Source organism: Bombus vosnesenskii, unplaced genomic scaffold (genome assembly GCF_011952255.1).
Source record: "Bombus vosnesenskii isolate JDL3184/JDL3185 unplaced genomic scaffold, Bvos_JDL3184-5_v1.1 scf7180000013678, whole genome shotgun sequence".
NCBI classification, from domain to species: domain Eukaryota; kingdom Metazoa; phylum Arthropoda; class Insecta; order Hymenoptera; family Apidae; genus Bombus; species Bombus vosnesenskii.
In genome coordinates this window covers 67343-139431 of record NW_022883178.1, presented here as the reverse complement: position 1 = coordinate 139431, position 72089 = coordinate 67343, and the positions used below count along the sequence as shown (strand labels likewise).

Here is a 72089-nt window from a genome sequence, read left to right as displayed (position 1 = left end):
CACGCGTAGAAGCGTCCTTTCTGTCAGAGTTTAATCAAGCATTCACACTAACACCGCTCGTTAATCAACGTTACACTTCCATATTTACTATACGAATGTGCATGCGTTATTAGATAAGGACACAAGAGGTCTCTATGCAGCATTCTCTTTCTATTCCTATATTATTTTCTCAGCTATCGGTTCACGCATTCTATCTGTATATCTCTATGGTTTGAACAGAGTAAAGATTACAGGAAATGGACTTACACCACTTTCAAAATAAAAGATTATGCAATTCCATTTGTTAACGAAATTTCAATTCATTGAAACAAACAAATATTTTAAGATTTAAATCATACATTGTCTATAATTAAAAAGTTCATATTAAAGTATATGCAGAATTATTTTATGCTTCAGTAATCCTTCATCCGATAAAATTTAATTTTAAATCTTAATATGTGATAAAATAATTGATATTTGTAAGATTTTATTATTTAAGAAATTTATTGGCATCAGTTCGTTTCTTGATTGTTATTAATTCGAGCAATGATATCTAAAACCGATTAATATCTCAACGAAGCGTGCATTGTTCTGATACATCATTGATGAGATTTTATATACAGGGTGGTTGGTAACTGGTGGTACAAGCGGAAAGGGGGCGATTCTACGCGAAAAAAGAAGTCGAAAATATCGAATAAAAATTTTTCGTTTGAGGCCTTGTTTTCGAGAAAATCGACTTTGAATTTTCGCTCGGTACGCGTGCACTTTATCACGTCTCGTTATGATAGATCTCACTGTAGATCGTTGTCTCGATGGAAAAATTAAAAAAAAAATTAAAAAAATTTATATTCTATATTTATTCTATTTTTATTCTATACTTCTCTATTCTTTTTTCGCGTAGAATCACTCCCTTTCCGCTTGTACCACCAGTTACCAACCACCCTGTATACAAATTTCATACGTTACACAGATGACAAATGGTCTATTTGAAGCATTATACGCATAATTATATTATCTGCTAAACTATTCATTATTCAAAGAAATGTTTCGAGCAAAACTTATATCTTGCGATGGTCACAAATCTTATGTGGGTGGACATGTCCCTGCCATTTCACAACGACCTCTGTTCTTTTTAATTGAAGTTATATGTTACTAAATAAATGTCTAGTTTATTCCATGACGAATTCATCGATCTGTAATATTGGTTTTTGAAGGCTATTCGAGGTCACTTATTTATTCAAAACTTATCTCCGTTGAACGTCAACAAGATTTGGTATACCGGAATATATCATCGATTTAGCAATAAATATGAATCTAAGTCACACTAATGATGCGATTTATCGTCACCCTTGTTTGTGAACAATGGATACCTATAGTTAGGCTGGATTTCTGAATTCTTGGACAGAAAGAGGATGTAGGACCCGTCGCACGAAAACCTGACAGCCTAGACTTTTCCTTGCAGCTTTATAAAAGATTAAGTTGGTCGGGAGAAACAGACTACCCTTAGTAATATAAAGAATCGTATTAGAGTTGCTTGCTAACAAATAAACTTTATAGCTTTCAAGAGAATGGAACTATTATCTAGAATCTAGATTTCGGACTTACCTCAATGAAGGTAAGTTCTGAAAAACAATAGATGAGCTTGAATGACATTGTAAGGTGAACATTGATGAATTCGTCATCGAACGGACTATACGTCTGCTGAAGTAAAAACATATAGTTCCATTTCAAAAAGCGAGGATCACCTTGAAATATTGGAGACACGTCCACCTAGAACACAGTTGTGATCGTAACAAGATATTTCCCTTGAAACACGGTAAGATTTGCCTGAAACATTGTTTTGAGTAATGAACAGTCGTGAGATGATTGCGTTTACAACTTCAAAACTTCAATCTGTGTATATTATATATATATCTGGTATATATATACAATTATTATACAATTATTGCTTTCAAAAGAATATACTAAGTATCGCCTTTGATCATTAGTTTGCCATTAATTCCTGTATTTTAATAACATTCACATATTATTAATATCTATTGAGCGAAGTCTCCATATTACGTAGATACAGCGGATTTAAGATTTTATTTCTATTTTGTAGCCATAGACGCTAAAATAAATTATTCTCCCAACTTTTACTATGTATTATATTCAGATGAAATAGTGACATAAACGCTAAAAAGATGAAAGATAATCTTTTTGCAATTCTTTAATGTATAAATTAAAAGTATTTGAATCTTAAAAAAATTAAATGTTTTAATTAGTATTTTACTAAATGTAAAAAAATTTTATACATTTACATTTAAGAAACAGAAATCGACAAATTTTGGTAAGAGACAATTATGTTCAGTAATACGTATTTCTCACAGATGACATTAACTTTATGGTGTTCCTGTACCATGCTAACCCGGATAGAGAGGAGAAAGCTCTCTAAGCTTACGAGCTTAACCTGGACAGTGCTGTTATGCAAACGAGCAAAATCTGTGAGTAGCGACTTAGTTAATCTTACGCTCATCAACATTAAGTCTATTCTATTTATTTTTAAGTTTTGTCGTGCCATTAATTTACTACAAGAGCCACATAAATAAGATTTAGAGAAGAATTTAAAGTATTATAGAAAATTTCCAATTATTCCATAATTTAACAACGAAAAAATTTATTTTCTTTTATTTAGCCTTTAATAGTCTTTGGGTTTTGATGGTCCAGAGTAAAATATTCTTTCTATATGCCATTATCTTTGTTATTCAGGTCCTGCATACCAAATCGATAATTAACCAAGTTCAAGAATACTTGACAACTTTTCAAACTCGATTTTCTCGAAAACAAAGAATTATATCGGGAAAGTGTATTCTACCTTTTCGACTTGTTTCTTCACATAGAATCGCACTATTGCCGATTGTACTATAACTATTTGGATACTTTCTATAATATTCTTATTTCAATTAAAAATGATATAAATATCATTATAATTGAATAAATAATTTATTTTTAAACTTAATTTTTATAGACATCTAGAAATTGATAATTTTTTAAAAACGTAACTCATCTACCAAATTAATGGCATCAACAAAAGAAATTTTCTAGCCAGCTAGCTAGCTATCCAAATCGATTCCCCAAATCGGAAAGTTCAAATGAATATCCGCACTCACATGATTGTTATTCTTTAATGTCAATTTTCTCTATTTATCAATACAATTACACGTCTTACAAAATATACAGATAAACTTAATTTATTACCATAGTTTATTAAGTAAAGTTTATTAATTTAGCCTTTAATCTATCTTCCGTTTGGTATTGTATCGAATATGAGACTGCTTAGCCAGTTTTACGTATACAATAAATCAATAGCAGCTATTATTAGAATAACTGGGAAACAACTTGTATTGCTGTTTCCATTTGCCAATAAGTATAAGATCCTTCGCTGGCACTAACTTGTCAATGGTTGCAATTTTTATCACCCAGTCTTATTAATGACAATGACCCACTAGTCACGACAAAAACCAGTAAGACAAGTTGTCGATTAACGTATTTTATATGAATTGTGCGTAATTAAGAGAATTATATGTATAAGTCTCATTGATGCAATCAAAGCATACGTACACGAAATTAACATATACAAGTTGAGGTGTTAGGATATCAGTATTTTTCTTACATGTAAATAAAATATAATAATTGTAATGCTATATAATTAAAATATATGTAAACATGTTATTTCCTTAAATATTAAAGAGGCCTTTTTTTATATTGTATACTTCTTCAAATTGTTATTGGTAGAGATTCCAATTTTAATATATCTTTTTAAATACTGCAAATATTACATATATTAATATAAATAATATATGAAGATCATACAAAACAAATTTTAACAAATATATTTTTGTCGATTTTCTGACTTCAATGTAATATTATGACTAGATGAAAATATTTTTAATATACAGTAGCTAAAGATGAAAGGAATTTGTTACGTTCAAAGAGATGGAGCAGACATAGAGAGGACGGAGCCGTGAGCGTGATCGAAATCTCCGGAAAACTGGAGAATTCGGACAAGGAAGGTAATCAGAGTGAAGGATTAGTGCCTGTGAAAGAAAAGCGGGCGTAGGAACTAACGAAATCTGGTCTGGAAAGACGTTAAAGGCGAAATTAAACCGAGTGTGAGGTTATGACGGTGAGGTAGCCATACTAGGATACGTGACAACAGCGCCGCTACATGAGCTACCCGAGGAACTACACGAATACAGCCATATTGGCAAGCGCCGAAAGCGCGCCGCGAGGGCCATTCGAAAGTGGTAGTGACTGGTGGAGTGACAAGTGCGCAAGAGTAAGTGGCCATTTTTGCGTCCAATGGGGAAAAAGGACGTAACCGGGAGGAAAGATAAGGAGGTAAAGGAAACCGTGAGAGGAGGGGGTGAAGCGGAGTTGGCGGAGTTGGCTGCTGAGCCGAGACACGTCAGTCCCAGAAACATGAAGAAGGCGGTCCCGCCTAAAGAGGGGTTCTCCTACTCCACACTGAACGCGGGGAACCTACGGACGGAAGAAACGACGGAGGAAGAGGAAACCCCCGCCGGCGAAGTGCCCCGCGCGAAGAAAAGGAAGGCCGGCGGATCCCCCAAGCTCCCCACGGACATAGCCGAAGAGATGCGAACATTTACTACGGCAGACATAGGAGCGGAACTGATCCGTCGAGCCTCTGAGGTGACCGAGGTTATCGAGACATCTCGCAACCTCAAGGGCACACAGGGAAAAGCGCTGCAAGAAGCGGCGAGGATGATTGCTGATGGCGCAACAGAGATGGTGAGAAGAATGGATCCCGCCTCTGGCGCCCTCGCTATAATGGAAGGATGCATAGCGACACTAGAGGCGGAAAACGAGGCGCTCCAAAAAGAGCTGGCTTCGCGCCCCACAGTAGAGAAGAGCAGTGAGACAGCGCGTCTCGCCGCAATCGAACGCAAGATAGAGGAGCTAGGACCCTCGCTGCTCTGGTCGATGGAAGAACGCCTTCAAGACATAGAAAAAAGGAAAGAAAAGGAGGTCGTTCCCGACGAGAACACGAGAAGGATAGAGCCTGGAGTTCCAAATACTCAAGCGATCAAGGGAGGTCAAGCGGTTGCCATGGAATGGCAGATCGTCGAAAGAAAAAATAGAAAGAAAAAGGAGGCAGAGAAGAAACAACCGGCGAAGCTAACTCCCGGAACAGGGGCGAAGAGCCGGAGGAAAGCCCCAGAGGGAGAAGGCGCGAAAAGGGGGAGACAAGCTGCCCCCTCACATACACCACGAACATCGGCGGTAACGATCACACTGAGGGATAAATTGGGCCAACCCTACGCGGAGATGTTGGCCGCGGACAGGGACAGCGTCTCCCTGGCCGAGGTCGGCATCAACGCGGTGAAGATGCGCAAAACCATAACCGGAGGCGTCGTTCTGGAGGTCCCCGAGGGCCAGAAGAGGGAGAAGTCCGCAGCGCTCGCAGCACGGCTGACGCCACGGCTTTGGTTCCGAACAAGGTCGGCGTGGCGACACCCGTCCGAACTGCGGAAGCAAGTGTGACTAAGGTAGACATATCGGCCACTAAGGAGGAAATCAAGAACACCCTGGCGAAGGAGAGCGGTTGCAAGCCGGAGGACGTCCGACTGGGAGAAATCCATCTAGCCCGAAACGGCCTTGGATCTGTATGGTCACGAGGCTCGGCCGGTGCAGTGAGGAAACTGGTCCAGGCTGGCAAGGTCGCCATAGGTTGGTCGACAGCGAAGGTCAAAGCCATCGAGCGAAGATCTTTGCTGTGTTACAGGTGCTTGGAGCACGTAAACAAGACCAGCACCGCCAAGGAAGACAAGGGGCACCTATGCTTCAGATGCGGCAAACCAGGGCACCAAGTGAAAGCATGCACTGCCGCGAGCCCGAAATGCCTACTCTGCGAGGCGCTTGGAGCACCATCTGTGGACAGGATGGGTGGACCGGCCTGCCCCCCCTCCCCCCTGAAGAAAGGTACAAAAGGAGCCACCCGCGGATCCACAGCTGCAAGGGGCAACGAAAAAGGCTCGCCGTCGTAAGGCGACCCTAAGCCTGTGAACAAGGAGGCTGGCACGGAGGAAGCCATAGAAGTGACGACACTAGGGGACTGGAAATGCGCATCCTCCAGACTAACTTGGGAAGGTTAAAACGAGCGCAAGACCTGCTCTACCAAACAATTCAGGAGAGCACGGTCGCCCTAGCGGTGGTGGCCGAACCATACAGAGCCCTGCGTTCGCCCACGGAGCCCTGCTGGAGCGCGGCAACATATACATCACGGTCGAGTGGGCAGATGATGGTGGTGGTTGCGTACGTGTCATCTAACAGCGGATGGGCAGCGTTGAAGGAGTTCCTGGACGGGTTTGGCGACTGCGTCAGGCGACTTCCCCGGCAAGTGCTCGTCCTGGAAGACTTCAACGCGCGCTACACGAAATGGGGGAACCCCAGGACCAATGCGCGCGGCCGCGCGCTGTTAGACTGAGCCGCGGGACTCGGACTCCTGTTGGTGAACAGTGACTCGACCAGTACCTGCGTGGCGTGGAGAGGGAGCTCCATCGTCGACATCACATGGGTCTCTCCCGATGACTCCGGCGGATTTCAGGCTGAAGAGTCGCCGAGGGGGTCGAGACACTTTCGGACCACCTCTACATATTCATGGAGGTGGACACACCTGGACCTCGAACGGCGACTACGGGCGATGGTCGCGGCCCGCCGAGAAGAGGACGCGCGCGCTCACCGCCACGATGGAAGGTAAAGGAGAGGAACGAAGATCTACTCCAGGCGGTCGCTATAGCAACAGCTTGGAGCTGGGAAGACTCGACGACGACGACAGAAACAGGCGTGGAAGAGGAGGCCGAGAACCTTCGCCGAGGCACCTATATTACGAGTCACACCGGGCACGGTGCGAAGCATAGCAATCTACTGGTGGAACCCCGACAACGCGGAGCTGAGGGCGAGATGCGTCCGGGCCCTAAGACTGTACCCACGGGCCCGCCGCTAGCGACGACGCGACGAGGAAGAAGTCTCCTTGCGCTACCGGGCGTACCGCTTGCTACGGCACTCGTTACAAAAGGAGATTAAGAACGCGAAGGACCGTGCCAGGTGAACTAGTTAAAGCAGTCGAGTCTGACCCATGGAAAAGGCCATACAGGACGGTGACGCGAAAAATTCGAGCGAAGAGCTCCCTGGCAACGATGGAGATGGAACCTGCGCTGCTGCTGCAGATCATCGGGACGCTTTTCCCCTCGCAAGAAGACAGTACGGCAGAACAGTCGCGGGAAGCGACACGGCCGATGGAATGGAGAGATGACTGGGAAGTCACGGAGGAAGAGATGTGGGAGGCGACCAGAAGAATGGCCTCCCGCGACATGGCGCCGTGTCCGGGCGGAATCTCGGGGTCAGTGATGGGGGTCATGGCTCCCAAACTTTGACGCTTCTACGCAAGATACCTGAAAGAGGAAGTTTACCTCCGGGCATGGCAGACGGCGAGGCTGGTCTTGTCCCGTAAAGAGGGCCGACTGATGACTTCGCCTTCGGCTTACCGCCCGATATGCGTGCTAGACGAGGCCGGCAAACCCCTCGAGAGAGTGGTCGCCACCCGCCTAGAGCGACATATGGCGGGACAGGTGCCAGGTTGGCAGGAAAGCCAGTACGGCTTCCGGAAGGGAAGTTCGACGATTGACGCGGTCAGGCGCAGGCGGGCACTCACAGAGGACATGGTTTCCCGGAACGGCGTGGCGCTGGCGATCTCTTTGGACATCGTCAACGTGTCCAAGTCCATGCCATGGAACAGGATAGAAGCGCCTTGGAGCACTTCGAGGTTCCCAGCTACCTCGTCCGACTTCCCGCAGGGAGGACTTGCTTATGTAAATCTATGGGGTATAGCAAACCCACGTTTTCGCAGCCATGGAGGACCATCGGGCTAGCGTCCCGCTTACGTGAGTTATGTATGTACAACGCAGGCAAGGTCGCCGGGAGTGTATGGCGTTTAAGTACAGTTACAGTCTCTTTACGTGGTCTTGGGTAGTAGCGCACCCACGATCCTGATGCCAAGGATGGGTCCGTCGGGATAAATTCCCGGGTACTTTGTACCTTGAGGCCCCCGCTTACGTGAGTCCCATCTGGAACTGCCGAGCAACGGTCCCACCAATGACTTAGAATGGTACCACGGGGATCGAGTGTAAGCCCGGAGGGAGTAGCGACCCCACTACCCGACCAATTATGGGTTGGGACTCGTGGTGGCAGTGGTTAATGGCCGAGATGCTGGCAGGGGCCAATTTAAGGGGTATTGTCTCCCCCGAATGGCCTTCGGCGAGTGAGCAGCGTCCCACCTGCTCCGGAACCATCCTGGAGAGACGGAAGGGCTTAGAAAGCGCCCTGTTCGACCTGGGACGAGCGACAGCCCCTGCCAGGCTTAGCTAATCCAGGTAGTAAGGCATAGGTGTCTTGTGTGCTGGTTGGGCGTAACACCAAATCCTATGGCACTATGGGGTGCCCGGGTACTGTATAAGCGCAAATTATCGCTAAGGAAAGCACCCGAAACCAAAGATGAGAATACCTCGTCCGGCTGATCCGAGCCTACCTCGACGACAGATAGGTACGCTAGGCCAGCAAGGAAGGGCAGAAAAGTCGACCCGTATATCGCGGCGTTCCGCAGGGCTCGGTGTTAGGACCGATCCTGTGGAACGTTGCGTACGGCAAGGTACTGCGATGCCCGCTGCCTCCAGGCACGGCATTGGTGTGCTATGCAGACGACACTCTGGTCCAGGTCGGGGGTCGTGGTTGGCACTAGACGCTGCGCATCGGCGAAATCGCAACGGCCTGGGCGACCCGTGCTGTGCGTAGACTGGGCGGGAGGGTCTCCCCTGCGAAGGCCATCTGGTTTTACGACGAGAAAAGGCGAGGGACTCCACCGCCCGGCCTAAGCATAAACATGGCAGGCGAAACCGTCGGGGTGAGATCGCAGATGAAATACATGGGTCTCGTCATTGACAGCCAGTGGACGTTCGAGCCGCACTTCGACTCCCTAATTCCGAAGGCGTCGGTGGCTGCCATTGCCTTGTGTGGCCTGCTGCCGAACATCGGCGGGGCTCGAGTTGCGGTGCGCCGACTATACGAGGGCGTCGTTGGGTCCCGAGTAATATACGGTGCCCCGGTATGGGCGGACAATCTTATGACGAGTCGTCGCAGCATCCTGCTCCTCAGGAGGCTGCACAGGGTAACCGGCATCAGAATCATCAGGGGATACCGGACGGCGTCCCACGCGTCGGCGACCGCTCTAGCCCCCCCCCCCGTGGGAGCTTCGGGCGCTGGCGCTCAAAAGGAGATACGCCCGCTGGAGAGTATGGGATCCGGGGGAATATCTGACCGAGCAGGCGGCCCCAAACGACTTAGGAACCGCCGAGAAGGACGCGTGGGATCAGTGGCGACCCAGCTGATCAACGAGGGAGGCGAACATCAAGGCGCGAAGGCGGTCCTCCCAAACTGGGAGACGTGGAGAAGCCGCTGTGGCCTCCCGTTCACATACAGGATGACCCAGGTGCTTACTGGACGCGGCGTGTTCGGCAAGTACCTTAGGAAGATCGAACGGGAGACGGCGGACATTTGTCACCACTGCGGAGAGGGCAGGAACACAACGCAGCACACGCTAGAGCTTTGTCCGGCGTGGGAGCTGCCTCGCTACACTCTGCGGCACGCCATAGGAGAAAGATTGACCCCCTCAGCGATTGTTAAAGCGATGTTGAGAGGGTCACAAGATTACGAGGCCGCCCGCCTCTTCTGCGAGCGAGTTATGCTCGCGAAGGAGTGAGCAGAAAGGGAGAGAAAGAAAATCCCTCACCTTTGTAGGATAAGACGATGGAGGAGGATGGCAGTCAGACGACCTAGAGTCGCTCCATCGCTGCCCCAACGGACCACGACTAGATGGAGAGACACCGCTAGGGGCAATTCCCCCCCCCCCCCTAACACCAATTCAATAGTCAGGAATTATTAAGACTGGCTCGAACAAGAGGCCGCGGGAAGGGGGTGCAACAGAAGTTAATTCATAAGAGGTTCCTGGAATACTCCTGTCATACGCGTAGGATGGTCATCGTGGAGTTTTAGTCGATACAAGTCCGACACTACGCTGCTGTTACGCGATTATTAGAACAGCGGAGTGTTCATGAGGATTTTTCCATGTACAAAAAAAGAAGATTCAAAGATATGGTTGACGAATTTTTGTAGAATCGAATCATCATATTTTAATGTAATTGTAAAATTATAATGAATTTATGCAATAAGACATATTGAAATATTACTAAATTGATAATTACACGATTCGGTGCTCCTAGCAGAAATTGTAAAAAACTATAAATTTTTGTATAAGCTTTCAATTACCAGAAATTCAAGAAGTCTTGTCAATGAAGAACTTTAACTTAAATTTTGTTGCATATTAAGATTTGTTTTTTACAATACATGTAAATTTAAATTACCTTATTATGTCCGATGTTCACACATGCAATCACATTCACACATTTCTGCCTGCAATCTTATGGCACTCCCGCAGTCCATACTGCAACGCATATATTTTAAATTCGTTCTTTTGTATTACCTAGTGTTGCAGAAATTTCATTATAAACAGCAGATTTTAACCTCCACAAAAAATAATATAGTTCTGATAAGATGGATGTCCGAACTGCTTAGGTAATGTTTACATTATGCTCTATCCATCATCGTTTGGAAACATGTAATTTAATATACTTTGTACACATTATTGGTGACTGCTGAAATACCATAAGCAGACTGCGAATATTTACTTAAATTCATATTTTTATAAATAATTAAAAAAATGGAACCTATGTCAAAAATTATTTTCTCATCTATTATTAATATTATCAATATTATAATAAATATTATATTTGGAATATTTCATATATTTTGTACATTTTTTCGTTCACTTACTGTGTGTAAAGATGTTTTGACGTCCGTGGCTCATATTTTGAACATCTAACAAAATAAAGTAATATCCAACTACGTCACAACAATAATTGAAATATACTTTCCATACGTTGCTCTCGTTCTTCTATAAAATGTTGAACAAACAATTTGCAAACGAGATGTTATAACTCAAGCAACCTTTAAATCTTCTAAATCCAGGGTAACTGGAAAGAACGCGAGTAGAGAAACGCCGTTCGATATATCGCCACGAAACTCGAGCGTATTGATGTTTCGTTTTGGCACGATGCAACGGCCGATTGCCAACTTTCAGAAATTGCTTGTTGCAATGCTATCGTCCTTTGCTAGTCGCTTCAATCTCGAAAGGAAGAGATATCGTGGCTCAGTGAATAATGACTTTTGATCGACGTCGTTGATAAAAGGACTGTATTTTGTTGCAAACTTTTTTAAAAAATTACGACATATAATTAGACTGCGAATGTTTATGTGCTTAAAATATAAAGGATTCACTAGTATTGGTGTATTTACATCAGCAGTAATGCTGTGTATGAAAATTCTGAGAATACGAATTATGTATTCAAATTGTACAAGTCTCAAACATTTCTTGTTTCACAGTGAAACAAGTTATAATCTTGCGCCATAATCAGACTATGGATATTTATACATTTATGGAAACTTTGAAGATGCAAAAATTTGCAAAATGTACGTACCATAAAAAAATATGTAAGGTATCAAAATCAAAGCATACGTTGTAATATTTAGTAGATGAGATAAATCTCTATTGAAGTTTCATTTTTTAAGTAATATTATTTTTATTAATATATTTAATAGAAGTAAGTGATATTTTTATTATCATTTTGCTTAAAAATCTGCAATTCGCTAATAATATTAGTGGTTTAACCTGTGCTTTGTGGAATAGTAACAACTGTTTCTATAACAAAATTCTATAAGCTGCAACAATTTTAGGATTATAAAATTCTGTTACATAAATAATCTCTAGAATCCTACAAGTTAGAAGTTAAACTAATAATATTACCCTAATAATGAATATTACATCAAGAAGGTTCTGCAACCTTTGAATTGTCGTGGCTTATAGAATTTTTGTACAAGTAATTGTTACGATTTTGCAAGTTACAAGCAATATAATTCTATAATGCATAAGTTGTAATTTGTCTCTATCTATCTAACTAATCTATAATTATTCAATAATTGTTTATGATTATCGTTGTAGTAACCTGAAATAGTCAGTTAATTCGTAATTTATAAAATTTACTTGTGAAGTTTCATTTGTGCTATTGTTCTTATTGTGCAGAAAAATGTATTCATACCGATACGTAATTTGTAACTTATAGTTTGAGCAATTAAAAAAAAACAACAACAATATATGATATTAGTGCGATTTAATCCAAAAAGTCCTTAGTTTCACATCATTATCAACTTTCCATCAAAATATACATTTATATAGATAGTCATAATCTAGGAATAGACATAGCATGCAATGGAATCAAGTATTATAGGAAGTGTAATATGTTTTACGTAGCTACATAAGTCTTATCCTTATTTCATAATCAACTTTCAATGAAGAACTATTTTCTATCTGCCGAAACCACATTCTATTTTAATTACTTATTTTCTTAATTAGTATTTAATTTTTAATATGTGCAAATTGCAAGCAGGTTAGTAAAATGATAAAAGTATGTTGCTGTAGTGTCGCGAATTTCATAAAAGAGATAAAGCAACAGTGACAACTAAAAATATTAATTCGATAGATTTGCGAGTTCTACGTGTAAAATTTTTATCGGAAAATTTTGATCAGATCCTAAAATGCAGAAATTTTATTAAGCATACAAGAGTTTATTTCGAGATGAGAAGAAGTAATGAAAAATGAATGAATGTTCGGAATTGACCTCATAATGTATTTCTGTAATTTTATATCAAATTATTAATAAAAAGTAAGAAACAATTAATGGTGTCGACTACGCAACAGCATCCATGCATCATCGTGCGTGACCACGATATTTTCTCTAACGATATTATAAGTATAATTATCACAGCTGAGACCACGATAAAACTATTGGATCGGGAAAAAAGCAATCGCCGTACCGTTCGTTGCATCATCGAACAATTACATTTCGGGTCACTAAAATCGGCCGTGACAACAAAGAAACGACTGTATAATCCTAATCAACAGCTGACATATTTATTAGTGTCAACAGGCCTCTAGTCTGCCGCATCATGGTCAGGAAAAAAGTTTCCCGAGCAAAAAGCTACCGCGAGCCGCTCGTGAATATTCATGTACTCGCGAGAATAGAAAACGACAATTTATAGACTAACGGCGAAGTGTACTTTTGCGGCTTTCAACCGAGAAAAAATCAATAATTCGGAATGCTGCTCGCACGAAAGCGCCGCAAATATATGGATATCAGATGTTTAAGAATTCGAGTAAGAAAATTGAGTTTTTGTCATGTATTGTATTTAGCTGACAGCATTAGTGGTTAAGAAGAAATTCAGTATTATTAGAATAGAATCTCGATTTACCGAACAGTTTTTAACTGTTTTAACGTTTGAACATTCAAACATCTCTTACTTCAATATTCGATTATCCGAACAATATCAAACAGTAAAATAAAATAGATATTTTAAATATGCTTAACTATATCAATTAGGTTATCGTTTTCAATTCATCGTTAGATATGTCAGATACAAAGAAACTATTTAACGAATAAAAAGGAAATTTCACAGTAGCAAAAACAACGATGGACATAAATCAGAAGCATTCATAACAACAGTAATTGGTGTAAAATAGCAAGAAAGTTAATCCTACAGAACTACTGATTTAAACAAAACATTTATATTTTGTCACTTTAGAGAGATTAAAGAGACAGATTAGAAGATCAAGAAGAGAATGATTAAGATATACATATGTAAGTACATATGTACGTAATAAGATGCAGTAAATGATCTATATTATTTTCAATATGAAACGCATTTAGTCGGTTGATTATCCGAAAAATTTGATTATACAATTTTTTTACCAGTAATCAGTTCGGATAATCGAGGCCCTACTTTATTTTCTTCTTGAGAAAGGGCATTTTTTCCTAATGAAATTTTAAATGCTAGATTAATCTGTCATGATAAAATTCGCTGGCAAATTGTACTTCCGATTATCTTATCTCGATTTTATATTGGAAACCCACAGTGAGAATTGGTGAATGGTCGCGGGAAAAGGCGAAACTTCCTCATTCAAGTCGACGGCCGCAGCAGCTGCCACGCAACAGGGACCCTCTTTTCACCGTTTATTTCGAGCCATCCAAATGTCGCTTCCCTCCTTTCCACGGATATTTTTCTCGGCCACATAAATTTCTGCGCGAGCGCAGCTGTTGAATCGACTCTGCGTCAGACGATCGCGTGCTTTACAGTGGTCCGCCTTCTTAAATTTTCACGTGGAATGTAAATATGCACGCGCAGAAGAGGAAAAGGTTGTACATTCACATTCTGAGGCTCGATTGATGGAGGTCGTCGAGTTGGAACGTCGAAGGGAAATGCTGACTTGCGAATAAATCCGTATCCAAGGTTTCCTTTTACAGGAGATGCGGTTTTTGGCTCGCTGTAGTTGGCTCTGTTCGATTTTTCGTTGTAATTGAATTAACTGTGAACCACCTTTTCTGCGCTGCATATTTTCTGTGAACGTATTGGATTATTTTGTCATTATTTCTCTATTAATATTTATTTATTTATTATATGTTTGTCACTAGTATTTCATCTTGAAGATTTAATATTTAATAGAAGCTAATTTTGAGAAGATTGGCAGTAGAGAAAGGTAATAACCGAAATCTTTGGCTATAAGAACACGTGAAGATAACTCGAGTTTTCAAGAAGGGAATTATGTACAAATTTTAAATCACATAAATTTTATAAATTAGGGATAAACAAGGAATAATTTTAGGTAGAAATATTAACGGAAATAAAACTCATAAAATGACCTGATATTCTCTCCTAAGTGAATGCTCAATGAATCGATGATCGAATATAACTGGAAGGCTTATAATAAAAGTAATTCAAGTCACTTTTTTTTTACTTTTTAGATAATAGTGCACTGTAATGATAATCGGAAGTTAAACTCACAGTATGATGAAATCGATATTATGAAAATTTATTTGTATCTTGATTTATTCTCAAATGAAAATTATATGGTTCTTAAAAAGTCTCTGCCAGAAGATTCATAACTTTAAAATTTAATTACATATAATTATTCTGTGTTATGATTGCAGGTATAGTTATAAGAATTATATAATATAACGAATATTTTATTTTCAAAGTTGAAATATATTGAACAAAAACTAAACAGTTACGATATTCTTTAATCTACTGTAGAAAAGAAAATAAACATATACAAAGGTCGTTTCTGTCATGTCTTCCAATCTTAATTTTGTCTTCTGAATTAGTGCATCTTCGACTTTTATTATGTCGCATAATAAACGCGACTTTTCATGCAAATCGTATTTCAGTTATTTTAGATTATAGAACATTCGACAATCGTGTTCATTTGTGTATTATTTCGTTCGAAAGACTTCAGCAGATACTATATTATTCGACTCACTGGTTTCATGACATTCTTAATTATGTTGTATTGCTTTTAAAGTGCAACATACAGAAACACAACTTTCAGTCCATTTTTCTTTATGAATATAAACGTGGCAAAATTATCTTGAAAGACCATGGGCAGCAGGTTCTCAGACCTGAATTAATAAATTGATAAAATTTCAAAAAAGATATTGAGAATATTGATTATATTGAGTGAAGTATTCATTGCATTAAAAGTATTAATTCCTATGGTTTTTAAATTCATTAGAAATTTTCATTTCAAAATAAGTTATATTTATCGATACCGTGTTTTTAGGATGACACATATTAAGAAGAAGAAGCACAAAAATACAAAATACAAGTTCACAAAAATATATATGTATACATCTATTATAGTTCCATAAAGTAATAAAAAAGGTATATTTAACATTATATCAATATTTTATAAACCTACAAACATCTGAACATAATGAAATTTTGTATAATTTCTGATGTAATTTCGTTTCAGAACCTTCGTAAACTAAAAATTTACATTTTTTTAGTTTCATCTGAAAATGGAGTAACATACTAAGCGAATTCAAACATATTTTGTAAGCGTGTAAAAGTATATGACATAGGATACTGTAACAAAATACATATGCTTTTGCTTTCTCCCACTAAATTAGATATATAAAATACGGCGAGTGCATGTAGAATTCTGTAACTAACTATGTATATACTATCCAGCAACATATTTATAGAAGAATAGAAATGTAGCGAATCATATGATGTTGCTTCAAATAAATTTTTATTTTTATTTTTAATCAAATTATAATACTAATAATACTAAATCTCCGAATGACATTTTTTGTGCAGTAATGTAATTTAGCTATTTTTTTTTTGAATTTCTGAATATACATATAAATATGCTTTACATGACCCCTGTTCTTTAAAACTTTCCAAACAGTATTTCTACATTATTAATTGTTATATCTATTACTCTCGTGCATAAAATAAGATTGAAAATCAGTACAATTATGGTAAATTGGAAATTTTCTACAACCCACAACACAATGCTTTGTTTAAATTCAATTAGGCTCGCAACAAATTATGAGAAATTGTTTTTGCAATCGATATATTTCGATTATGAATTTTGCTATATAGTACTAAATCAAATAATACAGAAGGATAATACTGAATTAAATTGAATTAGGGTTAAATGTCGATTATGTGATCAGGATGTTTGGAGTTTATCATTCATTGTTTAATTTCATCTAGTTTCAGCTCATATATATTATCTTAGTTTAGTTTGATTTACGTTTATACAGTTTATGCAGTATTCACTTTAAATTCCATGCAAGAACTTCACTTTGAGCGAAATCTACATCTATTTAGGTAGATTAGCTTTCCTCAAATCTTCTACTAAGTCTGGGATCTACATTGTATTCATGCTAATTTTCTCTTATAAGTTAAAATGTTTTAGAATAATTTGGCACTGAAAAGTCTTGTAATTGAAATTACTCGAGATTGATATATCCCTATTCATAAGTACATATTAGAATACTTAAAGATAATTAAATATAATCAGAAAAAATTATTAGAAAATAATTAAAACTTTGCAAAATTATGATCATTTAAAACTGTAGACGAAAGTATTATATTACTCAATATAATAACAATTTGACCAACTATGTTTAACAAAATACAATCTATCTCCCATCTATGTCTCGCTTTCGATCATTGCCTTAATTTCTTTTAGCATTAGTATTATTAATTCTCCTATTATATTATTGAGTTTTATCGAAAACCTATCAGTCTTTTACCCATTGTGCTAACGATTATATATATATATATATGATTCTATAAATGATTCTATAAATCAGATTCAAATTCTACACGGGATTGGAGATTTTTTGTCTATTTCAATCTAAATTCTGTCATTGGTGTTTGAACCAGTAGATTATAAGGGTTAACCTATAATTATCTCTTCATCATTTTCTTGTTTACTTTTTCCTTATGTTTATAAACATAATGTAACATTGCAAGATCGTGAAAGAGAAATTTATAATTTACAGTTTACAACGTGTCAATTTACTAATATTATTAAGTAAATTATTGTGCATGAGTTACATATATCAATTGAAGAATAAAGTAATAAAATAAGGGCTTGCGGAAATAAAATACGAACATGACGATACAGTGGATACAATGGAAAGATCTTTAGTAAATATATCAAAGACATGGTGAACTACATTATTCTTTGTTCTCTTTTCATAAATTATTTATTTTTATAAATCATAAATATTGTAAGTGAATCCAATCTTTTAGGCGATAGTGTATAAATTATCAAAGATGACATAATTCGCTGATATAAAGAAATAATATAATAATAATTCGTCTGACAAAATGTCCCGACAGAAAACAGATGACAAATTCATTTATAACTTCCAGTAACATGTTAATTTAATGGACGTCATAGGATGGAGATTCTTTCGACGTTATGTCATCTACACGAGCGTAATAGCTTTTGATCATCAGCCAGAGACATCTGCCGCAGGAAGGTTAATGAGAAAATCATATCGCTATTGAATTATTCTTATGAACTGTAACGAATTTCATAACCTCTCTCTTCGATAATTGTCCCATTACGTCCTCACGTTTTTCCTCTTTGGAATTTAATCTTTGCGGTGAGTGTTCGAATCTTTCACTTCATAAAGCTCCATACTTATTGTCTTACACAATCGTTATAGATTTTTTAAATTATGTAGATTTATACCTTCATAAATTCATTGCTCGAAATGATTAGGGCTTGCTTCAAAACTACGTCAAACATTTTCTCTCAAATACCCAACACGCCTCATGTTCTAGATTACAAACAGGAAAACGGTTCGGAAACGAAAAGTAGCCGAATTCAATGTCGAATTAGGATCAACCAGGGCAATCAACGAGTTTATAATCATTCTAGTGCACCGGACAAAACATAATGAGGACAGCGGTAATAAAAGAGCATAATGCGGATGCCCGTTTCGCGGTTTGTCCACAGGAATAGTTTTGCAAGCAAGTACATGCCGACGACAGGTGTCCCTCGCAAACGCGTCGTTACGCCGGCAAATCGCGTGACAGCTAGCATCAGTTGAGAGATATCTGCTCTATCGACATCGATGATATTCGTTATGCTGACAAATAACGTCGACAATGAACGTGACTGGTCGACGGCTATTGTTTCGACGATGCTTTTCGCTTCGACGAATAAACGGCCGAAGAATATTGATGAAAATAAGCGCGGAATCTAACTGTCGATTTTTCTTATATTTCTTTATTTTTATTTTTATTTTTGCAATTTTACATAGGTTATTGGCAATGCGAGAGAATGAAAAATTATAAAGTACTATATAAAATGTTCAGTTTATCTTGTACACTTTTATATCTTCGTTATTTGTGTAGATACAAAAAAATGTACGAGGAAAACTTGTTGGTTTCGAACAGCGAATATCGTAATCATTTTGCATTAAGATCATTTTTTTAGAGTTTTTAAGGTTATCGATGATTTTTAAATAATAATGGCATATTTTTACCATGGTATTACCGTAGCTAATAAAAAAATTTCACAAATATAGAAGTTGATTGTAGAATAACCTTGAGTAGAAGTTTCATGATAATTTAAAGGGAAGTAAGAAACCGAACATTTTCTTATTTGTTCCCCAAATTTGTATTGTTATACAAGATATATTCGAAGTGATCTCCATTATTTCCGAGACATTTTCATATATGGCACAATGGAATGATGATCTGGCACGTACGATCATAGTTGGAGCATTGGTAAAGCCGTTGTGCATCCACAGAATTCCTACCAACGTCTCCATAAATTAGCATCATTTCAATCTTTTCTTCTCGACTATTAGTTACGATAGTCGACGATAGTGAGACAAATAAGGCAGAGAAATCTTCGATTGCCTCGATAAGGATTATGCTTCGATTTGTATGATCTTTATAAACGTTAGAATTAATAACACCAAAAGTGTCATCAAACGAAGTTCATTTTTAAGAACATAATTTATTGGGTTCTTGAAAATGATGAAGTTTATATCAAACCTTTTTTATAAAACAATAAGAATTTCGGGCAAAAATGAGAAAATGCTCGATATCTTACATGAATTCATTAATTCCAAATTATCATGAAATTTTTACTCAAGGTTATTTCAGGAGCAACATGTACATGTTTACAATCCGTTTTTTATCAACCACACTAATGCGATGATGATAATATGGCATCATTATTGAAAAATCATCGAGGATCTTGAAAACTCGGGAAGAATAGAATCTCCCTTGAAGGGAGAAAACATGAATCACGATATTCGCCCAACCAATTTTTTCCTCTTACAATTTTTTATCTCAACAAAAAAGACGAAGATATAATTGCTCTAATATAGCTCTATACAATATATATGACTCATGTATACAATTCATGTTATAATTCGAATCGTGTAGTTGAAGTTTATAATTGATTAATCGAAAGTTGTGATTTTGTACCTTTATTTCACCTTTAAACAGCGTAATAGTTTGTTTCGTTACAAAATTATTGTGCCGCGTTCTTCATCGCAATTGGGAACAAAAAACGACTGATCGACTCCATCTACCCTATTAAGGTATGAAACATCAGCTGAAACGTTCGTTGTACTTTCAATTTAATTTCGAACTTTATTCTTAAACCTTGTTTCGAACTGTAGATTTATGTCAATGTTGTTCGCAATAAGCGAATATAACTACATAATGTAAATAGGCATCACGAATGTATCTGGAAATAACAGATTATTCTTAAATGTTATTCGTAATTAAAATGTATTGTTATAGTTCCATATCTTGTAACAAATTTAGGTTGATATACCATTATGAGATCAACACATTTGTATGTCACAATTGAAAAGATTGAATAGTGTTCGATGTAGAACTATAGAGTTAAAGATTCAAATATTTTTATCGAAATACAATTCGATAGAAAAACGTATTAAAAAGTTATGCGAAAAATCGAAAATTTATAAATGCAAAGGAATAATCTTCGATAAAATAGATATAAAAGAACATTTGTGTACGTTACAAAACTATCTCAACAACAAGATATTTAAATAAAAAAGCAGAACGAAGAATAGAAGTAGCAGAATAATTAAATAACTTCCTCGACAAATTGCAAAGCTATTCATTAAACGAATAAATTGAATTGTTTGTTAGTATCGTTCTCTATCGTTCGTAATTGTTTATTGTCCTCTTCGATTATGAAATGATTCGACACATCCTGCGTGAAGAGAATTTTATTTTCGTCCTACCTTGAATCGAGTAACTGAAACTTTTGTTATAAAATATGAACGTGAAATAATAAAATCCCCGGTCGAATAGAAAATCGATGGCCGTGCAGTCAGCAGGAAAAGGAGATTGGTAAATTAATATTCACTAAGAAAGTCCAAAAATTTCGGCTTGACCAACCAAAACGAATTTAAGGTTAATGCACGTATTTAGGTACTTTATTGGCGTTGCATGGCATCTAGGCGTCCCATAACCAGCTAACACTTCAGCTAGCACTTTACCGTTACTACAATAGTTACCGTGCCTGAACTTTTACGCAAATTAAACAATAATTTATATGAATAATATAATAATAATAATTTATATTGAATAATAATTTATATATATTTTATAATAGGCGCACGATTAAAAATACAAAATTATATATATATGTATGTATGTTTAATCGTACGGCTATCTTGTAGGAATCATTACGTGAAATTTGGTTTAATATGTAAATATTTTCGTTCAATTTGCCAACATTTGGAAACAACTAATGGAAAGATATGATTATCAAAATAAGTGAATTCTCAGATAGCGAAACATTTGTCTTTTTTCCCTTATAATAATTTTATATTTTAGAAATATTTTGTAATGCTATATTTGGAGGCTAGTTATCATGTTTATAAATCTAATATATAATTTGCGCAATATCTATCTTATAATAGAGTATATTAAATAAAATAAACTTTGTCAGAGTCTTTGAATAAACATAACAAATGAATGTTTTAATACTTGTGATTGGCAATCTATATACACTGTTGTGAAGTTGCACGATATTACAGAAAGATTTTACAACTTATATAAACATAAACGGAATATAATTTTCTTATTTACATATTTTTATTGAATTTACTTTGCCAAAAATATCGAGAAGCTCGTTCGTTATCTAAGCAGATGTCTGTCTTGAAGAATATATTGATAAAGTAATCCTAAAGGCTAAAGTGTTCTTTTTCGTCAGGTGTCGCACGACTTTGCAGACAACATAGAAATGGCCTGACGTCCGGTATAAAATTGCCTTCTTGCACCGATAATCTTGAAGTGGCACTGATACGAAAATTGGTTGGGTCGACACGGCTTTATTTGATGGCTCAAAGCGACAACAGGATGGAACAGAGCAACTTATAAGTTAGAACGTTAAAAGAGCAAGAACATTTATGCTCCGCTTGTGTATTTGAATAATATGGATATACTTTATTCTATTCATGATATAGAAAATGTGAATTGCGATAAAAATAAAAATAAGTGATTGGGAAAGTTTCAGAATTTGTTTAAGGAAAATTAGTCTTTCCTTTCATAATTAATGTTGTGAGAAGTGTTGAGTTTGCAAACTGTGAAAACTAAATTCATAAAGTTGAACTGAATCTAAGGAAAATTATTAGTATTTTGAAGTTCATTAAATTTCGGGTTGAATATGTATTTGGTGCTAAAACAGATTGCTACTATTTGTAAATAAAAGATTTTTATTTTCTTATTAATTATAGAATTCACATTCTTAATCGAGTTATTTTTTAATATCTTAAATGTTTGTGCATTTGTTCATACAGTTTCCATAAAAATTTCTGGTATATGTCAGAAACTGTATTATTTTTTATGAAACATTATTTTATTGAATAATATTTAAATTATATAAATAATATTCGCACGCATACACGCACACACATACAATAATGTGTTCAAGTTACTATTGCAATATTATTAACATATTAATGGAATATTATTACTACATTGTTATTATTAGATTCTATATGATGAAAGGCTTCCGTGCTTTAAAATACTACGTAATTAGTTATATTAATTAGCTCTTTATAACCCTTATGTTTATATTCATGTATTTATATTTATTACATTTTAGTTTACTGCACTATGTTATTTTATTAAAATTAAATGAGATATAACGGTTATGAATTTCCAAATTTCAGATTAAATTGAGAAACTATAATGTGTTACAATCTTTGTCTTTCTTAAGCAATTAAAATTCTGATTATAGAAGATTAACGACATAGCTTTACTGTTAATTTGCAACAATTTCTTCTAATTTAAAAATTAGAAAGGGAACGTAGGAAAATTCGGAAATATCCTTAGAAATTAATAGATTTGCGACAAATTGTTGCCCTTCACTTCAAAAGATAAATCTATTATTAACTCACAGCGATTTAATCTAATTAAAAATGAAAGGAAAAGAAGATAAAGATATCAGAAAATTCGAAAATTACTAAATAATTAACGAATGCATATTATTTACTTTCTAAAGAAACTAAACAAATAGATGAGATGCCATAACAATAATGTACCCAGGTTGTAGATTCTAAAATCAGCATTTGAAGATCAAACTAATTTGAGAAAATCGATAGAAAACGGTCTTTATCAGACATGTCTCAATCAGAGTTGATACGTTCGTAGTACCTACGTGGTCAGTCTGACGACATAATTGGCCATCCTGACGGCAAACGTAATCCTTCTGCATCCAGTGAGCCAATTGAGAGCACACCTACGACTTGATGGGTTCTGGTTAAGAGCACAGCGTTGATAAATGGAGTATAATCAAGGGTTTGCATTTACTGTTGTGCGGCCCACTTAATTGCTTGTAAACTATAGGCCGTACACGGAAATGCTGCGCAGAGTAATCGGTAATCCAATTGCTTGCCAAGCTTCTATTTCCTGTCGCATGAACTGTTTCTATGCGAACGAAGAAAGCTCGATAACCTAACTAACCTTTAGAGTTTTAAGCGTTTCTAAGATGAACGTAGGATAGTAAATATTATAAATTCTTTAAAAACTTGAACACTTTATCAACGTAATGAGATGTTTTTACTATAAGATAAAATAATTTGTATTAAATAAATATATTTTGTAGAAGATTGCATCTGTGCATTTTTTTTGCAAAAACCGAAGCTTTCATCTTATGTAACATTAGGGAGGCGTACGTTAAGGGAACACATAACCAGCTAACATAGGAAAATTTCTTGCTACATAACCCATTTTCTTCCAAATCACTGAAGCTCTTTTAATTAAATTTTCGTTGGCTAAGTACTCGGTTAATATGCAATAGTGAATAAATTGGAAACATAATCTTTGTTTAAATTTTTTAGAAAAATAATTATATTTTGAATTTTGAATAAAGTGTTATTGAAAAATTATGAGCATTGATTTTTTCAATCTGGATTCCCAAAGTCTTTTCTTTTATAAGTTTTGATAATGTGTTAAAAATCATTGTAAAAAGTTGTATTTGATTTGTTATTTTAGATTCTAAAACGATGTATAGAAATGGATGAAAATGGAGCAGAGATTTATTTAAATCAATTAAAAAAATTAAAGATTATGTACTTCTCGTACTCGGAATTTAAAAAGTTTTCATCGAATTATTCAGAAAGATTTATATCTTCTGGATCATTAATAAAATAAAAATCATTTTCTTTGTCGTTTGTGACTCCCCTTAGCGGATTAAGCGCAGCGAACAGTACAATAGTAGGATATTGTTAGAAGAAACAGGAATGATTTAGACAGAATATTTTTACAAATGTAAAGTTGTATATGTATCGTGTAATTACTATAAAACAAATAAAATATATTTTATTTCTGCATGAATCGAATCCTTTCATTATTCTTCATAAAAAAATATTAGGTAAATAATTTAATGATCATATTACATTTATCTATCTTGAGTCTTTTGCACTTTTTTGTAAAAAGTAAGATAGTACTCACATTCATTTTATTCTCTAAAAAAACCTAAATCATTGAATCAGAGATTACAGTAGATTGCACAGCAATAATTAAGAATTAACTTCAGCTCCATGAAAACAATGAAAAAGTAATAACAAACACAATAAAAATGCAGTTAAGTATCTCCTTTAGTAAAGATATTTACTTGTAATATTTTAATCGAAGTAATCACTTTTCAAGCATCTTAGTTGATAATATACACGGTGTCCCAGTATTGATGGTATAAATGTGGAGCTACATTAGAAAATAAATCGGAAATGTGCAATAAATTTTTTTCATTTGAAGCTTCGTTTTTGAGAAAGTCGACTTTGAATTTCCTCCGACTATGCATGCACTTGACTATGTCGTGGTTAAACCTGGATTACTCTTATCGTGGTTATTATCGTCGATCACAATACAAACTATATGTCGTTGATTTATGAGTAATAATAAAGCATGTAATTCTTAAGATTTATTTTATTAATGGAGAAATTGTTGAATATGCTGGCGACCATACTGCATACACAAGTATGTTCTTCGAATTAAATTTTCATACACGCTTTTCTACGTATTTTCGGTTTTTCGCTCTTCGTAAGCCAAAATGATCCTCGCTTTTAATTGTGGAAGACTTGTGTTGTCTTCGGAATAAACTATTGATTTAATATGACCCCATAGATAAAAATCAAGGGCTGAAAAATCCGGTGATCGCGGACACCAAGTTACAGTACCAAATGTAATTTAATTTCCATTAAATAAGTAAATCTTAAGAATGACATATTTTATTATTATTCATAAACCTACGAATATAGTTTGTATGGTGTTCCATTGAACCACGACTTAGTGAAGTGCATGCGTAGTCGGTGGAAATTCAATATCGATTTTCCCGAAAACAGAGCCTCAAATGTAAAAAACGTATTCCATATTTTTGACTTATTTCTTCATGTACAATCACCCCCTCCACGGTTGTACCATCAATACTGAGACATCCTGTATTGATATAATATATATCTATTGATATACAGGTATGTAAGAATAATTTATGTATGTTAAAAAATATTGTTATACAAAATTATAATAATATTCAATTGCGTGATATATATGTGTTGTTAGTAACAGTTTCTGTAAAGTACTTTTGAAAAAAAGCGTGATTTTAGAGAACGAACAATTTTTAAAGCTTTTTATTTCTAACATTTTTGTCTATTTGCAACCGGAGAAGAAACATGATTTATCCTAGTTATATACACTACGCTGCAGGAAGGTGAATTTTTAGACATAGTTGCAGCTGTGAGAAATATACCAAATGAATTACGACAAAACTCTTTTTCCTCTTTTTATGTAATTTTGTATACTAACACTTAATGAAAATGGTTTTTAATAGCCGTTTGACTGAAATGTATTAACAATAATCATTCACTAATCTTTCTCTCACTAATTATCTTGTATTATAGCATTTGTATACAGTTTTATTTAATTTTAATAATTCGCAAATTAATGCATTCTTCTTATGCTTTATTACATGTTTTACTAATGCTATATCGACACTTTCCGAGAATAGAACTGTCCAATAACATATATAAACAATTTCAAAATTAAAAACTAATAAAAACTAAAGACGTATTGATAAGAGACGCATTAAAAATGCTTGTGTAGAGTGAAGATTATATCTTACTGTTATTTAATCACAACTGCAATGTCGTAAATACATTTGGCAATGTATTGAATTTTTTCTTTGGTTCTACTCATATATTACGGATTTCCATTCATAAAGTTTCATAAATCTTATGTTTAAACATCTTTTTTTATGCACTTATATTTTCTACGTATTTTACATTTATGTACTACCTTTGCGTACTACTGAGATAAAGATCCCAGGTATGTGAAATAAATAAGTAACAATATATAATACAAAATACTATACTAGATATATAAAGATTATATCACGTACGTGATATAGTCAGGCAAGAGATTATTCTATATGTAAACATAGTTAAAAAAATGTAGTATACAGTTGTTTAATTTAAAGTCAAATTCGAAAGTTCATTGGCAACGCGTATGCTGATTCTTTAGGAAATAAGATCTTAAATAGGGGGATTGTATTGTACATTTTCGACTTATTTTATCATGCAGAATACTCCTTGTCCAGTTGCTTGCTCGGATTTAATCGCCATTGATCAAATTCATATGTACTTAATGAGCATTCAAATTCGATTTTCTTGAAAACAAAGATCGGAATGAAAAAATTTTATTTTGGTTTTTTGACTTTCCTCTTTATGTAGAGTACTTTTTGTTCAAATATATCTTGTCGTGTTCTGTATATCACAATAGATAAATAGTGCCCTTTTCTTAAAACCGTTTTTAAAAATTTATCTCAAAGAACGACATTGTTTAGAATTTTTTTTTATTTCAGGTTTATAGTCGCACTGACTACTAAGATCATGAGCGACTTGGCAGAATTACATTTATATTATTTAGATCTGAACGTAACACTCTACGTAAAACGTCATAAATCAAACAAATACAATATAAATTTACTCACTAAAATTTAATATCATTATAAATAATATTTCCATAGTTGATAAAATAATTATGCGAGATTAAACGTTCCAGCGCTTTTTTAACTGAATGCACGTCTTTCGTTTAGCATCATTTGTAACAGATTTGATTAAAAATTTAAAAATCTGATCGTTAGCGATAAATTTTCCGCGTGCATTGTAAAAGCACACAAGCAACGCAATGCGTAGTATTTGTTAATTGTGTAGAGTAGGGTTTTGACATTGACATAAATTTTAATGGAGTTCTCACGCGCGTACGTGGGACTGTGGAGTGGCGATCAATTTCAAAATAAATTTTAATGAATTATACGCGTACGCGCAGTTAATTTTAATACGCGTGTTACGCGTATAATACAAACGCGCGAGTATCACGTGATAAATTTTACGACTATTGATCATTATAATTATCTCTGAAACTGTTTTGTTTTCGAATGAAGTGTCCCGTATTGCGAATCCATTATTAAAAAGCGCCGAAACGAATCTCCCTATACAAATTTTCAAAATAATCGGGTAAATATGGAATCTTTTTATTACACATGTTCAATACCACTAGTATACACAATTGCTATTCAGGAATAATAAACAATAAATATATAACAATAATAGAAAGAAATTTTCAAATAGAAGTTTGAAGTAAACAAATATAAATATATTTTCAAATGCATAAATAGTATAACAAAGAGGAAGTAATATAAAAATAATATTATACATATATATATATCATAAGATAATTAAATAATATATGCATATATAATGTAAAAGTATATGAGAAAAATATATGAATTTGAAAAGTATATACATATAATATAATATGATATATACCCATAAAGAATACAAAAGAATAATTGTAAAGAACATATAAAATTATTTATAGAAATTTCCACAAGCAATAAATATCCTGCGGAAGAAATTAAAGATAAGGTAAATGAAGAATTTCATAAAATTTATTGAAATGTCGATGACGATATAAGAAAAGGCTTATACTTTTGCCTTCCAGAAAAACTGAAAAAAATACAATGAAGGACAATGACGGAAATACTAAAACATAACAAATCAATCTAACAAATATAAGAAATATGTTATACTATATTATAATTTGTAAGTTTCCATGAACTTCTATGTATGTACATATGTATGTTAGCAGTTTAATTTTTCGAAAATCAACAATTAACCTCGATGGAGTCTAACCTCATTTGAGTGGCTATAATTAGAAAAAATAGATCTTTCTCTAAGAAAGTATTGACGAAATATTAATATATTAGTGAAGTATAAATGGTGAATAAATACTGCTGTTAAAAGAAAAAGAACTATTGAAATATTTCGGAAGAAACTGCTGCTCACGAGTATATAACCCTGATTAAATCTTCGATCAAATGGCATAACACGATTTATGTTTTGTTTCAGAAAACGAACGGCGACTACGATTGATTTTACGAGATCCCAAGTCGATATTGTGCCACGTCGAAATCGGAACTCGGCTCGACTACGATCTCATTTCATAGAGCCGACTTGTTTTTCCATCGTCGACGACGCAAAATTATTTAAAAAGAAATATCATTCTCAACAGACCATGACCACCGCATCGATCAACGACAACGTGTTCGAGATCCGAAAATTAAACCAATATCTCGGAGCCTTCGTAGGTGAGCTAACCTCTTTTTCATCTTTGTCAAATTCAAATTCCTAATACAACAATCTTTTAAATTGAAGAAGCTTTCGATCATCTATTAAAATTGTAAGAAATTTGTTTTAAATCATTGGAAGTTAGTTCTTGATTTGATTTGTCGAAACAATAAATAATTTTTTAAATTTCACAATACAAATGTCAGTTGTTAATTCTCCATCTAGATTTATTTGTATTATTAACTATTTATAGCTTTTATATTTCTTATAAAAATTATAAAAGAAGTTGGAAGTATTGTTTTCTTCAATTTTTGATTGTATATACTTGTTAGTAAACTTGGATTTTTAAATATTCTGACTGACAGTTGTATTAAATATTTTGGAATAAACGAAAAAATAACGATACGAACAAATGATTAAATTATGTATTATCAGAATTAAGTTCTTTCTTATTTTTAAATAGATATTTTAAGAATCCAAACAATATGGTACCTAACTACGTGTTGGCATATATTTTGATATACCTCATTTGTTTACTTATTACAATTGTGGTACTTTGTATATTATACCTTTATATAGAAGCTTCTATGGACACATGTCTGTGAATTTCAAGTAACAGAATCTGTAACTTGTAAAACGATTCATCAGATCGAAGAATAAGGAAAGATCATTTTTAAAAACTAAATATTTGGTCTTGCTAGAGAAATTCATAAACATCTTATATTAAACGCATAATTATTTTATTGCAATATCTTATTGTGCATTTTATTTTATAATATTTTTCAACTTGTACAATATAACTTTTTTATTCGTGGTTCAAATTACATTTTTGATTTTTCATTTCCTTGAAATCTACTATTGTATGTTACAATATGAATAGTAATGTAAATATTTGTAAAATGCTGTCCGTATTTTCTTTTGAAGCTTTCTGGTAAAAAAAAGCTATATAAAGAATAAGATGTCCCTTTATCTTCCACTAATAAATCGGTTTTCTTAATTGAATCGTCTGTTCTAACATTTAGTACAAGAAATTCCATATTTCACAGTTTAACTCATACTAACTAAATAGCTCATTATCATATATATACCAGACGACTTCCAAGTTCGTTACTATACTGCAGACGATTATGCAAATTCATATTCTTGTAGACTTAACTAAAATAATAGCACCTAAATAAATATTCGCTTCATTTAATAACAATTATTAGTATGAATAATTTGCCTTAAATATTCCATATATTTTTCACATTACATGCATTTCGTGACATTTATATAATTTTAATAAATTTTGCATAAATACATAAACATCCACAACCTGCTTATCACGCATAAACTTAACATATGCATGAGAACATCTGTATATGCTTAACCACCTAACGTCCGTCAGATACAACCGACTTTGTCAACAAAGGAAAACGCGTGCACAAAACATAGCACGTTGAGAAAGTCTGACCCACTGTGCTCATCATCCAATTTTCCCTTTTCTCCTCGACTCTAGAAAAATTAAAAATGATAAAAAGACACATTTTTCTTCTACGAGTGTGGTCCTCGTCAAGATTCGCGAGTAAATTAACCGCAAAACACATAATTAGCGCGATGAACGGAAAAACAAATGGAAGAAAGGAAAGAAAACTTGAGGGACGAAAGAAAAGAGAAAAGGGGAATGAGAGAGTTGAAAATTGTGTTTTTTGGTAAAATTTCAGCGTCCCTGGGCGGTTTTGCGCTTGGCATCTCACTAGGTTGGAATTCAAAGGCTAGTGTTGTACTGAGGAATTATTTCGATGCCACTGTAACTGAAATCGGATTGATCGGGGGCATTTTAAATGGTGGCATCTGTATAGGAGCGATATCGATGATGTTTATTGCAGGACGAGTCCCTAGAACGAAGATCATGTTCTGGACGATGCCGGTTCTTCTTCTCACATGGATTCTAATGATCAGCCATCGTGGACAGAAGGTTAGTGTGCGATGATCTCATTTCAAAAGTGCAATAAAGCTTACCCTATTACATATGATATATAGTATAATATATATTATTATACTAGATGCGTATTCAGTCGATCAGTTTTGTGATACACATTGTACGAAATGGACATGGATTTAGCAAATTCTTACTGTTTCTTAGATAAGCTCTTATTAAAAATTCGTATCAATAAATAGAAAATTAAAACAAAAAAATAAAATGGTTTCTTTATAAGAAGGAAGAAGAAATTTAGAAGAAAACTATTGTAGCTTGTTCCAAAAATTGTAGAATTAATCAAATAATTTCTGAAACATATTTTTATATTCTACGTCATGAAACTAAAGGAACACTTAATAAATAAAATAGTCGTTCGTTCGAAAAATCTAAGTCACCTATCCTTAGTCGCAAGAAGTCGGGCGAGGAAACCAAATTGATCGGAAGACCAATGTGTACATTGTACAGATATTGCAGTACAACCATTTTCATTTATTTTGAACTTTGGTTCGCTCGTATATATACGATCGTATACGGACGGCGAATTAGGCACATCCGATATAACCGTAGCCTAAAAGAACAATCACTTTTCTGATATTAAATTTCACTTGTTCAAATAGACACAGAGATCAAAGATAGAGATCAAAGATAAGGATCAAAGATAGAAGTCAAAGAAGTTGCCAGTTTACTTTAATATTTAATTTCCAATAGTTTTTTAATAGCTTGTATATAAATCTTCAACGTGAATTCTTATCATTTTCATTTGCGGTTATAGTTTTACATATAATAATAATTATTATAACAGAGAGAACCATCTGTCACTAGCAGACGTTCTGTTCGGATTTCAGAATATTCGGATAGTAGAAGACTACTGTGTTTTAAAATTTTCCGAGTTTTATAAAAGTTAAGAGTTCATAATGAAATCTACCTGCTAAATTTTAGCTGAAAAAATATGTTTGAAAAAAAATATATCTACAGAGTGGCCCACAATTTATGACACGAATATAGTTAAGGAAATTCTATAGTTTAAAATAAGATGAAAATCAATCAAATAAAAGATATATTTTGGAGACTTGTCAAATGTACCTGTATTTGAATAATTCTTCACTGGATGGGAGTAGACAATTGGCAGATTATTCTACAAATCGAAAAAAAGTCGAAAATGTAGAATGACTCGTTTCGTTTTCGAAAAAATCGATTTTGTCAAGTAACGCAAAATTTTGTCAGGGACGTGTACAATTTTTTTCCAAAATATAGCTCTAAATAAAACAATTTTATTCTATGTTTTTGATTTATTTTCACATGTAAAATAACTTCTTGCCGCTTGCTCACTTTCATCTAGTAAAAAATTTGGCACATTCACGTGTACTCGAAATTTTCAAACTCAATTTTCTTGAAAGTGAAGCTTTCAACGCAATTTAGCAATTCCTGATTTTCGTACTATTTCGAGTCATACTTGTAGAACCTACCGATACTGTTTATACTATAAATTAAAGATATTCTGTGTAAATATGTATGTAAGATTCTATTTTGTAAATTCCATTTTCACTGTTCTCTTGCACAATAATTTGTTAACAAATAATATATAAAATATTATAAAAAAACGTTAGCTCTGCGAATTCTTTGACACATTAGGATACATATTTTTGAAATGTAACACAATTTATTTATTTTCATTTTTAATAAGGAAAAAGAAATTGAGAGATATCAAATATAATATTTGAAAAATTACGTACACGTGTATATTTACATGAAATAAAAGGAGGAAAATAATAGGTTTAATGTCATATTAATATTTTATATTATATTCTAACATAAAGTATTTCTTCGGGATGCACAAGAACAAAAACGCAATTGCGTCAACAGTATACTTACAATAACATAATCATAGCAACGTAACGTATATATCAATGGTGAATTATAATTATTCTTAATGAATAACGATACTACAGTACTTAATTATTATTCCAACTAGACGAGTTGCATATTTTACAGTAACTTAAATTGAAGAATTAAATAACTTTTTAATTTGTTCAAAATAAAAGCAATTGCTATACATAAAACAATAATTCAGTGATAAGAAAGAATAAAAACTATATTATATAAAATGGAATACTGCATAGGCAGTGGCAAACATATGAATAGGTACTTGTGTTTATTTAACTGAAACTATATTTTGTACATATCTCATATATCAGCTTCTTAGAAGCTAAATTAAGCTCAACTCATTTTTAATTTCTTGATTTCATTCGATATGTACGTGAATAATATTCAATTCTCAATAAACAAATGTTTTACTTCCATAAGGTTACTCATTTCAAAAAGATTTCGAAGTAAATAATACATATTCATAATATATACATACATAAATAGTATACACAGGGTGGTTGGTAACTGGCGGTACAAGCGGAAAAGGGGTGATTCTACGCGAGAAAAGTGGAAAATATAGAATAAAAATTGAAAAAATTTTTTTTTTTAATTTTTCCATCGAGATAACGATCTACAGTGAGATCCGTTATAACGCACCGCACGCGTACCGAGCGAAAATTAAAGTTGATTTTCTCGAAAACAAAGCCTCAAACGAAAAATTTTTGTTCTATATTTTCGACTTCTTTTTTCGAGTAGAATCACCCTTTTTCCGTTTGTACCACCAGTTACCAACCACCCTGTATATCACTGAAGATGTGTATATCAAATCCTTTGTTTTATCATTCTTTTTAGATAACTTACAACAAAACAATATTTTTCTTTCAAACTTTTTGGGATATTACGTTTGCAATATTAATAAAATTATGTTTCTAGGTTGTATTATTCCTTATTGGAAGATTTATTTGTGGCATCTGTGGCGGTGTATTCTGTGTTCTGACGCCGATATACGTGGCCGAAATAGCAAGCAAAGAAACTCGAGGGCGTTTGCTCGCGTTCTTTCAACTTCTTATTAACTGTGGCGTGATGTACGCTTTCTACGTAGCTCACGCAATCACTGAAGTTGAAACTGTGTGGAGGTATACGAATATTACACAATATTTTATCTGTAATAAAAAAAAATTTGATACTTTTATAATTAGCATAATTTTTTTTTTAATTTATGACATCGTTACATTTCATTTATCAGTAATTTTTTATATCCATGGTTGTTATTACATTTGTGTCACTATGTTGATTCACAAATTTTTCAACAGTGTACTATCCCTGGCAATAAAGTTTCGATCACACGCGATAGTACCTACTTATTGTAAACCAGAAATACTAAAATTTGCATATAAAATATCAAATTTGATGGTATAAACCTAAAATGCGCGGGAACTTTAATCGGCCAACAAAACAAATAATCAAAATTTTCATTTATTATCAAGAAGAAAATAATTGTTAATAAAATCTGGCACGTTTTCAAATGATTATTGTATATCACGAACGAAAACTCTATTCAGAATTACTCTTTTCCTCGATAATATTTTGTTTATTTACTATTTTTTATTGAAACATAAATGAAAATCGTAATTTTTTATTTCACATCACCGAGTTAACTTTCATACGTGTTTTATTTTTGTACCGTTCTATTTTATATTTCATATGCATGAACTTTATATCTCTCATACACAAATTTCAGTAGATTTAGTTAGCTCAATATTGTTACGTTTGATTGAAAACTTATTGCCAGAGGTAAAATTAATTCTCTGCAATGCTATATGTATTTTCGACCAATCGCGGGGAGATGCAATCGCGAGGAAACACGCCAACGGGAGTCGTAAATTCCCGTTACGATTATAATAATCGACGCCGCGAATAGATCGATCCCCTGATTTCCGTTGAGATAATAGGGGTGGTTAAGGTAGTATAACGCTGCGATTAACAGGCTTTATATTAACAGGATTAACAAACTTTATATTTCCAACACTTATGGGGTACACTGTTGAGTATGTATTCAAGGAGAGTAACCTGGTAATGACATGTTGATTATTCTAGCGATGAAGAATAAGTAAAGTACAGTGACGATGCTGTAACGGAGGAAAGCTAATGTCTAACGCACGGGACTATCAGATTTGTTGATGACACTTTTGGTTAGGAAAGTGAGCAGTAGACATTGTTTCTGATTGGATAAAAGAAGGTTGGTGGACTAGGAAGGGTCTTAGCCGCCCTCGATAGAAAGTTGCTAGTGTGAAGTGTCATACGTGAAAAAAAACTAACTTTCCCGTGTCAGCCGTAGTAGACAATAATCTTTAGAAAGCGATTTAGAAACAAGAGATATTTGTTCTGTCTGAAGGACCTTAGCTAGCAAATTACTGAGATTTATGATGGATCCTTGAGACTATTGAGAGTACGCAGTAAGGATGAGCGGACATCTGGTTCCCATCTTGCCCGCGGTGTGTGGCCTGGTCTAGGTAGACTGCCGCCCGACGTGACATCCTCCCCCCGTTACCCGTAGAGGGTACCGATCAAAATTCATGCAAAGGTAGAATTAATTGAAGCTGCCGCCCGACTCTTTGTTGATTGCTGGTTGTCCGCATTCTGCTGGATCGGGTTGGCTCGATAGTAGGGCGAGCTGCGTGGCACCTCGATCCACGATGCTCGTTGCCGGATGAATTGTGGTGGTCTGGATGAGGCCGTCGTCGCCAGGGTGAATTCGATGATACGGCCGAAAGCCCGTTGCGTTCAAGATATGTTGTCTACCTTATAGGTTACCTCGGCCCATGAAGTACCGTGGAACATCTCGGCCTAGAAGGTGTCGTTATACATCTCGTCGATTTCACAACGGCAAGTTAAATTCGCATGTAAATGCGTTGTGGAGACGTGATGAAAGTCTATGGTTGATTGGGGGGCAAGGCTCCCCTCGCTGACCCATCCGTATCGCGTCTTCTTGATGATGCTTGGTGGTTGGACCGGCGTGGTCCAATTATCCGCAAAAGGCAAAATCAGAGACTTATCCGATGTAGTGATCTGTGGGCTCAGTGGACAATCGTTGAGATCCGAAGGGGTGTTCTGAAAGCTATCGATATCAGTGATTAGTCACGATGGCAATAATGTAGATATTATTTCGATTCGGGTCACTCGCAGGTGCGACCCCTCTGGGCCATGGAGAAGGAGGAATCTTCACGTAATGTCCCGGAGAATGAATGAGAATGTCCGATACGATGTTTATGGCAGGTGTTACATATGACGTTATGCAGGACAAGTTATTAACCGTCGAAGTTTGGTCGAGGAACGCCTGTTCCTAGATAATTCTATCAACGTGGATTTCGGAGAGTCTGCCGTAGGTTTCGATTCTAAATTGGCTTCGGTGTCCTTGACGTTACTCTCTTCGTTGTGAATTACAGTTACAGAGCATCGCCCATTCTGTAACGGATTCGGAAAGATCAATGTCTGCAACGGCTTGTCGCCTGGTGAGGTTTTCTCTCTCTGCCGGTCCAGAGAATCGTGCGGAGTTGTCTTCAAGGCGCGTGAAGACGATGAGTTGCGAGTTTCATGCAATGAGTCGCGCGTGTTATGCAACGAGATCTGCGTGTCAGGCGACGGTATCGGCGCTAGATTCGACGCGAAATTTTCCGTCGGCGGAGTATGACCGCTGTTGTCCTGGACGGGATTCAGTTCCTTCTGGTCCAGAGAATCTTGAGCGATTGGCTGATTCAAGGCGTTTTGTGGCGTTGAATCAGATTGTTGCGATGCTAACGATATGAACGTGGTTGTCGTCAGGTCGTGTATAGGTGACACGTTGTGAGTGTCACGCGATAAGCTCCGCATATCGTGCGACGGGATCGGCGTTCGAGTCGATGCGATGTTCTCCGTCGGCGGAGTTAGAATAGCGTTGCTGGTTTTACTTAAATTGTCGTTACGACCCTGAAAATAATTAGACGGGTTACTGCTGTGCTTGGGGGTCGACGGGGCAACTGATCGCTTGCCATTCATGAGCTCCCTTATTCTAATGTCCAGGGAAACGGCAGCGTTGAACGCTTCTAGTTCCTGTTTGACGTTTGTTCATCTGGATCGAGTTCATCTAACTCTTATTGGAATAGGTTAAATCGTTCCAAACCATTCACAAGTAGAGCATGGTATGATTTTAAATATTCAACCTCTTGCATGTTGGACTGCTCGTATTTGTCGATGGCTTCCCTTGTGATCCTTGGAATGCCTTCGAACAGTCTATCGCGCTTTCTACGTATGCCGTTGGTCTTTGCTGGGGTCGGTATGATTATTAATGTAGTTAGATTGTAGTTATTCTAACCTTTTACTTATTGAATGTCCAGCTACGGCGGGACGCTGCCTGGGAGCGTGTCTCGACCGATGGGTTATGCCTCTTCGAAGATAACGTTCCTGACGTTACTGACTTCGATGGAGTGATAACGCTTCCGTTGCTGGTTTGATGTAAACACGTGGCACTGTATGGTCACTGGTAAGTGCACCTTTCACTGGCACGTGATCCGGCTCGAAGGACCATGTATTTTCGACCAATCGCAGGGAGACGCAATCGCAAGGAAACACGTCAACGGGAGTCGTAAATTCCCGTTACGATTATAATAATCGACGCCGCGAATAGATCGATCCCCTGACTTCCGTTGAGATAATAGGGGTGGTTAAGGTAGTATAACGCTGCGATTAACAGGCTTTATATTAACAGAATTAACAAACTTTATATTTCCAACACTTATGGGGTACACTGTTGAGTATGTATTCAAGGAGAGTAACCCGGTAATGACATGTTGACTATTCTAACGATGAAGAATAAGTAAAGTACAGTGACGATGCTGTATCGGAGGAAAGCTAATGATGTGTGTGTCTAGCACACGGGATTATCGGATTTGTTGATGACACTTTTGGTTAGGAAAGTGAGGGCAATAGACATTGCTTCTGATTGGATAAAAGAAGGTTGGTGGACTAGGAAGGATCTTAGCCGCCCTCGATAGAAAGATATTTGTTCGGTCTGAAGACCTCAGCTAGCAAATTAATGCGATTTATGATGGGTCCCTGAGACTATTGAGGGTACGCAGTAAGGATGAGCAGACATCTTGCCCGCGGTGTGTGGCCTGGTCTAAGTAGAGTGTCGCGCGATGTAACACTATATGATTCAAAACAAGTTTATTTTCACCCATTTTATGAAAACTCGTTCCATCGTAGTTGGTTGTGTAACATTGATGCAATTTCATTTTGCCTCAATTTAACACTGCGATAAGTAAAATTAAGTGGTTTATTCGCGATTTTAATTGACAAAGTTTAATTAAATCGAAGCTTAAATTGCACGATTATATAACGCACGATTATGCGAATTTTGCTATGCTTTACTGGTCAACGTTGGTTTGGAAGTGTAGTATTTTCGTAATATCTGATATTTAAAAACCTTTAAAAATATATGACTGTAAGATGAACGAGCTTAAAAATGTTGATTGATTTTTTGTTTTCTTTGTTATTTGTTTCAAAGTTCATTCATGCAAATTATTTTTCACGATTTATGCAATTTAGTCGCAAAATACCATAAGAATAACTTTATTAGCTCGGAATATAACATATTATACATCAACTGATTCGTTAAAATATATAAGATATTTATAAATCACAAAAATATATAAATTATTTTACGGAAACTTGTTTTTATTGAGAAAATAAACAAAGAAATCATGTTGAAGTTAACCTAGATTTTTGTATTTCATTATAAATATCAGAGAATTGGCATACTATTAATAGAAAAAACTGTTAATAATTATTTTTCAATTATTTCAAATATTAAAAATACTAAACAAAATCGGTTTGTCAAAAACTTATATACGTTATTGCACAAGAAGAACTAATTTCTTAACCTCGTTTTATTAAAAATGAGTAGTTAATTGTCTGTTTCCTGATAATAATTATTAGGATTGATTAATTCGTCAAACAATCCATTTTAACATTGTCTTTTTGTTGGTTGAAATACAATCAATATATCTGGCACAGTAAATATTTCAGTAATAATAATTTTTGTAAACTAAAATACTAATTGCCTGTGAACGAATCAATTAATTAATCAATGTCGCATTTTTTAAAACGTGACTTTGTTAGAAATGTGTCCATAATTCTACTACACTAACTATTTTGTTCAAATTTATATAGTGACTCAAGAAAGGTTTGAAACAATTAACATACAAAACTTTTATGTATATAATTGTGAGTTTTAAATAAAACATTTTTAAGGTTTCTTTTTAATTGTCGGTTTAGAGTTGCATCAATATCTCCAATTACTAGCAACAACATTTTTAACGTTATAATATGAGACAACTAGCATAAGTATATTGCTCAAATTTGAAAATGTATACAGAAGTTATAAAATATTTACTGCAAACATATATTTAGTAAAAAATTAGTATAGTACATGAAAATGCATCAGACATCTTAAGCATAATAAGTGTTACAGATGATTCCATTAAATATTGTGTCGTATTAATTTATTGAATAATTGATTGTTTAACTACTTCGAGAATTTCTGCATTGCGTACGCTTCTAATAAATATTTTACAACTTCAATATATATGTTCACATTGGTTTCAAATTTTACCGATAATTATGATAGTCCTATCTTATTACAGTGCTAGTGAAATTTTAAAATGATTTGTGTAACATACGTAATATATTCATAGAAGTTTTTGTCAATGTTTAAATACTTTTGCGAGCCACTGTATATTCAGAAGAACAATAATAAAAACATTAGAAATAAATTCTTCCTGTTTCTTTCAAATTACTCCTTCAAACAATCCAAGATTTTTTCCTCTCAATCGGGACATGTTTTATTAAATGAAGGTTGATTTGAGCGGTTCGATTTCTCTGGGAACTGCATGTAAATTAATTCTTTTTCTCGTAAAGGTACAGCGCAATTTGTGGGCTCGCGTGTCTTTCGATCGCGCCAGTAAAATTATTACCTGAGAGTCCGCTCTACTATTTGTCGAGGAACGACGAGATCAATGCAGAAAAGTCCTTGAGATGGTATCGCGGCGATACTTACGATGTCCAGCACGAAATCAGCGAAACGAAGCGTCTCATTCTTGCGACTAGCTCGAAAAAGGTACAAACAATCGATTTCTTCTTATGTAAGCTAATCATTTTGTGGAATAACAAATGGAATAGATTGGGATCTATTTTTTGTGGAAAGTTGAAAATAGGCATAATCCGTTCCTCATCTAAATTTTTTATTTTAGAAATAATAAATTTTAATATATTATTAACACATATAATAACATTATTTGATAGAAATATTTTGTTATTTGACTTTATTACATTTGCGACTATTTTAGCGATTCCATAAATCACAATGTATATACAATTAGTTAAAAATCTATATACAGTATTGAAAATTATAATAAAAGCGGCAGTTGTACAAATTTGTTTGGCATATTAATCATCACTTATATTAAAAACGAAGAAGTAAAAGAATATAAAATACAATGTTACAAATATTACTTGCATCTGTTCTATTTACATGAACTCATGCAAATCAACTTCATATTATAATTAATATATTGTAGGTCAATGTCAATAGTGCTTACTATGTCCTTGGTGTTAATTGAAACAAGTACAAATTTTTAATATCACAACCTAATACGTTAAAGGAACCGCAAGACAGGACATGTATAACTTTTATTGTAAAAGTCTATTAAATATTTTACAACACAACATTTCTGATGTAGTTCCATCCTAAAATTTTTGTGAGGTAAATGTTTTAGCTTGTCCAATTGCTTTCATACATATATTAATAATAATTGTATTGATATGTAAATATACATAATATTGTCGAAAATATAAACGATAAGTACGATATTAATTATCGTCAGCAGCTTTTTAGTTCCTTTGATAAGTGAGATACTTTCATGATTAACTATTGTATATACATTATGTACCAAACACTTGTTTATTTCTGACAAGACATAAGTCACTTTGACTGCCACGCCGAAATCACATATTTCGCTCAGAACGCCACGGGAATATTTTTATTATTCAAAGCATATAATGGCAAAATAATAATAAATTCATAATGTAAGACAACATTTTTCCCTAATGGACCGTTTATCTTATTGGTGATCACGGGTGACCACCGTGGTGCCTTGGTAACAGTTGATAGCTACATATTATAACAAGGCTTCGTTTATTTCAACAAACCATTCGCATTCGTTATTTAGTCGTAAGCAAAACGTCCAGGATATAACGTTTAGAAGATATTAGTAAACAGTATTTGTTCACTCTATATATAATAGTAAGGTGGAGAGACAAGCGTGACATTTTTACGATTTCGATGAAACATTCGGCTAAAATTGTAGAAGTCCGCAAAAAAGATTATGTTTGTAATAAACCAATGGTAGTGGTAGATTACAACAGAGGAAAATGTGCTATAAATTTACCAGATCAAATGATAGCATATTCTACATCATATAGAAAAATCCTCAAGTGGTATGTAAAATTAGCTTTAGAGTTATTGTTGAATACATCAATTTCAAACGCAATGAGACTGTATAAACAAGCAACAAAAACAAAAATCAAGGTGTCAGCTTTTAAAATGGCACTCGCAATGCACCTTACACAGTGCCATTCACCAGAACCGTCAAATATACTTATTCGGCAAGGATTGCGACACGAAATGCAGAAGAAAGAAGGGCAAGCGTACCTGGCACGAAAATTTTGCAGAGAGTGGTATAAAAAATGTTAACCAATTAGGATAAAAAATTGCTAAGAATCAGAGGAAAAAAGTAACCACCTATTGTCCAGATTGTATTGATGAGCCACATTCATATTTAAAGTGATTTAACACAGTGCACTGCTAGATGCAAGATTTGTTCTCATTTTTTTTTTATTGATATTCTAATAAAAATGTTTAATTGTTCAATGGGACACTTTTTATTCCAAAGCATCTTCTATTTATCGGTTATATTCGATTTTCATTCAATTTTTACAATTGTAAGAAGTTCAAGCGCTCCGGCCACTAATGAGCACTGTGACGTCACAGAAGAAACCATAGCCGGTCATATATGACCAACGTGGCAGTCAAAGTGTTAAGAATACACACCAGGTTTTTGTCGCATTTCCTATAATTTAACAAAAAAATGTCTCTGAAAGAAAAGTTAATTAGCTTCGACTTGTTAGAAGTTACAATAAAAAATGTTTTCCAAAATTTCCTTTTCCAATAAAGAATCAGTCATCTCGATTTTTGCAAATTGTACTTTGTATTTGTGATTTGATAGAGTTGTAGCTAACACCAAGATGAATTCAACGATGTACTGCGCTATGACCTTCACATGATCTTGACTTCAGAAACTTTAATTCAATGATTAGAAACGCTAATATGGAAAATTATTTTATTTAAGCCAAAGTTTCTGAAGTCGAGGTCACATGAAAGTCATAGTATAGTAGATCGATGAATTCCACTTGGCGTCAGCTACAATCCTATCCATTTTGCAAATACACAGTGCCATTTAAAAAAATCAGGTTGATCTTAACTTTTTATCGAAAATGCAAGTCACGGCTAATTAATTATTATGTCAAATATTTTTTCTTAGATTATTGGATATGTCACACAAATAGTTGATATTTTAAGACTGACTTTGTATATTAATCTCAAACAATTGAAGATTTTCTAATCTATATAAGACATCAACCATATATTTATGCGACTCAATTTTTACAATATCTTGCTTTCCCAAATTCCTAGATCAGTTATTCATATATTTTTTGCAATCTTTTAATTTCAATTCAGTCAATAATAATGAATCATTTTATTCATGTTAATTAATATCCAAACATACTCGAACATAACGCCAATCGCTATTTCCGACGCTAAGATTTGAATTGTTTCCAAATTCTGTGCTTAATTACTAAGTAATTACTAAGTAATTTGAATTGTTTCCAAATTCTGTGCTTAATTACTAAGTAATTATTACCTGATTTTTTCGATATATCAGTTTAGCTTGAAGTTGGTAAGAAATCGCCGAGTACTTCGTTCCATCGCAACTTGCTTTGGAGTAATCCTGGCCCAACACTTGTGTGGCATCAATATGATGATTTTCTACGCCCTGATCCTCTTCGACACCAGCGGTTCCGGTGAACTAACCGGAAGCGAACAGACGTTGGTCGTCGGTGCCGTTCAAATATTGGTATCTCTCTTGGCTGCGTTCCTCGTCGACGTACTTGGACGACGAATTCTCCTCACCCTCTCCTCCCTTCTCATGGGATTGTTCCTTATACTGCTAGGTAAATACCATTCTCAAATGCATAATGTAGCGAAATCGGAAATATCCTTGATAGAACAGCGTTTTGTAATTCATGCTACTCGAAATATCATAATCTACTAGCACTACTTTATAATTGTAATTCCACTCATGATATTTCATTCAGAGGGATAATTTTTCGGGACTTTGATTCTTCTTTTGTTGTAATTAATTAATTTTAATTGTTATTTCACTTAGATAAATAATATTTTTATTATCTTTATACATAAGATAAATTATTGAAGTAACTTGAAATTTACTACTTACGTTTAATTTAGTAAACACAATAAAATAATTGCTTAAACTCTCTTTAGATATTTTTCACCATTCTTAAGGTATTTTACGAAAAAGGAAATTCTGAATTTCTTTCGATCTTTCGAGAAATATCTGAAAAACGGTGAAAGGTAGTTGAAGAGAGTTTAAACAGGAATTATAATGTTTTCTTCTATTTACTAAATTAAAAAAAAAGATTTTGAAACATCCATTATTTTCGAGTTAATCTCCCCCAACATCTCCTAACAAAATTTTTTCTTGCTATACATGCTGAAATACTTCTATCTACCCTCTTCTATCTGCTCTCTCTTCATATCTGTAAATGACTTCGTGAAGTTCATTTACATGAAAATTATTAATATTAAGTTTAATTATAACAGTAATAACAATTCCATTAATGAAATGAATAAATATTTGCATTTTATTTTTGTATATTTTTACATACCAAAGAGTTACGTAGGTAGCAAACGACAAAAATAATAAAAACCATTCTTTGTAATTGTTACAGTAATCATATTCCTCATAAAATTATTTGAATTTGAAACAAAGATATTCGCCACACCACGCACATTGCATTAAAGTCGGCGTTTCATAAATATGTACTTCATTTTGGTATAACCTTCTCGCTCCTAAAGTAGCAGAACTGCCACTGCTGACTACCGTTGCTGCCACAAGTTAAATAGAAACTATATGTATATGGAATTAAATATAAATTGGATATATAACATTCGCTGACACTAAAGTACTTAGTGTTACACATAAGTTGTTGAATTTGTCTTCAAAATGGCTATCATTTGCAAATAAACGAAATGTAACATTCTATTTAAAAAAAAACTAAGTTGATCTTTTTTCTCGTTAATTTTTTTCAACACAATAAAACTATTTTTACTATACATTGCTGCCTGTCAAACTATGCAACTTTTCTAGAAAACATTTTTTCAAATGTTGTATTACAACGGAAATATTTCAGGTGATAAAGTTATATGCCCTGTATATTTTTTATTTGTTTCTTCTTATTTCTGACTCGAGAGAGATTCAGAAAAGATATCTATTTATTTGTCTGTAGTAAAGTGACATTGCCTTTGAAACATGATTTTGTCAAAAACGTAACATCCAACGCAATTTTGTCATTTTTGATATTCTAATTATTCTTACTATTCTTATTTTGAAGCATAGAATTTCCGTAACTTTACCTGTGCCATGAATTATTGCACAGTATATACTTACTCCTTGATGTAGAATTTTCGACGTTATTTTACGTATTAGTTTTATTTTCATTGGATGCCATTACGCTTTATCAATACGATTTTATATCGTAAATAAATGTCGAACTGAAAAAATCATCTAAAATTACTGAATCAAATATATCATTCTTTTCATTGAATAATTGAGAAATTTTCGATATATGTCAAAACACGAATGGAACTCTGAATAATATAAGTTTGAATGAATTATAATTTCACACTACGTTATTTTCACCGATCGATTCTATAATTATTACTTGTTCTAAATTAATTAGACCGATGCGTGATTTAATTAGTGATAGTTGCCTTGAATAATCGATGCTTATTACGTACATGTACAATTTCGTTTAAATCATTTTAGTCTATTTGGTATAAATATACAACTGATAAATATTGTTCCGTGTGATTTTATTTATTCATAGCTGATGGAGTTTCTTAAGAAAAACTGACTCGTTCAATGGTCGCATCTATGATGCTAGCTGGCTTCGGTCCAGCTTAAAATACGACCTCTTCTGCGATACTTCCGGAGCAAGCTACACAATGCGTATTAAGAAATCAAAATAGACCGTGTATCGATTGTTGATTCAATCGTTCATAGAAAATTTAAAAGAAAAAACGTATTTCAACTCTTTGACATAGAACAACTGTATTCTGTGTTGTTTTTGTATCTATTATATATTTATTATACGTTTTCATCCTTTTGTGTTATGCTCTTATTTTGTGTATGCTATAAAATTTGTTCAGAATATTTAAATAGATGAAAATAATTCTTAACAGGAATGGTATTTAAAGTGATGGTTCAAGGTTGTACTCTTTTGTAATTAAATATCGGAAACAACAGAATTTTTTGCTTAAACACAATTACAAATTTAGAAAACAAAATATTACATTATTTTCGAAAATCTTAAATATTTGTATTAATTTTTTAAGATTAATTGACCATTCTTTACACACAATTCAAGTATACAAAGTATACCATCAAACACCTACATGCTGATGAAAACATCCATTTAAAAAAAATATTCCTTGGATAGCCATATATTGTATTTTTTACCCTCACCGCAACTCATTAACGTGTTAAAGAACTTACAACAATTTAAAATCTGGATAAAAATATTCATTCTTTCCAAAAAGGAATATCTTTTATTCGACGTTGTCTACATTTAATTCAATCATTATACATCACCATATTTCCAAATTCCGTAATCCAAGCGTACAGGATTATGTCAGACGGTGGTACAACCGAGTAGGTGGATGAATTTACGTACAAAAATAAGTCAACAATATTATGTTGATTATTTACTCCTGTTCAGTCCGAAATTAGCCAAATTTAAGTTTATTCGTTAAATCTTCAAACTCTATTTTCTTGAAGACGAAACAATATATGAAAAAATTGTATTCTATATTTTCGAGTATTTTCGACTTTTTTTTTCACGTAGAGTCGCCCATTTGTACCAACTGTCTGGCATTATCCTGCATATTTCAATATATAATAAATATACCCAACAATCAATATAAGGAAAAGCCCATTAATTTTATAAAAATAAAAAATGAAATATTGGTTTTATTATGGAAATATTATTTGCACTTAATTGGAGACTTATAAAGGCTCGATAAACAACAATCGACAATTTAGATCCATGTAGGAGGAAAGCCATTGATTTTAAAGAAATACTTGTAATACACGTATATCATAAGTTTAGAACATGTTCACAGTATAGCAAATCATGAAGCAATTAAATGATACTTCTTTTCAATTTAACTTGTCAATACGATTCAACAAAAAACAATCAACAAGCTAGATTTTAGTATTTAAAACACGTATTGGTATTATATACATTTTTTAAATTCACAATGTGTCATACAGGATATGACAGGATATATGTTATAATCGGAGAAGGATTATTGTACATTCAAAAATAAATAGAAAATGTGGAACAAACTCTTTTTGGTTGATGCTTTATTTTCGAAAAATCGAGCTTGACCACGCTTTATAGAAATTAGTATTTGAAGAATTTTCGAGCTCGATTTTCTTGAAAATGAGACTTAAATACTAAAATTTTATTCTATGTCTTCGATTTATTATTTTTGCACATACAGTAACCTCTTTGCGATTGTGGAATTGCGTTCAATCAAATCCGACAAAGCTCATACGTATTTGACAAGTTTTCCAGTTTGAAATCTTAAAACGAATGAACCATTTTTATTTCAGATTTTCCACTTACTTTTACATCTAAAATAATCTCTTGGTTAATTGCATCACGCGCTCTGCCACACTATGCATACTATAATGGCGGAAAAAAGAAAGTTTATAAAACAGGAAGTATAAATAAACACCATGATTTTACAATATGAATTTATATTTAATATGGCTAATGAATAAATATAATACATACCTACTGTAAAATGGATGACTGTTCCCAATATGGTAACAAATTTTTAGTACAAAAATTACTAAAATTTATACCGTGTCAATTTCAAACTTTCCTTTGTCCGCCAGTATATACAGCGATTAAGAAATATATTTGTACACCGTTATATTTCTTATATGGTTTATATACTGATTAATTACGACCATATATTAAATTTTATATATTAAATTTCATATGATTACAAAATATTGATACCATAAAAATTAAATGTAAGTAGTGGTAAAAAAACGGTTCAGTGGAAGATAAGAGTATGTGTACATAAATTGCTTTTTGTATATATACAGTTGTGTTATATAAAGCGATCAAATGTATTTAATTTAGCTCAGCCTGATTGAACGAACCGTGACAAGCAATCTACAATCAACATTAAATTACCAATCGATATCTCGTTACTTTTTACACCCTTTCTTCTGTCTATTCCAGGTTGGTTCTTTAGCCTACGCGACGCTGACCCCGAAAATGACGACATTTACTTCTGGATGTCGCCCACATGGATCACTCTGATCTTTGCCTCGTTCAATCTAGGTCTTGGACCAATTTCCTGGTCTCTGTTAGGCGACACGCTTCCGGAACAACTGAAGACACCAGTGGTCTCCGTTGCAGTTGCTTTCGGATGGTTAATCTCGCTGATGGCCACGCTGACTTTCGACGAAATGATCATTTCCCTAGGTGGCACGAAAGTCATGTGGCTTTCTGCCGCCATATGCTGGTTAACAGGCCTATTCTGTGCCATCGTGGCTAAAGATAACACTGGCAAAAGTCTAATAGAAATCCAAGAAAACTTTCGTATCGAGTCTAACAGAGAACTAGCGAGAACCTGATAGTTGTTCTCTAATTTTTATTACAATTAGGATTTCTTTTAGTCGTATTTCGTATTTTGAATCTTGAACGAGGTGAAAACCCACCTTTTTTGTACTTTATTCAGATTCGGTCAAGAAATTACGTGTTTTTAACTATCTTTAAAGACATTTTGTAGTTAAAGCAAATAGAAATGGATCTCTGTATAATGGATTGCGGATTTTTATGCAGTTTTATAGTTTTAGGAACACAATTGAGGAAACGGAACTCAATAGATTTATTTCACCCATTAGATATTATTATGAGTACTATACTTCGGATATTTTTATACATATTTATATATTATATGTATTACTGCATCTTCGGATTTCCTATAAATGCATAAACATTCGTAGTCTGATGATTGGTTTATAAAAAAGTATGTATAATGGACACATAGTAATTATTGGTTCAAATAAACCGCAAAGACGTTACTGTTTAACTTGACTCTTTCGGATTATTTTTTCATGCCTTTTACACTTCCAATTTACTTACTCGTGGCCAACGATAATTTAATTTTTTTATTTCGTAAAAATTGCTAAAAATATATGATTCTACCATTCTTATACTTTTTATAAACGCTTGAAACAATTTCAATGTAGAATATTAATTAAAATAATATTTCTCTATTTTCTATGATCCAAATTACTCAATTTTTTCTTTATTTCTGCTTCCTTTCGTTGTAACAGTATTTATACAATTTTAATAAAAAAATATATCTATCTCTTTCTATTCCTTTTTTTTCACTAAATTTTACTGAACTTTCATCCAGAAGGACATATAATTAGTGGCGACCTAAATTACTTATCTGCCTCCTTTGGCACAAAAAGATATATTAACTCAATCTTACCTTTACGAAACTTTCGGCAATAAATTCGGTAAAGTGTTAAAAGCATTTGCGCATAAACTAGCAAGAAGTAGCAGAAATACTGTGGAAGTGTTGATAATACACATGACGTAAACAATTCCCCTCATTTTTATTGTATTTTCTCTAGTTTCTACACTTCGAACCGTAAAATGTTTCAAACTGAGGGAACTACATACCGTTACTTTGAACGCCGCTGAATCGTAAACCTTGCAAGCAATTATTTGCTTGTTTGCTTGTAATTGTAACTTGCCATCGTTGGATTTCTTCATCGAATTTATTCAAATTATACGGTTCGTTTCAGCGTATCCTCGTTCAGTTTTTGCTTTTTAATCGAAAAGAAAAATTAATTGCGACGCCAATACTACGAAATAATGATAATAACAGAAAGTATCGACATTGTAAATTGTAATAAAAGAAAATAAACGAAAATGATTTTTTATTCGATACAATAATTTTATCGAAAACTAGTAAATTAAACAATCCGTAAAAAATATTTCTGACAAATTCTCGAACTTCTCATCCAAGATTAACATATTGTAATGGATAATAAACTCGGCTTTCATTTTCATCTTTCAGTTTCGTTCTTTTGTTTAGCGCATTATTTAGAATTGCAAAAATTTTTTGTTAGGCTCTCAAGAGTCAAACTGATCAGTTTAACCTTTTGTTAATTTCTTAATTTCACTATACAAATACACGATTAATGTTTAATTTTCAAGAGACAAATAACTTATTTTCATAAACACTGTGAAAAAAGGGTGACACAAATAATAATGAATGACAAGATGAATTTAAAAAATAATGTTTGTAACATTATTATTTTTCTGTACTTTTCAACTTATGAAGTTGATCAATGTGGCTCTTGAACGCTTCATAGGACAAAAAAAAGTATCTACAAAAATGTTGATCCTTATATCGTACACCTTATATATTTTCCATACTATTGTATATGCATTCTATGTGTTGTTGTGCTTTTAAATTTTCTGTAAATACATAATAACCCACAGTCTAGCAACAATCAGGCAGTACAAATATTTCAAATAATAGTAGATTCAACTACGTATTCAACGGTTAGTTTCGAATTATGATATTCTCGATTCCTGGTCTCGAGTTTGTCAGCCGTACGGTCTCAATAGGTTAACGAGAACACTTATCGGGCTCTGTATCGAATGGAATGGCTTGCGTTTGTTGGCCGTCGTCCAAAAAGACGCCAAAGAAGATTCGCGGACGTATTTTGTTTCGGATCTGATATATTGCAAACAGATGCAACGAATCCTCGTGCAACCTTTTGATAAAAATAACATAGCGAAGGCGATCGTTCGAGTCGCGGAACGATTTCATTAAGCGCCCCTTTTATATTTACCCCCGACGCCTGTAATTGACGATATGAGACGCAAGTTTTACTTCGAAATCTATATGTTCCGTCAGTCTCTTCGAAATGTATAAGCGAGTAAAAAGAACTGAGAATGAAGCTATTTTTGTAAAAAGGAAATATAAATTGGAAAATGTTTCGTTTAAAATAATGGCTGGTGACTTTAATCGTACAATTAATAGATTAATTTTTGTTATTATTGTTATTTATAAAAAGTATAGTATTAATTATGATATAGTATAGCTTATAAAGATTGAATTTATAATACGAATTGCAAGTACCAGAAACTGTGATTAATTTAAACTCTATATAATTTGAAAATTGAATTTATTGATCTATAAGTTGCGGGATAAGTATAAATTTGCTGACAAAGACATTGAATGCAATAGATGACTTTATCCAAACCATAAATATATTTATACTCATAGAATGGTACGAATGGTAAATCAATATTGCTTGCAATGGCACATAGAACTTTGATTGCAACATGACTCCAAATTTTTACGTCCCATTCCTTTTATGTTTTCTTTCAATAGCCCTCTATTTCTCTCATATACACGCCTTTTCTATCCTTTTTATTTTCTATTCGACTTTTTTCCAATACAAGTAAAATATTAAATTTTTCAAAATCTAAAAAAAATTTATGCTTTATTATTGTTTTAAAACTTAGTTGTTATTTTAAATAAAGTGAAATTTAATTATACTTTGAAGCATTATTACGTGAATTTTTATTATGCCTTTGCTATTTAATCCTTTCAAGGTCGATTCTTTTAACTCTCTGAGAAAAATGATTTCTTGTGTGATATTAATTATAATGGCTTCGTGAGAGAGACCTAATGTATTATATTTTAAGCTGTTATATATTTATATTATGTTATAGTATGTTATGTTATATATTATGTTTTATCGGACACAGTTTACATTTCCCCTTTACACAATATCGATTTCGAGAGTAAAAAGGATAACTCTTACGATTGTCTTTCAGCTTATTGTACCTTTAAGCATTTAATGAATCATTCTAATACAGTTGTATTTCTAAAATATATTCAAATTTTCTTTCATTAATCCAAGACATTTCATGCTACACGCCGACAGTGTATAATCTCGTTCCTTTATTAATAACGAGTTTGCTGTTCAAAGTTTCTTTGTTCTCGTGTCTCTATTTCTTTCAAGATTGATGAAATAAGAAGAAATTGTTTGATGCTAGAAATACTACACTTTCCAGGTTTCTGATATTCCTTTTCTTATACCTTAGAAATAAAAGCTAGGAAATAACCTACTGTTATTTTAAACGACATACGAAAACCAATTATTTCCCTTTAAAAGTCAAAATCCGCAAATAATTGTATTCTTTAATAAGAATAAAAATTTTCATCAATCTATTAATTGATCCAAATGAACTAACAATCTTTCTCGAACTAACAAAAGTCAAGTTTTGTTGCATTAATCATAAAATAGAAATGAAGGAACATTACCGTTCGATAATCAATCTTATATTAAATAGGCCTTTCATTTTTAAGTATATAGTACACTATAGCACAATCCTCATTCCTTTAAGCGTAAAATATAAAAAGTATGCAAAAACTTGAAGGTTTAAAAACTTTAATTTATTCACCGACTTCTTTACCAAATTTCGGTTAAGATATTAATATAGTTTAACACAAACGAGATACTAAATAGATCTATCACCACACATCGTTTTTGGTTTTAAACTATTCAAATTTTAATTTTGTCGATTGAATCGGTCCAAAATGACGTATAAACGTTAGTTACTTAACATATCATCTTGTTTTTGAATTATTGATTAATATTCCGTTAATATCTGAAATGCAAATTAATTGTTTTTATTACTTTGTTTGATCAAAGTCTAGAGTACATTATTATCCTTAATTATATTATTATCTTATTACATTTTAATAGACGCTCTGTGGTTTCTGCAATCTGTTACAGAATGCTTCCTATAGTAAATAATCGATTTGTTTCATTGCTTTCGATATTTTGTTTCGTTCCCCTAATTAATTAATTTAACTTCTTTAAAAATCAAAATGTAAAATAATCCTATTATTTGAAATAAAAAACTTCGAATTAAATTGCATTTTTGACTCACCTTGAAAAATTCTTTTGCGAGCAGATATGAAATTTTACACCGTTGGGTCTGAAACGAATGAAACAAAATATATTATTATCAATCTTTTTCATCATTGCAACAATAGAAAATTAATTATTCTAAATTATTATTCTATATTTCAATTTTGACAAAGAAAGAGAATAAATATCAGGACAGTATATTATTGAACAGTACTGAAGTTGCTATTTAAAAATATATAAAATATTCAGAAAAGAAACAAGATGCATTTTCTTAAATTAATTATCTGCTGTTACTTTTTATAAATACATTCAAATCTTCTATGACTTTCACTTCGGATTTTATTTATGGCCGAGCTTTAATTAATTCTTTCAATTTGCTTTGTTTCTACATTATCATTAATCTCATTAACGCTCCTAATTTATTTCAATTTCGCATTACCGCACAAGCATTTATATTCGTTCTGTAATTAATTGTACTGTTCAAAAATACAGGAAACGTGGCAGAAAGAAGATATTTTCCTTACATTTAGCATGCATTTCACATTTATAGAATTATTCGAATATGCATCATTATAGTAATTTCTTTGAATCTTCAACACTTTAAAGATTCGTATAAACTTGATATTGTTAGTAATTGATATAATCATTGCAATACCAGCAAACTAAAGAAATAAATTTTACACGCAAATATAAAAAGAAAAAAATGATAAATACGAGGAATTCTATTGGACAATATTCTCTTAGTTGAGGACAGGTTTGTGTAAATGGAACTATAATGATTACCTCATAATTATTTCATAAGTACTCAAATTACACTGGAATCGTATCATAAATAAATGTTTTTAAGTCGCTTAAGTTATTATTTTAGAATAATACTAAATGATAATTTTTAATTCCTTGATGTGTTTACACAAATTGTGTTATTTTAATCTAGAATTATCGTTTAAAATTTAAATAATAATGAAATTATATTATAAATAAATAACTCTTAATTATTCGGTTTATTATTTACACTAAGTTATTTTAAAAGGTTGTATGTTTCACTCTTTAAATTTTTTATATTTGAAAATAACGTGAAAATTCGAAGTGGATGAACTTGTACATTGTATTAGATTGGTAACTAAGTGATTGCGGACTTTGTCAATACCTCCTAATGACAAAATCTGCAATCACCTAGTTGCCAATCCAATAGTAACATTGCAGTATATGATGTAAGAACAAGCGAGGAAGCAAGTCTAAAAAATTCACATGACTGCCATCGTGTTAAAGAGTTACATCTGAAACATTTTCCAGCTCCGTAACGGGAAACAGCACATCCCCTTGAAAAATGTATCGGTTATATCGCTCTTTAACCGGTGTCCACGCTCCGGGCCGTGTTCAGCCAAGCAGAAGTAATCGGCAGACGCAAAGTCAGCATTTCTTTACGTGTCGTGAATACTCTACTTTTCTTTTGTTTTCCTTCTGTTTACTACTTACATGTGTGACCCACTTTTTTTCCTCAACTGTAATCCATTCATCTTCGCTAACGGTTTGTGAATTTTTCTAGGCTCAGTTCTTTACGTTTATATGTAAGATATAATGTCTGCCTGTCTTTTCGGATATTCAGCATTTCTATAAAAATTTAAGAAAACCTTTCGTTTACGATTGTTCGAAATACAAGCTACTAAACCTAATGTATAATCAACAATTCAATATTCTAAATACATTAATATGTGACATATAGCTAATGTTGACTACATACTGCTATTATTAATCCTTTCCTTTTTTGTTGAAATTTTGTTAAGTAAAATTGTTAAGAAGTAAAAATTTTTTCAAAGAAAATTAAATGTAAGATTTTGTTCAGACTTTGGATCGTGAATCGGTCTACGGAAGATCAAATACCATTTCAAGATGAAAGTTTCACCTTGTAAAATAATCTAATTCAAATACGATAAATCGATAGTACGTAATCCAAGTGAAACGAAAGCTGAGGATCCCGCTTAATGACAAATTTTGGTATTACTTATACGGAGTGTAATATTAAGTTTCGAGGATGGTGGTAGCATGATGATACTATCGCATTCTCACCGACGTTGTTGCGTCAAATTACGAAAGTTCCCCTATAAAATTAATGCCGCGAACGCGATCATTGTGTCTACCTGAGAATTAGGATTCTCGGCGAACTATGGAGGATAGGCTTACCTCCGACGGCGTCTTTAAAGTTCTACAGCCCGTGTAATTAAGAATGTTGAACTTCCCGTGAAAGCGGCGGCAAACTTGCATGAAGGCACGTATATGTATACTAGGACGTTTGCTTCTTACCAAACGGTTCTTTGTTCTTTCATAGACTCTAATTATTCAAGAACCTCGTTTATTCTAGAGAAATATGACAGCTTGATCTGCCCGATATGTATATTTTTTTATTTTATCGTATTGCTTATAGTATTATAGTTAAATATCGTATTGCTGCTCTACGAGGATATAACTCATTTATCGTAGCTTAATTAGGTAAATAATGTTTTTTTTAACAATAATGTTTAATTGTACAATTCTACAAAACAACAAATACAGACGTAGTGTGCATGTTCGAATATTAATATGGGTAAGCGTACAGTATCCTTTTGCAAAATTAAGCTAATACTATTACTAATGAAATTTAAAAAGCCATAAGTTACAAATAATTCATACTAGTAAATTCCCGTGCATAACAAGATTGATGATAAAACATTTTTGTTGAAACATTTTTTGTATTTTTGTCCATCGTAATATTTAAAAAAAACAACATGACCTCCTACATACAATAGATATTATATTCTTACATACACTGGATTGATGCATTTTTATTTCCTCTGCAAAACAGGTATCAGGGTACCTACACATAAGGTATCTTAAAATTGTTAGTTTAAAAGTTATTACAATTTGAAATTTACTGAATTATTTCGGTGTAGTGACAAATAAATCTTCCATACAACAATCTAAAGGAGATAATAACGTGCCTAACGTGGAATGAAGGATAATTGAACCATTTGTTGTCATCTTTACATTTGTTAACATAGTGTGCTAGAATAATTTCGTAAATTACAAGTCGTAATAAATTTTTCAATTTTTATTATATCAATTTTAATAAAATATTTTTTATTAATAAATTTTTTAAATAAATTTTAAACTAGTAATTTTTGGCATATGTACCTCATTACTAATAGAAGATGAAGATATTTGTTGATTGATATATCATATATCACATATTGCTCATATATTCATATATATATGTATAATTACTATTATGATACGCTGATTTCGAAGCATTAAATTTTTCTTCAACATTTGTTTCTACCTATAATCGTTTTAAAAATATCGCAATCTTAAGATTAGCTGCACAGAAAACTATGTATAAGTTAATCACAGTACGTATCAAGATAAACCATAGTTTATGTGATTTGATTTAACACCTATTGTGTAGGATGGTTAAAAGATAGTGGTTTTTATAGGTTCTTTGTAAAATGTATTCTATATAGCAAACCATGTGTAGTGCGTTAAAATATGCTTAATTACGTAAAATTATGCAGAGATATACAAGATAATAAATACTTAGATAAGCCGGAATATGTTGTGAAAAAAATATTTCACCTATTTTTATGGCTATTATATATTTGCATATTGTTTACATATTTAACGCATTGCGAATTTTTAAGTTACACGAATTTGCATATCTTGACGATAACATAAATTCACAAGCGCGTGAACATTTCCTATCTTTTACGAATAACGTTATGCTCACTTCCTAAGTCGTTACAAGGTGTTCTTTTCCCGCAAAATGACGTCAATATATTCTATAAATAAAAATAAGAAGAAAATGTCATGTTAAAATAGACTCATAAGAGGTTTATTAAAAAGTTATAATAAAAATACGAAATGACAATAAATTTGTTTTAACAGATTGGTTTTGAGTTATAACGGAATAAATCTCAACGATAAAGGTCGAGGTGGTTTGATTTTTTGGTATCTAAGATCACCAGATATTACGCCACCAGAAATTTACATATAGAAAAATATTTCAACACCTCAACGTTTTATTGGACAAAAAGTAAGCCCGATAGTATTGCGTATTTTTACTATAACTTTTTCATAAAGTCTGTGTAAGTTTATAACATTTTATTTTTATCTTTACTTACAGAATATCCTAACAATGTTTTATAAAATGAATCTGACACCCTATATAACCTCTTGTATTCCGAAAATCACAACCCTATGCAATTACATTAACAGTCCATTAATATCTATATCGTTTAGGCTTCATAAACTCTAAATGGAATTCATAGATAATATAAAATAATAAAGATTGTTTAAAATGTTCTTTTTCTATCAAAATATACAGTTTGATAGTGTTTTGAGAACTGGAAGTTGTTAAGTTTTATTCTCGATCGTTTATAATTTGTAAGTCAATAATTTCGAAAGAGTCGAAGGTAACAGAATCGGTGATCCATTATTTTCAGGCGAATAAACTCTTTTGCATTGAACATTATAGCCAATCATGTGTTAGCATTATAATGTTAAAAGAAAAGGAAGAAAATATCATTTTATTAGTTATTAAACTCTGTGAGCAGTGACTGTCAATAATGTTCTCTTTTGAAATCTTCCGCTTCATTTTCCTGCTTCACTTATTATACAATACCTCCTGTTTCGTGATAGAAAACAAAGGAACATGCAATCCATGAATTTCTGAGAACGAGCTCTTCTATTGGCTCGCTCGGAAAGTTCGTTCCGATTTTTAAAGAAAATTTAATTGCAGCACATTTAAATTCCGATATTTATTTATTGAATTATATAGGTACTATTTTGTCCTACAACCTTTCTCTATCTTTCACGTAACTTGATGAGTCCTTCTTTCCAGAACCTTTCAGCTTTTTCGAAGAAAAACTTTTCACTGTGATTTTTTTACATCGTTCAAAGAATTAAAGTTTTTGCTATTAAGTGAATTTTGTAATGACCTAAATAAGTGAAAATCTGAGGGTACAATGTCTGGTGAATACGGTGGGTGTGGTAGCACATCCCAACCAAGCTCCAATAGCTTTTGTCGGGTAGTCAAAGACACACGAAGCTACGCATTGTTCTGATGAATCACGACACCCTTTCGATTCGCCAGTTCTGAACGTTTTTGTTCAATTGCTGTCTTTAATCCGTCTAATTGCGAGCAATACTTTTCCAAATTTATCATCTGGTTATTTTGTAGAAGCTCATAATACAGGATTTCCTTCCGGTCCCACCAGACACAGAGCATAACTTTCTGATGAATACCGGCTTTTGAAGTGGCTACTTTTGTGGCATTTTGCCTTTCCGGCATCAAATGCCTATAGTGCAATTTGTTTTCTTCCATATTTAAGAACGTATAAAACTAATAAAAGTTAATGTATCCTAATCAAACTGTTTTCTAAAGATGCCTAAAATATCACCTTTTAGAATATGTACACATATCATTTGTTCTCGATCATTCTGATATATTCAGACCTGTCCTCCTAAGCCACCTACCGAAAATGGACACAAACTTTCCAATAGCGATCCAATATAATACAGTTTCATACTTTACATTTTTTATCAATTGTGTAAGTTACTAAAAATTAAATGTCTTAGTATATCACATAACTCTTTCAGTTCTAACGAGAGAATATAGTCAGTCCACATGTACTGATTTTAGCAAAATTTGTTTGAGAGCTAATTCAAAGAGAAATGTTCCGTTAGTCGTTACTCACAGAGTTCAATGAATAATAAAATGGTACTTTCTTTTCTTTATTTACAAGCATCGATATTAAAGAAATAAAAACAACTTTCGAAGTTAAAAATTACAGGATATCTTTTAAATATCTTGAAAAATGTTGATCGTAGGAAAAAATTTTGTTGAAATTTTTTGTGGAAAAATGATATCCTGTAAATTTTTGATAAGAAGTAGCTGTTTAAATAATATATATCAAATTTGACCTTTAGAAACATGTTTTTATTTTCTTTGTCAAATATTAATTGATTCTTATCCATTATGTTTGAAATTTCGTGTGCGAACCATGAATGAAAATAGGCAATATGTGTATTTTAGATTTTTTGCTATATGCCGCCCTGGATTAGATAATTTTTTTCCAATTATTCTAATATATTTCCTATTAAAATCTTACAACAAACATCGAATGACAAGTATTTATATGATACGCGCGTGCGCGCGCACACACTGAACTTGTAGCAATCTATAAATTTCTTATAAATTCATAGCCTTGAGAGAAGTAATGAAAATTAAAATTATATTTCTAATAATCTCAGAAAGAGGAGATAAATATTTCAAATATTAGAAAATAATATTATAATATTTATTTATCTCGTTAATTCTAATGCACAATGATCGTTATTAAAGAAAATCAAAATTTACGAAATGAAAGAAAATCATTTAATAAAGTAAAACAATAAGTATTTAAAATTTATTTTATTAATGAATTCTCATATTAATATACAGATATTTATTTGCGTTAGATTCCATTTCTACAAAGAAGATAATTTTTCCACTTTTTTCGTGTTTGGTAAAACCACAACACTTTACTTGCTTCAACTTTTCTAATTACGTAAAGCAAATTAAATTACATCTACTTAGAACAAATTTATCGTTGATTAAACTATTCGGTATCGATCTTTGATGGAGTAAACACGCAACGATTAAGTATAGCAATTACCAGCAAGGATTTATCAATTTCCGTCCGACAGTCGTTTCGGAACGACATTTCATAAACTTTCATCAGATCTCGTGGTTCGGTGTATTCATCCATTATGATATGAATACTGAAAATCGTTTTGAAGAACTTCCATCAAACGATTCAACATTTTTTCGTTCAATTGTTTTACGCGTTTTATGGATTCTACAGATCACGTCCGTTTTACGTCGAATTGCAACGAAGTAAACGTTCGCACAGAAAAGAAAGAATTAAAGAGTACTTGAATATGAAGGAGAAAAGAATGAAATTTTTATGAAATGTTCATAAAATGAATGAAAATGAATGAAAAGTAAAAATGGAGAGGAAATGGAGGTGTATGGCTGTTATGATCATATTATGTAACATTATATGAATTTTGTGCAAATATTTATTTAATGAAAAATTATTATGCACCGCGAGTAACCATCTTAAACATATAATAAGCGTTAAAGATAATGATGTATAGTGGATAATTGATTATTTAAGTACTTTTGTGACCTCAGTGAAATATACATTTATACTATTAATACATATATTATCTTGTATCTTTCATGAACATTTTCTTATTTGTTTCAAATATTACTGATATAATCACGATAGTCGAATCTTATCACAGTACTAATGAAACAATGTGTCTCCTATAACACGCGTAACATATTCATAACAGGTTCCACAATTATGATCTATCGCATGTAATCATGTTTCTGTCTCAATAAAAGTAATCATTAATTTCATTAAAAACACTGGCAAACACTTTCCAAAAGCAACAAAGTCTGACACGATTTTTTTTAATTGGTTTAACAATATTAGTTAGCGCGATACTTCTACATCGTGTAAACGTATTGTGTTCGTCTTTACATATAAGTTTCTCAAAAGACCAACTGGTCAACTCCACTTCAAATCAATTTCTCAATCTCATTGTCCAACCGGTTGATGTTAAGATATTCACACGATTGATGTTCGATCCGTAAAAAACAAATGACTTACTTCCATAAATTCATTGTAAGGAGATGATATAAATAATAGATAGTAAAGTCCAAGATAAGTTTAAAGAATAATTTTTACAATATAATCACCTTTCTATATTTTCCAATTTTGGAGTTAATCAATGTCTCTTCTGAGTGGCTCATCGTATGTAAAGCCTCTTATTATTTTGTCCTACACTGTATGTACATCTGACACCTGTCCACTCCATGGTCTAGTACCCTACCGAGAAGGTGAGTTCAAAGCGTTTCCTTAAAGGGGTGGTTCGAATCGATCCAAGCCACTGGCGTGTGTTCAAAAGGCATCGCGTCGTTCACTGGCAAGAATTAATTTATCGTTGGGTCGAGCACGCACGCGGCTCCAAGCGATTCCAGCATCGCGCTGTTGGCACGCCTCGTCATTTACCCTCCTCGAAAGCCCATGAATTTATCGAATCCTCAGCTCCCGACGTGCCACGAATTTTTCCACCTTCGACCAAGTTCTTGCCGCTGTTATTTAGCTCCCGCTCCGTGCTTCTTCGTTGTTTGTTTTCCGAATGTTGCTTTTCTTGTTCCATCTTGTTCCGTTAACTAAAAAGGTTGAGTGAGTCAAGTTTGGACAAGGAACGTGTAACAAGGGGCAAATAATGGATTTACGGGTCGATTGAGATTTTAGGTTGGGAATGAATCGTTTAATGAATTTAGAGTTTGTGAATAAAGCGATCAAAGTGGATGGTTTAGCAAAAAATGAAATTTCAACTACCCTATTTCTATGGATGTCTGTAACTCTCACGATTTATATATTCTATAAATTATACATATATTCTAATATAGGCCAGATAATAATTTATAGATTCGAATGCATTAGAACTGTAATGTAAATTCATAATCAGGCATAGGCACATTTTATTTGGAATGAAATAAAAAGTAACAATGTAAAATAATTAATTATTTTGCTATTATTTTACTATAACTTCATTTTGCGTAAAATTGAAATAAATCATTTTGGAATGATTTCATACTTAAATTAATTAAATCATTCAGATAATATAAAAAGTAACATAAGTAAAAACTGACATAAGGAGGTTGTGGTAAGATTATCTGCTATTTTATTTAGATGTACTAATTTCTACTTGAATTTTTACGATATCAGATTCTCAAAATAATATACTCAGAATTGTTCTTGAAAAATATCCATATTATGGTAAATTTGTTTCTGTTCGTGAGGCACTGTAATGTAACTTGTATTTCTGCCGTAATGTAAAATGTTGATGTAAAAGTATTAGAAACTATTTAATAAATTACTTAAATCAAAATTTATTCAAATACAAAATAATGAAATAATGTAGAAAAAGATCATTTCATATTCACAACTAGTTCAAAATGATGTATAGCTAAATAAGATAACATGCTATTCAAATAATCATTTTTCAAATATATTATATAAATAATGCATAAGCTTGTCCATAATACTGCTATTAGAAATTCTAGTTTCATATAGTTCCCAATTATTCTTAGCATTTCCTTTTCTTGCGGAAAAATCATGTTTTCTGTATTTGCCTAAGTCTATTAATATTTGAATTGCGAGAGATCTTTTAACATTGCTTACACTGTAATGGAAAAAAGATTCGCGACCGATAAAATCTAGAGCATTTCTAATTCTTACGCTGGTTTAATAGAACGCCCACTGAAACTGACGCCGACGAATGCAAATAGTTGAAAATAAAAGAAAGAAATAAATGACTGACGGAAATTTGATCTAGAAAATGACATTCTGTGCTAATCTGCTCCTCGCATCTGTCAAATCGGATTAAGTCATAAAGTTGCTAAATTACTATTTCTTAAGTTATTAATGGAATCCCCAGTAACTAAGAATGACTAGTTACCCGAAATTAAGAAGAAAGTTGTCAATGAACTTATTTGAAAAATTTGTTAACGTGCTCTTTTAACACTGTATGGTGTTTACATAGTTTTAATTTTTTTCTTTTATTATTATTTTTATTATTATTATTATTATTTATATGTATTATTATTTATTATTATTATTATTTATTTCTCTCTCTCTCTATATATATACATATATAATATATGCAGGGTGGTTGGTAACTGGTAGTACAAGCGGAAAGGGGGTTATTCTATGCGAAAAAAAAGTCGAAAATATAGAATAAAAATTTTTCGTTTGAGGGTTTGTTCTCGAGAAAATCGACTTTGAATTTTCGCTTGGTACGCTTGCGGTACGGATAACGGATCTCACTGTAGATCGTTGTCTCAATGGAAAAATTAAAAAAAAAAAAAAAAATCAAAAAAATTTGTATTCTATATTTTCGACTTTTTTCGCGTAGAATCACCCCCTTTCCGCTTGTACCGCCAGTTACCAACCACCCTGTATATGTCGGAGATGAAAGGACACCGGGGCCTTCCCCTTGGAATTCTTCGGAAAATCCCCAATACTTTAGCCTGTATAATTTAACTTGATTATAATTATCCGAGATTTTGTAATGGCGAGCTTAGGCTCGAGGCGACAACTAGTCGCCGAACATAGCTGCGGTTACGGGATGAACGTTTTTACCTAATAGAGGCGTAGAGTAATCGTATAGCACTCCTTAAAAAAAATAGTTGTAGCGACACTCGACAGTAAACATTCCAACGGTTTCTGTCTCGTGGCTCGCCACACACAGACCCTATTCTTCGGGCAAGTTGATTACTAGACGTCGATGCATCTCTACAGTACATGTTGAGCTAACCAGAGGACAAATTACAAATTTTAAGATTTAGTTAACTAAAGTCCTTCAAACAGACAAAGTCTTTGTCCCAACTAAGCGAAGATAGGGAAAATCTATTTTTCTCACGGACGACGCCTCCCACGTCAAGGTTAGCATCCTTCTTCAACCACCAACATAGAAATTATCCAATTAATAGGAACGTCCAGTTCCCTCACTTTCCGAACGAAGGCTTTCCTCGACGAATCCGATGATCTCGTGTCCCTTACACACACCCCATCATAGTTTTCCTCTGCATCATCATCTCATTAGCGAGTTACATATGTATGATAGAATGGATAGATGACTGGGAAGTCACGGAGGAAGAGATGTTGGAGGCGACCAGAAGAATGGCCTCCCGCGACGTGGAGCCGAGTCCGGACGGAATCTTGGGGTCAGTGATGGGGGTCATGGCACCCAAACTTTGGCGCTTCTACACAAGATGCCTGAGAGAGGGAGCTTACTCCCGGGCATGGCGGACGGCGAGGCTGGCCTTACTCCGTAAAGAGGGCCGACCAACGACTTCGCCGTCGGCGTACCGGCCGATGTACCTGCTGGACGAGGTCGGCAAGCTCCTCGAGAGAGTGGTCGCCGCCCGTCAGGAGCGACACATGTCGGGGCGGGTACCGGGTTGGCACCAAAGCTAGTACGGCTCAAGGAAGGGACGCTCGATGATTGACGCGATCAGACGCGTGAGGGCTGTTACGGAGGACATGGTTTCCCGGAATGGCGTGGCGCTGGCAGTCTCTCTGGACATCGTCAGCGCGTGCAACTCCATGCCGTAGGACAGGATAGTGGCGTTCCTGGAGGACTTCGAGGTTCCCAGCTACCTCGTCCGGCATCCCGCAGGGAGGACTTGCTTATGTAAGTCTATGGGAGCTGGCAAACCCACATTCCCGCAGCCAGGGAGGATCGTAGGAACAAGCGTCCCGCTTATGAGAGTCCTCTATTTACACCGCAGGGAAGGTCGCCGGGAGTGTAAGGCGTTTAAGTACAGTTACACTCTCCCTACGTGGCCTTAGGTAGTAGCGCACCCACGATCCTGATGCCAAGGATGGGACCGTCGGGATAAGTTCCCGGGTACTTTGTATCTTGAGGCCCCCGCTTACGTGAGTCCTATCTGGCACTGCCGAGCACGGTTAGCAGGTCGCCGGCCGGCAGCGACGTGGCCGTACATCGACACGATAGTCCCACCAATGACTTAGGATAGTACCACGGGGGTCGAGTGTAAGCCCGGAGGGAGTAGCGACCCCTCTGCTCGGCCAATTATGGGATTGGACTCGTGGTGGCAGTGGTTGATGGCCACGATGCTGGCAAGAGAGCCGATTTAAGGGGTAATGGCTTGCCCCGAATGGCCTTCGGCGGGTGAGCAGCGTCCCACCTTCTCCGGAACCGTCCTGGAGAGACGGAACGGCTTAGAAAGCGCCCCGCTCGACCTGAGACGAGCGTCATCCCCTGCCAGGCTTAGCTGATCCAGGTAGCAAGGCACTAGGTGCATGTGCGCTGGTTGGGCGTAACCCCAACACCTATGGCCCTATGGGATGCCCGGGTACTGTATAAGCGCAAAATTATTGCTCAGGAAAGCACCCGAAACCAAAGATGAGAATACCTCGTCCGGCTGATCGGAGCATACCTTGACGACAGGTGGGTATGCGACTCCAGCAAGGAAGGGGACCCCACCGCCCGGTCTGATCATAAACATGGCAGGTGAAACCGTCGGGGTGGGATCGCAGATGAAATACCTGGGTATCGTCCACGACAGCCAGTGGACGTTCGAGCCGCACTTCGACTCCCTGATTCCGAAGGTGTCGGCGGCCGCCAATGCCTTGTGCGGCCTGCTGCCGAACATCGGCGGGCGGGAGTTGCGGTGCGCCGACTATACGAGGGCGTCGTTCGGTCCCGCGTGATGTACAGGGCCCCGGTATGGGTGGACGATCTGATGGCCAGTCGTCGCAGCATCCTGCTCCTGAGGGGGCTGCACAGGGTATCCGCCATCAGAATCATCAGGGGATACCGGACGGTGTCCCACGCGTCGGCGACCGCTCTAGCCGCGTTCCCCTCCGTGGGAGCTTCGGGCGCTGGCGTTCGAAAGGAGATACGCCCGCTGGAGAATATAGGATCCGGGAGAAAAACTGACCGAGCAGGCGGCCCCAAACGACCTATGAACCGCCGAGGAGGACGCGTGGGACCAGTGGCTATCACAGCTGATCAGCGAGGGAGGCGAACATCAAGGCGCGCAGACGGTCCTCCCTAACTGGGAGACATGGAGCAGCCGCCGCGGCCTCCCGCTCACATACAGGATGACCCAGGTGCTCACTGGACACGGCGTGTTCGGCGAGTACCCGAGGAAAATCGGACGGGAGACGACAGACATTTGTCACTGCGAAGAGGGCAGGGACACAGCGCAGCACATGTTGGTGCTCTGTCCGGCGTGGGAGCTGTCCCGCTACACTCTGCGGCACGTTGCAGGAGAAAGATTGACCCCCTCAGCGATTGTAGAAGTGATGTTGAGAGGGTCACAGGAACACGAGGCCGTCCGCCTCTTCTGCAAGCGAGTTATGCTCACGAAGTAGCGAGCAGAAAGGGAGGGAAAGAAAAACTCTCACTCTTGTAGGATAAGACTATGGAGGAGGATGGCAGTCAGGCGACCAAGAGCCGCTCCATCGCCGTTCTAGCGGACCACGACTAGAAGGAGCGAGAGCGGTAGGGGCAATCCCCAACGCCAATTCAATAGTCAGAAATTATTAGGACTGGCTCAAACAAGAGGACGCAGGAAGGGGGTGCAACAGAAATTAATTCATAAGAGGTTCCTGGAACACTCCTGTCATACGCGTAGGATGGTCATCGTGGAGTTTTAGTCGGTAGGAGTCCGTCACTACTCTGCTGTTACCCGATTATTAGCAACAGCGGATAGTCCATGTGGATTTCTTCACGTACAAGAAAAGAGGAGGTATTTTAGAAAACACAGGAAGTAGTGTTATTGGTCTGTAAGATGTAGTTTGATATTGGTCTTTGCCTGGTTTAGGTAACATTATGATCTGTGGTAGTTTGCATAGTTTAGGAAGGTATTGGATTCTTAGTATTGCATTGAATATTATTGTCGTTAGTCTTATCGCTTTTGGCGGAAGGTTTTTCAAGATTTTACCATTGATTACGTCGATTAGGTGTTTTATTGTTTTATGTTTTCTCGATTATGTTTCTAATTTCTTGTGCTGTATGGTATGGTGTAGTGTTTGTCAGTTAAGGTAATAGTGGTTTGCGCATCCTCGACCGTATGACATTTGAGGTTGCTGTTGTTGATATTATGTGGTGTACATGTGTTGCAAAGGTGGTTGGAAAATTCTTCAGCTAGCTCTTTGTTGCTTCTTGTCCATGTGTTGTCTGCTTTTCTGATTGCTGGGGCTAGTTTTATTAGCTTCTTTATTTTTTCCGTGGCTTTCCAAAGGGAGTAGTTGGAGTTCTCGTGTACATAGAGTGTCTATGAATTTCGTAAATTCGTTATTGTTTTGCTCTTTAATTTTCTTTTTTATTCTCTTTGCAAGTTCGTTTTGATGTTTTTTGTTTTCTCGTGTTTTATGTTTTTGCTTTCGCTTTTCTCCTTTCTCTAACTTTTTCAAGTATGTCTGGCGGAATTATTTTTGTTTGTCTGTTGGTTGGTTCAGGTATAGTGGTTGCCCATACTACTTCTTGGATAGTTTCTGTCAATGTTGTTACTGCCTGTTCGATGTGTTCAGGTGTCTTTAATGGGATGCTGCAGTTGATTTTGCTCTCGATTATTTCTTTAAAAGTTTACTTGGTCTAGTTTTAATTGTTTTATACTGTAATTTTCTTTTCCTGCCTTGTTGTTCAGTAGTTCAATGAGGGGGTCTATTATTTGGGTTTCTATGTAAATTGGTGGTGGTTTGGCGATCTGGGTTATTGGTTTTTCGGCTGGGTCTGTTTCTTTCTCTTCTGGCAGTGCGCTGAAAGATTTTCGGAGACTAATTTCTTTTAGCCATTGTTGCTTTTCTGCTTCTATAGCTTTCCTAACGTTTGTGTTTGGTGTTATTTTACGTTTTTTATTGTAAATTGCCACCTTCCAGCTTTCATCCTGGTGGGTTAGTTGGTTGTTATTTTTATTCTCGTCATTATTTTGTATTGTTTCCATTTCTATTTCATTTATAGCTGATCACTCCTGTTCTTCGTTTAGTGATTGACTTGGATTTGATATGTTTGTAGCTTTGTTTGTGAAATATGTTTCGCCTTTGCTTATTATTTTTATCGGTGTGATATGTTGTTGCATTTTAGATTGAATAATAATCTTCTTAGTAGAAGACACGGATTTCCACCATTTGGCTATGGGCGTTGTCGTTCATAACTTTCTTTTCCCCACTTGCTGCACTTTCTCTGAAGCACTGTTTCACACGTCCGTTTAACTTGGCTGCTCGGGCATAACTCTAGTAATACTTGTACCGTAGACAAGCAAGTTGAATACAACTTGGACTTGACCGCGGATTCGTTATTAAACCTAGGATCATTGTAATTAGCATCTTGAATATATAATTACCAGGGCTACTTGTGAAATTCTGTAATAATCATATCTGTGCTGTAAATATCTTCTCTATTGCATAACAACAATGTCTAATCCAAATAAAGATTCGTTACACGCCCCTAACCCTAATTATAATGTGAACCTGACATATGTATATATATATTGTGGCGGATCGGTATCAATAGGACGCCGACAGGTCGAGGCATCAACGCGGCGCAACACCTCCCGGGCGATCCGCGGGTACCAACCGCCAACACTAGAGGGCTACGACGACAACGAGTCTGTCTATCTCGCTAGCGGTCGAATATACGGACGATTGATATAAATACCGCACCTAGCGAGACTCCGTCTATGTCTAAGGCAGGGACTACCGGGCATAGCCTTACTGACGAGTCCACCGGTAGTCCCGGAACGAAACGCAAAACTCTCTTTTCATCCGCCACAATATATATATGCATATAATATAATATGTTATACATATATATGTCGGAAACGAGAGAACTCCGGAGACTCTGGAATTTTGGATAATCCCGCAACATTGTAATCTAGAGTCTACGACAGCTGTAATTAAACGATTGTAGTTGTTCAATCCGATTGTAATTGTTCTAGATTAGTGATAGTGAGCTTTGGCTCGAGGCGACAGTCCGTCGCCTAACGTAGCCGCAGTCAAGGGATGAACGCTTTGTCTAACAAAGATACGGAGTAATTCTATAGCCCTCCTTAAAGAAAATATTTGTGACGGCACGCGACGGTAAACATTCCAACGGTCTCTGTCCCGTAGCTCGCCACACGCAAAGCCTATTCTCCGAGTAAGATGATTGCCAAATGTCGATGCGTCTTCGCAGTACATGTTCAGCTAGCCTGAGGGCCCGTTATAAATCTTAAGTCCTTCAAACAAACAGTCTTTGTCCCAACTACGAGAAGATAGAGGAGATTTTTTTTTCCAACGAACAACATCTCCCACTAGCAACTTTCTCTCGAGGGCAACTAGCATCTTTTTCTAACCACCGATATAGAGATTGACCAATTAGCAGCAACGCCAATTTCCCTTACTTTCCGAACGAAGGCTTTTTTCGACAAATCCAATGATCTCGTGTCCTTAGACACACCCCATCATAGTTTTCCTCTGTGGCATCATTGGAACTGGAAAGGCATTCTTTCTGGCGACCTCATCGACTAAAGAGTAACGTCTTTACAATCAGCAACTATTCAGACTTAGATTTCGTGAGAACGTTCATCTATCATCCCGTTGACCGCGGATTCGTCATCGAACCTAAGATCATTGTCACTAGTGCCGCCAGCGCTTAATCGCCGTGTTTGATCGTCGAACCTGTGTTACCCATATTTGTGTTAATAAACCGTACTGTTACTATACCGCAACAATGGCTAATTTCAATGAAGAATCATCTAACGCTCCCAACCCCATCTGTTACGCCGGGCGACTCTCTGCCTGGCCCAGATCACACACCGCGGGCCAGACGGACACCAGATGTCCGCTCTTCCGTACGGCGTACCTTCAATAGCCTTAAGCATCCGTCATAAACCCGAGTCACTTGCCTGCTAAGGTCCTTCAAACCAAACAAACATCTGTGTCCGAAGAATTTCTAAAGACTATTGTCTACCACGGCGGGACAAGGGAAAGTTAGTTTTTCTCACGTACGCTGCAACTTTCCTCCCACTAAACACTTTCTCTCGAGGGCGGTTAAGACCCTTCGTTTAACCAATTAACAGCGAAGCCTATTTCCCTCACTCTCTTAACTAACATCGGCACCAACAAATCCGATGGTCCCGTGCGCTAGACACACCCATCCTTAGCTTTCCTCCGACACAGCATCGTCACTCGACTTCACTTCTTTTACATCGTTGGAAAAGTCAACTACTAAGTATACCGCTAATGCCCATCGGGGCAGTCGAAGCATAACGCGAAAGTCGGTCTCGGTATTGTCGAGCCTACATTTCCTCTCCTAAATATCTTATAATGCTACGTCCACTAATACATTAGATCAAATTATAAGAGCCCTGCTCTAACGTACATATATATCTTATCTTCGTGCGATAAGTGATTATCTATCTATCTATGCTCATCAGTGTAATCTAAGTGTTGGAAATATATAATTTATAATTCTGTGAATCACAGTGTTATACAAACTCAATCACCCCTATTATCTCAACGGAAATCAGGGGATCGATCAATTCGTGGTGTCGATTGTTATAATCGTAACGGGGATTTACGACCCTCGTTGACGTCTCTCCTAGCGACTACGTCTCCCCGCGATTGGCCGAATAAATACCATCCTCGACGTTTCTCCGACATACATATAATTGAGAATCTCCATGTAAAATCTACATTTTCAATTTCTATGAGTAATAACTGTAACCTACTTCTTTTGAATAACTTGATAATTAAATTAAAGTAAAAATATATGTAACAGGTTTCACCATTAGTCATTATTTTTATTGAAAAAATTCGGAGTTAACGATAAATTAAAAAATATAATAGATTTAACCAGTAAATGTGATTATTATCTCTAGATAAAGGAATTGATGTTACAATTTAATTCGAAGAAATTAAGATCGAAAGAATTGTTACGCCACGAGGCTTACTATAGACCGTAGTTCTAACCGTCGCTCGCGGTTTTACAGTGTGGCAGACGGATCGTCTTATCTGCCCGACGGAAGATATACAATGTATCGACGAGCGCATAGTTGTCACCAAGCAGCGAGTTCTGGAAACGTCGATTTCGGTCCGTTATGTCATACACATAAAGAAGGTGGCATACGTGATCATAGGCGCGAACGGTGGCGTGACCCGAGCGTAGTGGGGATCGTCTCCCAGAGAAGACAAAGAAATGATCGAAGGGCAATCAGTCCCTTCTGAAGAGTCAAACGTTATACGTCGAGAGATTCAGACGAAGAAAATCCAGATTACTCAGTCTAACGCACACATCGAGAGATATCGTAAAGTCGGGTCGAATTTCTGTAACATATTAACTGTATTCCTCGCTAAATAATTTGTGACGTTTATATTATTACATTCATTATTGTTAAATATACAAGCTATATTAACCTGTTAATACAGTGTTAAATTCATTAACTACCTCTGTTATCTTAATCGAAACAGGGGAACGACTATTTCGCCGTGTCGATTAGCAAAATCGTAGCGAGAATTTACGCCTCTCGTGTCACGTAATTTTTGGGTTGGTCGGTGAAAATAAAATATAGTCGAGTCGTAACACAACTATTTACTTGGTTTTAATCAACCTTTATTATGAATTCACCAATCACAATGTAACACGCACTGAATTAACATAAATCACAATTCACTCCAACCACGTTATGTAAGACTTAGTTACAACAATACATTAAGTACGCGACTTATAAGAGACCGACATAGATATGTTGACTATTCTAAGGATACAGAATAAGTGAAGTTTTACTGACGATACTGTGTCTGAGGAAAGCTAGGGGTGGGTGTGTCTAAGGACACGGGACTATCGGATTTGTTGATGACAATTTTGGTTAAGGAAGTGAGGGCAGTAGACACCATCTCCGATTGGATAATAGGACGGTTGGTGGACCAGGAAGGGTTTTAGCCGCCCTCGCGAGAAAGTTGCCAACGGAACATACCAGATGTGGAGAAAACCAACTTTCTAAGCTAACACGTGGTAGACAATAAACGTAAAGGGAAATTTAAGACAGGAAATACTCGCTTGGTCCGAAGGACCTTGACTATAAAAATGCCAAGGCCCCCTGGTGGGCACTTAAGACTATTGAGGGTGCGCGCCAAGGATATGCAGACATCTGGGTGCCATCCCGTCCGCGGTGCGCGGCCTGGTCTCTGATATGAATTGACGTTACACTCGCTCATGCGTCTTTCTCGCGACCGCGTCTCTCCGCGAACAGTCGTAACAAGAATTTTAAAAATTTTAATCTCACAAACATTTATGCTAGTAAGTACCATTAATCATTTCGACCCTATGAACTATATGCATTGAACAAAATCTATTTTCTGACCTAAGTAAGAACACTTATACGTATATGTTGAAAAATATTCCTTTCCTGTTGAGATTTATGGACGCTTATATGTATTCGAGGTCTGTAATAATTTGTTGTTATCTCAAAACAAAACTATCTACTAAAGTAGATCACTATTTATATCTGCGTTGTTCGTTTTATTATACTATGTACTTCTGTTGACTTTTACATTCTTTTTCTCACAATCTTGCTAAAGAAATCAGAAGTGTATTCAGGTCAAGAACATACCGTACTGCTTTAAAATAAGAACTTCCAAATCTATCAAAACGATGAATTGTAAACTTCCTGTTTTTGAAATTACCAAAAATATCTGTAGATGCTTTTGCTAAAATTTAAAAAATATGAGCTTTTATTTAAATAAAATTATGATTATATATATATGTATACGTATATGCATACGTGTAGACTAATGAACAAACGTATTAGCACAGACGAAGTTATTCTATGAAATACAATTCTTTATTAACTTGTTTTATAAAACGTAATAAATTGGTTTTAGCAAAGCATGAAATTTCAGTTGTTGCAAATTAATACAAGATTTAATTCAAAACTCGTTGGTGACCGACATAAAATCATAAAATAATGACTTTAGGAAGCCCGATTTGTTATGTTATATAATAAAGAGATTCTGCGCAACTAACTTTGAAGAGTCAAAATCAATGTTATACTTATCTTCAATCCTTGCATATTTATCTCTTAAAAATTTTTAGTTTCAACGTTATATATTACAAAAAAGATTTACATAGGATTTATACAAATTTATACAAACCCATTTGCATTTATTATTATACAAACAGTTTCAACGCTCATAACACTTTGCTTTGCCTCTGTTTCAAAAATATCCCCATGAAGTATATTTTATTATTTTAAGGTAAAATAAATTTGTAATCAAATATTTTTTAAGTAATAATTATTGCAAACCCTTCCGCAACTTTTCCACCAATATGTAACTTAAAATGTTTTTGAATACACGCGTTACAGATTGATAGTTCTAGAGTTAAATATTTCGTCTATATTGTATATGCAACGTATGTAATATACAGAATCAATCAGTAAAGGGTTAACTCTCCCGTAGCCATATATCAATCGCCATAAGTTATACAACGCAGCGTCTCATGTATTTA

The 72089-nt window shown here is 34.8% G+C and overlaps 1 protein-coding gene and 1 long non-coding RNA gene across 2 annotated transcripts; one reads left to right on the top strand and one right to left on the bottom strand.

The window, feature by feature from the left end:
* The first annotated feature begins 27546 nt into the window (after positions 1-27546).
* Positions 27547-48096, top strand: LOC117238878 (facilitated trehalose transporter Tret1-like). The gene is made up of 7 exons (XM_033504088.1): positions 27547-27581; positions 28476-28714; positions 30398-30651; positions 33454-33656; positions 39475-39673; positions 42558-42846; positions 47236-48096. The coding sequence occupies exons 2-7, from the start codon at positions 28642-28644 to the stop codon at positions 47631-47633; spliced, it is 1416 nt and encodes a 471-aa protein (XP_033359979.1). The 5' UTR covers positions 27547-27581; positions 28476-28641; the 3' UTR covers positions 47634-48096.
* A 4244-nt stretch (positions 48097-52340) lies between these two features.
* LOC117238879 lies at positions 52341-59767 on the bottom strand. Its single transcript, XR_004494290.1, has 2 exons — positions 59666-59767; positions 52341-52435 (listed from the first exon to the last, which is right to left on the bottom strand). It is a non-coding gene; the product is annotated as an uncharacterized LOC117238879 (long non-coding RNA).
* Positions 59768-72089: the final 12322 nt, after the last annotated feature.

Coding starts and splice junctions, on each gene's coding strand:
- LOC117238878 (XM_033504088.1), top strand. CDS start 28,642: ATGACCACCGCATCGATCAACGACAACGTGTTCGAGATCCGAAAATTA. Junction 30,652..33,453: donor TCAGCCATCGTGGACAGAAG/GTTAGTGTGCGA, acceptor TTATGTTTCTAG/GTTGTATTATTCCTTATTGG. Junction 33,657..39,474: donor GAAGTTGAAACTGTGTGGAG/GTATACGAATAT, acceptor TTTCTCGTAAAG/GTACAGCGCAATTTGTGGGC.